The sequence below is a fragment of the Macrobrachium rosenbergii genome, chromosome 56 (assembly GCF_040412425.1).
Source record: "Macrobrachium rosenbergii isolate ZJJX-2024 chromosome 56, ASM4041242v1, whole genome shotgun sequence".
NCBI lineage: Eukaryota > Metazoa > Arthropoda > Malacostraca > Decapoda > Palaemonidae > Macrobrachium > Macrobrachium rosenbergii.
The window spans coordinates 76,873,597-76,945,685 of NC_089796.1; the positions used below are offsets into that span (position 1 = coordinate 76,873,597).

At 36.9% G+C, this 72,089-nt stretch overlaps 1 protein-coding gene across 1 annotated transcript; it reads left to right on the plus strand.

Annotated features, from left to right (window-relative positions):
• Positions 1 to 14,154: 14,154 nt before the first annotated feature.
• Positions 14,155 to 57,864, plus strand: LOC136836254 (uncharacterized). Its single transcript, XM_067100260.1, has 17 exons — positions 14,155 to 14,283; positions 18,004 to 18,104; positions 18,776 to 19,017; positions 19,941 to 20,057; positions 21,202 to 21,332; positions 23,314 to 23,449; positions 26,212 to 26,309; positions 26,502 to 26,811; positions 28,322 to 28,434; positions 30,473 to 30,635; positions 33,966 to 34,049; positions 34,404 to 34,423; positions 35,151 to 35,368; positions 37,395 to 37,448; positions 49,097 to 50,376; positions 53,234 to 53,285; positions 55,973 to 57,864. The coding sequence occupies exons 2-17, from the start codon at positions 18,041 to 18,043 to the stop codon at positions 57,205 to 57,207; spliced, it is 4,317 nt and encodes a 1,438-aa protein (XP_066956361.1). The 5' UTR covers positions 14,155 to 14,283; positions 18,004 to 18,040; the 3' UTR covers positions 57,208 to 57,864.
• The last annotated feature ends 14,225 nt before the right edge of the window (positions 57,865 to 72,089 follow it).

The window sequence follows — 72,089 nt, forward strand, 5'->3', positions numbered from 1 at the left end:
TGGAACACTACAAGGAATTTTCAAAGTACAATTTGCTGATGTTATACGATAAAGAGCTTATATAAACCGTAAGAAATGTCTGGTGAATTGGAAAAAGATGAAGTTCTGGACTTCCGTACTTTCCTTCATTAAACGTATTTTCCTTCACTAAACTTATATTGCACCCATAATCCGCCTGTTGACTTGCATCTTTGATATGTTGGAAAATCCTCAGTAGCCTGAGTAATAATTAATGAATGAAACTTCCTGTCCCCAGCTTTGATTTTCAAGCATCGTAAGAATTCACATTCCTAATGCGGACTTGAGTTGTTGCATGCAATTGAACACATGATAAAGAGACCTACTTGGCTTTGCAGTCTTCGTTCCCTATTTGTCGTTGCAAGTTCCAGAAGAAGACCATGCCAGAATTCCTTTAGCCTTTCCTGACCTTTCCCGTCGTTTCGGGAAGTCTTTCAGTCCATGAAATGCAGGCATCAAGTCTCGCAATCTCCATTCTGAGTTATCAGTCCACGTAGACCTTTAGGGAAGTGGTTTTTACTAATTCATAAAGTTCAAAATTGTATATACATACTGTATACTGTACATCCTTCATACGAGAGAATTCTTGGCGTCAAAATCTGCGTATCTTAACGTAGTGAATATATATCAACAAATATCAACGGCGCACTTTGTTTTACATAGAATTATAAAAATGCTTAACGGCCGTACGTGCTCATTTTTTCCAACATCAGGCAGTTTCCTCTTTCTGAGGGAAACCAGACAATAGTCATCGCCAGCTGTTAGATCGTGGATGAATCCCCCGTGCAGAAAACTTTGACAGCATTCATCAGCAGTGTATCAAGCGCCCCCCCACCCCACCCCACCCCCCGCGCCCTTGTACTCAGTAATTTTCATTTCTGCACCCACTGGTTTCAGCTTGACTGAACTGTGTCTCAGAACAGTGATTGATTAATCCTTGAACATGAAATATATTGTTTAAGTATCTCATTTCTCCCCACCCCCCTTTCAATTCTTTGTTATTTGTTGTCTGCACATACTGCGCAACCTCTATTCAGTTCAACTGATACAACCCTTTTCCTTCCATTGCCTTTCAACAGCGAAGTTCCTCAGAATCTTTAAAGTCTCTTCCCAGATTCTTTGAAGCCTCTTCCCAGGTTTCTGCCCAAACTCTACTAACCCATATTAACATTCAGTGCTCAGTTTTCCTACAGTTCGTACATTCTCTTCTTTGACATGAACCATACATAATGTGTGTGTACGTGTGTGTGTTGTATGTGTGTGTGTGTGTGTGTGTGTGTGTGTGTGTGTGTGTGTGTGTGTGTGTGTGTGTGTGTGTAGGGAGCAATAGTTTCGTCAGCAAGTGAAAACTTCAGGAGAAATGTAAGGACGAATGGAGAGAGTAGAGCCACAGTTTTAAAATGTGTGTGTTTTAGAGAGAGAGAGAGAGAGAGAGAGAGAGAGAGGCGAAGTCTGGGTCTGTCTTATCTCGTGTGTTGATTTCCGATAGTTGTCTGTGATCGTTTTTTCCCGGTGCGTAGACTCCCGGAGAAGCAAATGACGGCTATTTGTCTCAGTGACTGAAAACTTCTTCTTCTCTCTCTCTCTCTCTCTCTCTCTCTCTCTCTCTCTCTCTCTCTCTCTCTCTCTCTCTCTCCCCGGATATTTATGAGGTCGGTTGGGTCCTTTATTACTCTTTCTGTCTTCAGTTCGTCGCTGTTTTGGGGTGAGAAAATTGACTTAGCACTGTTGAATGTGTCGTTACGACCTGGTTCGATCACTAAGCCTTCTCTGCTACTGAAGTCACTGACACCACTAAGTACAGCTCGCAAGACAAATACTTAAGCTAATTAACCATTAAAATATGTTAAAAGTCCTGATGTGCTAATTCATTCTTTTCACAGACGTATTTAGTTAAATAAGGTCACTTTATTATTATTATCATCATTATTTCAGTAGATGAAACCTATTCACGTGGAACAAGCGCACCAAAGGGGCCATTGACTCGAAATTCTTTGAACTTCCAAAGAATGTTGGTTTCACCCTCCCACCGCAGCAGACCCGACACTGCAGCAGTAACTGATCATGATACAGAGCCAATCAGTGATTTTTCATCGCCCTGGGGGAGACGCGAACCAGCAAGACATCCGAGTGGCATACCACGACGCTAACCACTAGACCAGGGAAGTAACGAAATATTCAAAATAAGCAGAAATGAGCAAAGCAAAAGTAAATCATTTCATTATACCCTCAAGTTCTGACACTCGTTTATATAACCTATATCGTTTCATGGGCGTTATGGACGAGTGAACGCACACACTCACAGACACAGTAGCGCGCCGCCTTCCATATCCTGTGAACGAAATACCAACCTGTTCTAATTGAGTTTAGAAACTAATCTTCTCTCAATTACGTCTTGATAATGAAATGCAAATAGGAAGACTCAAAAAGTGGATACCAGTCCCTTTGCGTCAATACCATCAATTTAGTTTCGTTTTTATTATTATTTTTTTTTTCCTTTCAATAATCATCTGTGTCCAGAGTGCTTCAAACACATCATTACCGCGTCATTACTTTGAAGCAACGGGGAAAATAAGTTGCGGGGGTCTGCCGAAAGGGAGATTGAAGAAAGGTTCGAACTCGCCGCCGCGCCGTTCCATTAAGAACGCGGACCGGACGAGGTGGTGGGTAAGTCTGGAAGTGAAAGGTAATGAAAGTAAATTGAGCATCTTGACTTATTAAGACACTTGAAATATTATAGTCATCAGGAGGGGGAGAAAGGGGAGGGAGGGTAGGGCAAAGAATCCCCGCCCCCCCGCCCTTTCCGCTTGAAGGAAGGACTTCCTTAATGTTGGGGGAAGAGATATTGCTTTGTGGGAAGTAATTTCATTAACTGACAGGCCTCACTTCCTTCCATGCCTGGAACTGGAAAGTTCTCCTTCACCATTCATTTTGGTGAGGAATGCTCGCTGCCGCCCCCCACCCCCAGTAGCTCGAGTCAAATTACAAATATATATATATATATATATATATATATATATATATATATATATATATATATATATATATATATATATATATATATATATATATATATATATATATATATATATATATATATATATATATATATATATGTGTATGTGTGTGTGTATGTATGTATGTATATATATGTATATAATATATATATATATATATATATATATGTATATGTATATAAAATATATATAAAATGTATATATAAGAAATCATTTATAATCGTAGGTTACAACGGACCCCCTTTTTGTAATTTTTACACTGTGCAGTGAATGTTCAACATTTTAGAATCGGTTGGTATGCATTATCAGAAATGACTGCCGTACAGTTCACAATCTGCAGACAGTCCTTTTGGAAGAATCAAGCGTTATTTTAGAATTTTCAATTATATTTCTTATGAAAAGGAGAAAGCAAAGGTCAGTACGACTTGAAATAAACTCGATTTAGCCATAAAAGCTTCTTGTTCGGCTGCATCAAGGAAAGGAGTTCTGTAGACTTCCATTTTATGGAAAAAAACTGCCCCAGGCAAAGCCAGATAAGTTACATTGAAAAATGAATACGTTGCTTACAAAACAACCCTTGCATCTCATATAAGTAGCATTCCCATTTTGTAAAGAGTATAAGTCCGGCTTTGAAATTACCTGCTACGGAGCACACTTCTGGATTCGAGTTAGATCGAACAAGAGAGCGAGAGGTCTTGCTGTACTTGGCTTGCATGGAAAAGTTCGCTAAAGAACGGTATAAAATGTAACAGTGAAGCGTCATAATGCACTGCGTCGTCCAAGCTTGTAGTAAATGGTGTGAAGGCCAAGATTGAAACGTTTACATATTCAGAATTTACCTACATTGACAGGAAGACTCAAAAGAAGTTTCGAGTGAAAGGAAGGTCTGTGAAAATTCAAGCTTCAACGAGTGGCTACGCCGCTGAGTGAAGAAGACAGTTAATTAAAAATTTCGGGGAGTAAAAATCAGCTCTCAAGGAAAACCACTTGGCGTGGGTAAATTAGTGACAGGGCTCCCAGCATCGGTCTATTTCTTACGCTGGTCAAATCTGTATTCTGTTACAAAAGAACGGTTGCTATACAATGATCCGTTGCCGGCTTTGGTGTCTACGTTAGGACCAGGTAACAAAGTCAGCACTAGAATATTCATTTCCATTTTTAGCTCAAAAGCTCTTCCACTGATTAGGGCAGGTTAGTGTAGGCGTGAATAAGACACGATGAAATTATCTGCAGATATGACACCGGGAACGCATTTGTATGATCAAGTGACATGTTGTGGTTACGAATATTTATATAAATGGTAATATATAGATACAGGGACTTCAGCCAAAACCAAAAAGGGAATGCCCATTAAATTTAGAAAAATAAAACATTTTTTGTTTTAGGAAAAACAGGCTTAAAATATGGCTAGTGATAGAAAAATATGGAGAAAATGTCGAAGTTAACCCTTTTTATGTCATTTTCCTAATTTTAAGAGATTTTGTGGATTTAAACATCTGCTGAAGAGGTATTGGCATATTGATTGCCAGAAGGTAATTAGAGTCAGGTTAATTTGATTGGAGCAAAAATTAATACTTATAGCGTAGGAATCTTAATTTTTATCGGAGCAAAAATGAATACTTCTGGCGTAGGAAGCTATTGATGGAAGACAGCAATGTTATTCTCATAACTTGGACAAGTACAACCGGAACTGACTACAGTAGTTTGGGATGAATTCGAGCTATCTACACAATAAGGCAAGTAAGTTACAGGTTAACCCAGTAAGTGGCAAGATTTCGAAATTGTACACATACGAACGCTTCATGAAACTCTTTTATTCTCATTTCCCGCTGTTAAAGGGAACACATACACATGCTTATACACCCATATGCCCGAGTGTGTTTTTATCTGTACTTATAGAAGATAGTATGCACTTGTGTGTATTATGTATGTTTTATAGGGTTCAAGATTTTGTAAAATATATCTTCACAGACAAAAGAAGAGATACAAATTATCGCCCGTCTTAATTTTTAGTTTTCTATAAAAGAAAACTATTGTGCCGGCTTTGTCTGTCCGTCCACACTTTTTTCTGTCCGCACTTTTTCTGTCCGCCCTCAGATCTTAAAAACTACCGAGGCTAGAGGGCTGCAAATTGGTATGTTGATCATCTACCCTCCAATCATCAAACATACCAGATTGCAGCCCTCTAGCCTCAGTAGTTTTTACTTTAGTCAAGGTTATAAAGTTAGCCACAATCGTCTTCTAGCAACGATATAGAACAGGCCACCACCGGGCCGTGGTTCAAGTTTCATGGGCCGCAGCTCATACAGCATTATACCGAGACCACCGAAAGATAGATCTGTTTCCGGTGGCCTTGATTATCCGCTGTAGCGGCTGTACGGAAAAGTCGATTGCGCCGAAGAAATTCAGCGCATTTTTTTAATCGTTTTTATTACTCACCATTCCGTCGCGTTGATTTTGGGAAGTCGACCGAATTTAGAATGGGGCATTCATAAGGGGCCACGTTCGCGCAAACACGAAGTTCAAAACTCCCGGCTGTTTTGGGGGAAACTTTCCAATTACAACTCAGCGACGAGTTTGGGATGCGCGTTGCTCATTTCAGATGAGGAGCCGTTGTTGCCTCTCGTATTTAGCTTTGTATAGGAGGCATTTCTCTCAGGTTTTTTTTTTTGGGAAATGCAGTTGATTTTCCGAAGGGACATGACTGATCGTGTGCTGTGTGTGATGTGGTCCCTTCATGAACTAGAGTTGGTTTTGTGAGAATGTGATTTTTACCTTTTTTCAAGAAAGTAATTTTTATTTTATTTTTTTTTCTACCTTTTTCTAAAAATATTGTGAATGATTTCATAAGAAAGTAAGGTTCATTATTGTGTATGTTTTAATAATTAGTTTCACATTCTAAAACAAAATATTGTGTATGAGTTTATAAGAAAGTAAGGTTCATTATATTGTGTATGTTTTTATAAATTAGTTCCACATATTCAAAAAAATTATTTTGTTTGATTTTATAAGAAAGTAAGGTTCATTATATTTTGTATGATTTTATAAGGCAGTAAGATTCACCTTTTTTAAAAAAAATACTGTGTATGATTTTATACGAAGTTAAGGTTCATTATATTGCGTATGGTTTTATAAGGCAGTAAGATTCACCTTGTTTAAAAAATACTGTGTATGATTTTATAAGAAAGTAAGATTCACTTGAGTTATCAGCTAAACAATACACAAAGATAAAAGAGCATCGCGTCTAAAGTCAGTCTTCAGACTTCAAGCCTTGAAATGATAAATGGAAAAAGTCCTGAAACAGTATGACGACATTTAAAATAATCTTCATGACAACGTAAACATTTGGCTTTTTTGGGGGTTGAGTTTCCGCATAAAATTGAATTTCGTCAATATGTTCGTCCTTTTATTTTCCTGCTGAAGTGACTGGTTTGCAGCTGGTAATGGTAGAAGCAGAAGAAAGAGCTAAGTAATGATGTCTTGGAGGAGAATGTTGTGATTGATAGTTAGAAGACTGGCAACTCGGTGCAATTATCCTGAATACTAGGAAAAGAAGAAGATGATCCCAAAGAACGCAACATCACTACTGGGGCTGAAGCCCAGGCAGTCAAAAACCTAGAACACACGTCCGCTTTCTTTTGGACTCATTAAATTTCGCTCCATAGAGACATATTTTTCTCCCTTTGTAAGAGTAGATCCCAAATACGTGACCGTTGCTGATTGTTGGTCTAGCCAGGACACAGCACCGCGGAATAGGCGTTCCATTCCATAGTCCGATTTCTTCTTCCTCGTATGAAAGGGTGTTATGATCAGGCCTATTGTTGGTCCCTGGAAGCCTATTGTTACGGATATGGCCTCGCAGTTTGGCAAAGAGAGTTTTTGCTTCTTCTTCTTCTTCTTTTTTTGGCAGTGAGATATGTTATGTACATTCATATTGGTGAATATGATGTGTCTGTCTCTCGCCTCTTTGCCGTTTTCTGTAAACGATGCTTCAGAGATTTGATGATAGTCAGTTAAAGTATAGTCCAAGCCCTCTTCTGCCTTGTAAAGGAGTTGGCACGCGGATTTTCCTACTGAAAAGATGTGAGAATCGACTGCGTTAAAGGTGTGAGGATCGACTGCATTCAAAGAAGTATGAAAGTCGGAATCCTTAGTAAGTGAGACAGGCTTCCATGCACTTGTTAAGTGAGCCATCACAGCACCAGAAAGTGAGAAGCACAGTTTGTCGCATAACATCTTATAATAAGAAAGCCTTTTATGTCCAAAAATACATTATCTGACACAACTATCACAGTTTCACTCAACTTTCCATTGACAAATGAAAAATGTCACAGTTGTTTAGAAATCATAAATCATAAATTTTCTTAGTATACGAACCCATTCAAATCTGAGCTAGTAATCTCTCCAGAATAAACGGAAATACGAAGAAATCTGATATTTTTACTTCTTGTGTGGGCGAAGAGACTGTACCTTGTCAGAGGGATAAAGCGTGCGTAAATAGGGAACAGAATTGTAAAGAAGAAATCTGTTTCACAGTCAGAATGTCATGTAAATGCGTCATCCTTACTTTTTTTTTTTTTGCTTTTTTTTTTTAGCTTGGAATGAACCTGGCGTTCTCAGGTCAGAGAGACAGACAGACAGAAGAGGGTTATATTTCAATCCATTTTCTAATATGCACATCAGATAACCAGTCAATGTTCTTCAAGTCTTGTTTGTTTTCAGACTTTATATATACGTATATATATATATATATATATATATATATATATATATATATATATATATATATATATATATATACACATATGTGCATATGTGTGAATTTTTGTCACGTACACCGTGACTTTTTCAAATTCACAAACATTAAGCTACGAATTTCTTTGAATATCCAATTCGCTCTTGACAGCCGAATGGCTATTGACCCCGAAGTGGTCGGGGCATACAGTCGGGCGTTCGAGTCACCCATTTGTCGAATCGTTTATCAGTTATAATTCCCTCCCGATGATATATATATATTTTTTTTTTTCTACACATACACAGAATGTGTTTGCAAGTGCCTTCGTGTGTTAACGCAATCAACTTCCCCGGTGCCATCGAGAAAAGAAATGAAGTAGTGTAGATAAGGAAAGCACAAATGACCCAGTGCCAACAGCTGTCTGGGGGAGAGATGGTGGAGGCGCCGAAAAGGTGGACGAGTTGGATGGAGAAGAAGAGGACAGAAAATCAGCGTAAGAAAAACAAGGCTTATGGTGACTGGACTGGAAGCAAAGGAGAAGTGCTGCCAGGAAAGTGTCCACATGTGGTTTTGGGAAAGGTGGTGGGGTGAACTCCGTACTCTGGACCGAAGGTAACGGACTCGTGAAATATGTTACTCGTACCAGAGTACGTGGGAGAAGAGAAGGGGAAGTGTACAATGACAGGTCCTAAAAGGATTTGCAAAATTTCTGCCACCTGGAGGACTGACAGAAATTTCCAAAATCATAATAAAACAAGTAAAGAATGCGCCGAAGTTTCTTCGGCGCAGTCGAGTTTTCTTTTCATCGTATAATCAAGGCCACCGAAAGTAGATCTATCTTTCGGTGGTCTCGGTATAATGCTGTATGAGTCGCGGTCCATGAAACTTTAACCGCGGCTCGGTGGTGTCCTATCCTATATCGTTGCCAGAAGCACGATTTGGACTAACTTTAGCCTTAACTAAAATAAAAACTACTGAGGCTAGAGGGCTGCAATTTGGTATGTTTGATGACTAGAGTGTGGATGATCAACATACCAATTTGCAGCCCTCTAGCCTTGGTAGTTTTTAAGATCTGAGGGAGGACAGAAAAACTGCGGACGGACAGACAAAGCCGGCACAACAATTTTCTTTTACAGAAAACTAAAAATGACACATGGAATATACTTGGAACAAGAGTCTTCAGCATAAAGGTACTGTTTTTTGGTCAGTAACATTTGCTTATTAATTACAGTGTTGTGTTTTTCTTTTGTAATCTTATGAAGATCTGTAGATTCTTGATATTCATGTAATAAAGGAATTTATTCTGTGAGGGTAATAAATACATGAATTGTTAGATTCAAGGTTCAAAATGAAAAACTTCAACATAGAAGTCGGAAGAGCAATGGAGGTAAATAAAAATATCTCATTAGTAGAGAAGAGAGAGAGAGAGAGAGAGAGAGAGAGAGAGAGAGAGAGAGAGAGAGCAAAGATTTGCCCTGGATGCACAAGTCCTGTGGTTCTCTAAGCAGCTGAAACGTGGCCACTGGCAAAGAAACTCAAGAGATTTTGAAAAGAAGTGACCAAAAGCTCTTAAGATCCACGACTTGTACCGGTGGAAAGATCGTATGACGAATGAGGAATTGGTGGGGAGATGTGGCATCAGGAGACTGGAAAAAGTACGGATACGGTTTGGACATGAGATGAGAATGGACGATACATTCGGCAATGTAAGTTGGTGCGGAAGTAGAAGGGTGAAGACCTATAAGAAGATTAGAAAATCACGGACAAGGGAGACAGGTCAAGACCGTGACCTGATGGGAGGTCAGGCAGGAAGAGCATAGGACAGAGAAGAACCATGAGAACACATTTCACGTCTAACCCCTGAAAGGGAGAAGCTGACAAAAAAAAAATATATGATGCTCAGGAAGGAATGAGATAACTGTGAGCAGCAACTAGCTCTGATAGAACTAACATTTCTCAAATACTTTAGGATTCCATCACTCTCCGACAAATATTTTGAAGTGTCCTGAAATTACAGAAGTCTAGGAATACTTAAAAAGTATCAGTAATTGTATATTAAAATCATTCTTATTTACACTCCGTTCTTATATATTGGTTTTCTGAATACGTGGGGTTACATTAAGGTACACGAACGAAAAATTCTGTCTACAAACCAGTATGTCTTTAGCTGAATTAATACCTACGGTGAACTGCGTAAGAAAACAAAAGTATTCATCCGTAACCTTAGAAGGAAGTACAGCCTTCAAACGAATTTTAATATGTATCCAATGAAAACTACTTTATTTGCTTGAATTATACCTTCAAGTTAACAGAGTAAAATAAAAAGTAACCAGACACTTTGCGGGATGAAGAATGGTCTAGCATCGTATTACCACCAATTTGCTCCTTTCTTCAAAAAAAAATAAAAAAAAATAAAAAAAAAAATTCCCTCGTGCGCTTCGGGTTCTGGGGTAACCTGGCATTGTCTTTGTGTATTTTTTGAAACTGTGCGGATAATTGAGACAATTCTTGTTTTATATTTCCTGCGGGAAACATAATATAGGTTACATTGGCCTCATCTGTGTAATCTCTCCATTTTTTTTTTTTACTCTGGATTTGTATAGTTCATAAACATTCGTTCAGTTTTCCAGCTTCCGATTTAAGTTACAGAACAATCATATGTAAGGGTGACCGTAGAACTGCTTGCTTTTCTATAGAATCTACCGCACACGCATACAAACATACATACAAACGAAAACAACTACTCTTTTAGAAATTCACAAATTAACACCATACAGGTTTGCTCTCTCTCTCTCTCTCTCTCTCTCTCTCTCTCTCTCTCTCTCTCTCTCTCTCTCTCTCTCACTGCTTTAAATGGTAGCTCGGGCTTTACGTACATACAAATGAAAGCAACTACTCTTTTAGAAATTCATAAATTAACACCATACAGGTTTGCTCTCTCTCTCTCTCTCTCTCTCTCTCTCTCTCTCTCTCTCTCTCTCTCTCTCTCTCTCTCTCTCTGCTTTTAATGGCAGCTCGGGCTTTAAGTACATACAAATGAAAATACCTACTCTTTCAGAAATTCACAGAATAACACCATACAGGTTTGCTTTTCTCTCTCTCTCTCTCTCTCTCTCTCTCTCTCTCTCTCTCTCTCTCTCTCTCTCTCTCTCTCTCTCTCTCTCTCGGGCTTCGCGGGAGAGTACCGCCGAAAATTTCCCCCAAAATTTTTAGGTAGCTCTTGATGCCCCCCTCTGTTAATCCCCCTGAATCCTGTTTTCTCCATCCGTGACATTAATCATCCTACATGATTTCTCACTCAGGACCCGAAAGGATATTATTCAGTTTTTGTTCGTCCGTAACTTTTTTAAGCCAGTTTTTTTTTCCTTTTTAACCTGCGTGTTAGTTTCGTATTTTTTGCATGTAGGTGCATGCGCTAAGGTCATGTGCTCTCTCTCTCTCTCTCTCTCTCTCTATATATATATATATATATATATATATATATATATATATATATATATATATATATATATATATATATATATATATATATATATATATGTATATATATATATATATATATATATATATATGTGTGTGTGTGTGTATATATATATACACACACGCAAACACATATATATACACATTCATATATTAGACGGTTTATACAATTTTGCATCATGTTTTCTTATTTTTGTGGGAGGAGGGAATTCTGTAACGCCTTAAACTTGAAATGTTCATAAAAAAAATTTTTCCACCAAACCACCAAAAATGGTTTGGACAATAACTCTTTTTAGTGAATGTTCATATATGCCACAGAGGTGCTTTTGCGTGGCTGGTATTAAAGTGTAAAACTAACAGTTTAGTTTTCCTTCTTCTGCTGATGTATATTTTCTCGCTGACCGTATCACATTACGTCCATGTCAGACATAAATATCATTTTACTGGTTACTCCTGTCAGCTTTTAACTCTTGCTTTTTGTAGTTTTCTGTAAAAGAAAACTATTGTGCCGGTTTTGTCTGTCCGTCCGCACTTTTTCTGTCCGCCCTCAGATCTTAAAAACTACCGAGGCTAGAGGGCTGCAAATTGGTATGTTGATCATCCACCCTCCAACCATCAAACATACCAAAACGCAGCCCTCAAGCCTCAGTAGTTTTTATTTTGTTCAAGGTTAAAGTTAGCTATAATCGTGCTTCTGGCAACGATATAGGACATGCCACCACCGTTTCATGGTTAGCGTTTCATGGGCCTTGATTATACGCTGTAGCGGCTGTACAGAAAACTCAATCGGTCAGAAGCTGAAGGGGGCCTGAATATACTAAAGAATTAATTCACTGTATTTGAAGAGAACTGTGTAATAAAGCAACTTGGGAAGTAGAAGACAGTACATCATGAACTGAATCACTATGTAGATTATTTTAACTGCAAGTGAAATGATCCTACTTACACAAAAAAAAAATATATATATCTATATATATATATATATATATATATATATATATATATATATATATATATATCACATCTTTACGTGTATACTTGGTAACGAACGTTTCTTTGTACAAAATTAATGTGTATTAACTGCCATCAACCTGGTGAACCACATAATTAGATCGCTCTGGTGGTTAATTTTTAGTTTTTAGGCATATATTTTGTTTTGGTTTAGGAAACTTAATTTTCGTTATCCCTTAAGCTCGTTATTTGTTACCTTCGTGTATAGATCTCCCCGTAGTGGGGGGAATGACATGTGCAAGCCATCTCCTTCTCTCTTTCACTAGTATTTCATCAGTATAATGAAATATCCATATTGCCCTTAGAGCAGGCTATCATTTCTTACATGATCCTGCCATCCGATGCCTCATCTTCTTAGGTATTGTTCTCAAATCGACAATTCTCTGAGATGTAGTTCCATTATCATACCGTGATTCATGTCTAGGCAAATGTATCAACTTATTTTCATACAACTTCAGTCCATTTGATTTGCAAATCTTATTCAGCCTATCCATTGTATGATTTTCTAGGTTTATTCTTTAATTAAATCCCAACTCACGAGATCATGCAGTGGATATCATTGTTCCAGAATTGTGTGTGTGTGTGCGCGCGCGCGCATGCGCCCTGATGCCATAAAACTATATGCAGGTTTATTTACAAATAGTCGATACATATATAATATTGCAAGATCAACAAAACTTTTTAAGTCACCCATAGTAATTCATAGAAAACCGTCAACATTTACATTTTCTCTTTTCGTAGTCAAGGACTTAGGACACTAAACGTTGAATGTCCACAGACTTCAGTAACTTAATTGACTAGGTTCTTGCGAATGTACAGTTCTTGAAATATTGTTTTCCATATGTATCTTGCTTTTTTACGAATGTTGACTTGTAATTTATAAACAAAAGCTCAGTGAAATGGTGCGATACTCATTTGCGAAGCTAATCATGATATAGTGCCAAGTCAGTGCCATGTTGTCATCAAAGCAGGCCATACCTAAAGTGCCTTTTCATTGAATTGCGATTTTGATACTTTTGGCAATACGGTGAAATAACAGATTTGGTTGGTTTTCCAGTTTATTGTTTTATAGCATATATTTTCTTCGTCTTTTCATAATTTAAAATATTGTATTTATTTCACTTGGAATAAACCAACCACGGGACTCCTCAAGTTACCAGTATGTCATTTATTATTTTTTTTTTATTTCATTCAAGTTGTATGCAAGGTTGATATTTGAACATGCTCATTTTGTGTCACTGTAAGGCAAAGCCAATAATGGCTAATCATAATGCCCTTTCGACGAGTAATTTTGGGAGAACTATTTTTAGAGCTGTTTTGCCCATACATACAAACAGCGGTCGCCCCGTATAAGAAATACTTTTATATTTACTGATAAAGTAACTTATCTTGATAACCGAATGGCTCATACGTTTCATCTTCTGCTGTAAGTAGGATTGCGCTCTTGAGCCATACTATTTCATGTGTAGAATTTATCTGACGTCTTTTATTGCCTTTTTTCGACCGTTAGAGCCTCGTTTGAAGGTTGAATCCCATCTCTGTGAACCAGATTAGGTACATATATATCTTCATGCCATTGTGAATTATTTACATTGCGTTTTATTCGGTTAATTCACCGATCTAAAGTAAAAAAAAAAAAAACTTACCATTTTGGGCCAAGCGATGTTCCGTAACTAGAGGAAACCGAGGGACATTGTACCAAAATTTATCGAACATCTTTTATTACCTTTTTTCGACCGTTGAAACCTCGTTTGAAGGTTGAATCCCATCTCTGTGAACCAGATTAGGTACATAAATATCTCCATGCCACTGTGAATCATTTATATTGTGTTTTATTCGGTAAATATCCCCGATCTAAATGAAAACACGGTGACCTTTGTGGGCCAAGCGGTGTTCCGTAACTAGAGGAAACCGAGGGACATTATACCAAAATCCCGAGGGGCGTCCATTTGCCAGTGGTAAGATTCGTGCAATTCGTGGAAAATATTTGTTTTCTTCCAAATGCAAGCTGCTCCAGAAGTGGTAAATATAAAATAGTCATTTTAAAAGCCCTTCCAGGCAGGTCGGGATGTTATTATGCGAGCTTTTGTGCTTAATTATGGAAGATAAAGTTGCGTGGAAATGGTTTTAGGTGTGTAGGACTCCATTTCCGAAGGACTACGTGGTTAAGAATATTGTGTTTATGTAAACAAAGTCTGGTCGAGAAGGTTCTTCCGGGTTTATTTTGCAGATGGACACTCTCTATATACATTTGAATTGCCTTTTACCATCAAAGACAGACGAGGATAATGTAATTCCAGGCTTCTTGAGGGAAATTCGGGTTCCAAAGTGAGAGAAACCCGTAAATCAATCTTATCGAGTCTGTAGGTAACCATGGCTTAAAGGGCCACTGTGCATTCGTCATTCTTGCCACGGAGGCTTCCTCTGTCAGGTGTAGGGTAATGCAGGGCGGAATTATTGTTCTCGGGTATCAGGCAAACGAGGATAATGACAGGCTAACCCTATTGGCAAAATTGCAGACTGGCCTATGCAGGCCAGCCATGTCGAATGCTTAGGGAGGGGTCGTGGTGATTTTGAGGAAGAGATGTTGTTTATTAATGAGATTTTGGTAGAACTTAAGACTACTAGGGATAATTTTCGTTTCTGGTCCAAACATCCCATCAGGTACTCCAGTCCTGGTCGTTTCGGCCGTAAGTCATTGAGGCCGTAACATCCAAAACGTAAGACGTTATGTATTTGGTATTTGCTATTATGTTTATGGTATTTACCGTCATCGTTTTACGTTTTACTTACATCCCCACGGGCCTGGTAGTAAACGTGGCACCCATTTTGCACATAAACATGCTTAAGGCCTGAGGTTTGGAAACTTTACAACGGATGATTTCCGGTCGAAATCTTGAATGGGACGATTGAAAACAGCAAGAAAACCGTCAAAGAAATAATGTTTGTCATGCGGAATTGGAGTTCGAACCGGAAACGAACTTTTACCACTACTAGCACCGCAGCCTGGCCCCCACCAGCCGCCTGCTGCAATATTTACTACCTTTTGTTTATGATACTGTTCATGCTTATGTCTTTTATTGTTCTTGATGGTATTTGCTGTCTTTTGCTTATGTTTTTACATTCATCCCATCGGGGCTGGTTCTAAACATGGCACCCATTTTCCACGTTAATTAGTAGTAGGCTAGTTACCAAAGCCAGCGGGCATGCAGTAGGCTATTACGCGTCAGTTTTACCTGAAAACTTTTGACTGAAGAATAGCCTATGGAAAAGGATGTAGGGTAGCCTATGTAATACAGCATTGGTGAGATAATGTGAGAAGTTCATTGGAATAATGAGAAATTTACCGTCTTTTGTTCATATTTTTACTTTCCTGAGGGGTTGGTACCAAACACAACATCCACTAACTTCCTCCATGCTTAGCCCAATCCCCTTGGGGATGAACATAAAAATATAAACAAAATATGGTAAATTTCTCATTATCTTTGTATATTTCTCAGATTTTAATCACTTGTACTGCATTTATATACACCCTTTTCTGTATTGCTCAGTCAAAAAGCTTCATTATTAAAAAATATCTGCTTGCAGAGCTCTTTCTTAGAATTTCCGGGGTTACGACTTACTTGGGAAAGGTTTAGGGCCGGTCAGGTTAGGGCATGTGTCAGAGGTTAGGTTAGGTTAAGGTAAATCTGGTTAGCATAGCCTATTCCCTTTAAAATGCTCATTAGGCTTAAAGTAGCCCTGCTGACCCCTCGCTCTACTTTTGATCCTCGTGACCTGATTCTTGCTAGTCACTGACCAAGATATTTGCTGTCTTTTGTTTATGTTTTTGTTTATGATAGCCTACTGTCTTTTATTTAGGCTGTGTTTTGTACATTCACCCCCAAGGGTCTGTACTAAAGACGGTGCCTATTTCGCACATAAACCATCAGTTGCTGAGCTATAGGGTTACAGTAGCTGTCTGCAATTTTACCATGTTAATCTGTAAACTGGGGACAGAGTCTCGTGTAAACTCCGTGGTCAACAGTAGTCTAGATGATGTGGTGTTATAACAGTATGGCTTAGATATCCTAATAAAAACAACAGGCCTAGATTTGCATAAAATAATAGTATAAAATTAGTAGAACATACAGTTCATGTTACTTGTAAGAGATTAGGCAAATAATAACCTTAGGGCAAATTAAGTAGAAAATTGGTAAAAATATTAAATGTGCCCTATAGGCTAGTCAAGTTCAAAGGAAGGGTAGCCTAGTAGGCTTAAGTAGAGCAGCATGTCGTGTTTAGGCTATATGTCTACTGTATTGATGCAATCACTGGGTGATGAATTTTGTAGAAAAAATTGCCTTAAAACTTTTAATAATAACATTACCATATCAGCTATTCATTAAAGATTCACTTTTTTGTTTGTGTATGTAAAACCTATACTTTTCCTAAATTTGCTTTTTATGTGAATGGTAGCCATGAATCACACTTTTTCTAGTCCCCCCCCCTTTTTTTTTTGAGGGGGGTGCCACCACTTTAGTTGGCTTACCAATTTAGTTGCCAAGGGCGTGGGATGCTGGTAAATCATTCGAACACAAGCATTGGCCGTGGTTTTCTGCCACACCCAGGAATCTATCAAAAGTTTTATATTAATAGTTTTTCGTATATTTTTTGTCCAAATTATGTACAACTAAATATAAATGAAAAGGAATTTTATCAGCTACTGGTATATGAAAAAATATTTTGCCAAGATAAGTGAAGAAAGACTTTGTATACACGTTTTCTTTTTCAGCTACATGCAAATCAATTTTTTTTTTTTTTTATGTTTCAGGGGGATTTTGATGTTTTAAGGATGAAGTTCAATCATTATTCAAAAAAAAAAAAAAAAAAAACACCCAAATGAACTCTGAAGGATACAATTCAATGATGCTAGAACAATTTAAAAAACATTTTCCTGGGTAGTTTAGCAGTAACACACAACAACTTGGGAAATGTTTTCTGTTTCTCAATATTTTCTCTTACATTTTTTGTCCAAAAGATATAAATTATATATAAATGTAAAGAAATTCTTATAAGCTATACAATAAAAAATATTTTAAATTCCTGTTGGTAATGTTTCTGTGTAAAGATAAGTAAAATAAATGTTATACAAATTTTTATTTTTCAACTACACTAAATTGATGTTTTTTCCTACTTTATTATACTTTAGGGAGATTTTGATGAGTTAAGGATAAATTTCAATTATTTGCCAAAAAAATACAACCAAAATGATCTCTAAGAATCAAAATGAAGGACACTAGAGGTATTTGAAAATTGCTTTTACCTTAAGATTTTTCACTGTTCACTGAGGATAGGCGCTCAAGGTGACAGAAAATAAAGTGCGCGGTGGGGGCAAAAGGGCTAACTGGGAAGCTGCCATTCGAGGGTGGGAAGAACATTACCCGTCATGTTTGGACAAACCTTTATAAGTGGGAGTTAACCTCCATGTAAAAGTCCATGATTTATTCTCTAATTGTAACTTCACCTGTTAACCAATTCTGTGCTTGTCCCTGTTACTGAAGGAAAATGGGAATGGAGGCAACTGAGTGAGTGGGTGGTACCCCCACCCCCTCACCCTAACGCTGGTTAACCACCTCGGCCAGATCAGTGTTTGCCAAAGGTATCCATATGAAAAAACTAAAAGTTTGTACAGTATATCTAAAAGAAATGCAAATTACAGTACCTTTCATTTGTGATTTTAATATGCTTTTACTTTTTCAGATTTTGATGTGAACTGATTAATGGGCAGTATTTAACAATGAACAGAAATGCTAAGAAGTCACTGAAAAGAAAGGTCATCGAGTATCAAGATGGAGAAATTGGTAAGTAAGACGTTATGTTTAAATTTACTCAGAACGAGCTTTCTTACATGGTACTTTGCTTGAGGTGTTTCAGTGTAACAGCCGAGTGGTTATCAAAATTTTGCTGGAAAAGTATAGATTAGAATGTTTTGCAACTAGGATATTTCCATTAGAAAAAGAAAAACATTTCATTTTTTATCACCTTTCCCCTAGAAGGGAATATCGTGTACTATACTGACAAGATAAAACAGACCTGTTTTATTCTGTCAACCTTTTTAACTTTTGTTTATTAGAGTAGTCAATCATTGTTATGTATTCTACAGTATGTATTACGCTTTACTTTGGGTTTGTTTATTTTGTTAAATAAGCAATTTGTGCAACTTAACTCTTGGTTTCGAAAGTTGGGAATATTTACCAGAACCATTGGGTAAATCAGAATGTGAATGAATTATCCAAAAATGTGGATAAAAAATGACCAAATTAGTGAAATTTTACAGTACTTGATGAGTTTTATCGTAGAATTCAGCTCGTGCTATTACTGTCCTTCATTTGGTTATTTTACCTGCTTTTGTCATTTTTTTATATATAATTTTTTATCAACTTCTGCAAAGGCCTGTTTAATTAAGTGGGCTTTGAATTTTGTTTTGAAATTGATATCCATAATTGGTTACCAGTAATTTTTTACAATGCAGATGAAGGTGGACGTATGTCAAAAGAAGCAAAGAGGGACACGTCCAGCTCGAGCAGTTCCTCTGGTTTTAGTATGCTAGCACTTCGTAGACTTGTTCCTGAAGATTGGAACCATTTACCTGTACCTAGTAAGCAAGGTGAAGAAAATGAGGATTCTTTTGAAAAGACGGGAGATCGGACTGTGGATCGTGGAACCTTATGGTCAGGAAAAGATGTTTGTCAAGAACCTCAGGGAATATCTCAGGTTTGTTTTTTATTTTTCTTTACTTTAATTGTTTTTCTTTACTGGAGGCAGGAATGGTATTTTTAAATGAGAGCAGTCTCTGTTCATCATCTTTTTTATTACATCAGAATTTTCCTCTTTCCTTTGTCCTTTGCACAGTTTTTTATTTTTCATTTGGCTCAAATGCTAATCATTACCCTTTCTCCATGATTTTTCTGAGACTACAACCTGGTTGGCAGCCTGATGTATTCATGTTTACTTGCTGTCTACTGGATTGTTCTTCCCCATTATATGGATAAACCATCTCTCTTGAGAGACAAAATTTTCCAGTCTCGAAATACCACATCAACTGTACTTCTTGATTTACAGTGCTGTATTCCCTACACATTGCATTTTGTATTCATTTCATTTTTCTCAAGTATGGTACTCTTGCATCTGCTGTGCCCTCCATCTTGACAAAGTCATCCTCCTTCCCATTAAAAAACAAGTGTTAAACCTGGTGAAAAATTTTATCCCTGTCAAAGAGTTAGCCAGATAAGTGAATACCATGAATATTGTTTTAGAGACCTCTGGCTAAACTATGTCCTAATTATTGTCAGGTGGTTTCAACAGAGAGCTACACTTTTAGAATATTATTACAGTTTTTAAAAGTACACCCAGATGCTTTTTAATTGAAACTTGAATATGAGCTGCTCTCTTGGAAGATGTACTATGCTGAAGTTAACATTATTAACAGAAATAATTTCATAGTTGTTCATCAGCCCAGATTCCAGTGAACAGTTTGCTAGGTAACATTTATTAATCAAAGTGATTTGAGTTATGATGGATAAGTTAAGTGCAGTGTATTGTGTAATATAATTCTTTTTCAAAGATAAAAACTTGCCTCGTAAGCAAGGTGTGAAACAGTTGTGTAAGACTGTAATACAGATTTTTCTTTATTTCAGTTGCACATTGCTTGCAACAGATCAGCAAAGAATTCATCATCTTGTGATTGTGAGACACAGACTTATTATTTTGTGCCAAATTCTCATGATGCAAGGGATGAAGCATCAAAAGACAAGGTGAGAGGTTATTATACTTTTTCGGTATCATACGTTAATCTGTTCTTTGGTCCCCTTTTTTTGTTTTTGTGCAAAATTCAGAAAGTTGGAAAATATTGAAGAACTTTAGTAATAGGGCTTACTGTTTTTATCAGAAGTTTACCTTAAGCTAAGCCCTTGGTAATTGAAAAGTTGTGACTCATTCATGCTATTTTAAATTTTAAAACCATAATATGTTTGTAAACATCTGTACATATGCCAAATAATGAGTATACAGTAATCCCAAGGATTAACATCAAATGAAAGATAGATCAAATTTATGTAATTTACATCTGTTCTTGAAACTGCAAAGAAATACAATGTACTTTTAATCTGTAAATATTAACCGTTTATTGAACACATTCAGGTATACTGTCAGTGCTCCAGGATCTTTGGTTCCAATAGCTTTCCAGATTTGATTTTATCAAACATGAGGGTTATGTGATGGTAATTTAGGGCACTTAACGACCTCATAGGTGCAAGCACTCAGCCTTTGACCTATGTTTTATATTCCAGTCCATTCTAGTAGTAATTCAACCATACACTTCTAACCCAAAGATTAAAAAAATCATTCACCTCATGCAAGGATATGTATTATGCATCTACTTCCTCTTAAGTCAGTCAGATAATTTGAGGATTAAATTATACTCTTGATTAGAAAATCATTATTGATTGAACGTGCACATTTAGAATGAATAAGAATAGGACATATTAGTTATGGAAATTAGTTTTTTTTTATCTTTTTTTTTCTAATATTAATTAAAGCTTCCAAACTCATTTTGCTAAAGCCCTTTATAGACCAATATTTTTGATATATATTGGAAATCTTGAGTGTTGTTGTAATGCAAGCCTTGGTTGATAGTATTTGTACTACTATTAAAATTGGTGCCCTAGAGTCTTTACAGGAACTTGTAGAAGTGTGCCTTTAGCTGATGGCTGTGTTCGAATTATGAAACTTATCTCGGCCACGTAGCTGGCTGTTTGAGTTGAAGTTTTTATGTAAACATGCATTCCCGTTTTTTCATGTATAGATTAGTGCCAAGCACATACTAAAGCCATTTTTGGTTGTTCCTCAAGAAACTTTCATAAAGGTTGTCTTAACACTTTAAAGTATTTTTATTTTCAGGGTCTAGTCAGAGAATGCTGTGTGATAGGTTGTAAATATAATTCAGAGAAGGATTCTTCAGTTTCATATTATGGCCTTCCTTCAAGCAAAGCAGAAAGATTACTCTGGGCAGACATTCTTGGATTGGATTTGTAAGTTTTTCATACGATTTGCCCTTTTTATGTCAGTTTTTTTAGTATTTTATGCTCTATACAGTGTAAATTTTAATTATGTACTCATTGGTGTCTAAGATTAATGATGTTTAATTTCTTATGAGAAGTCTGGTAGCTAGTTTTTTCATTATTCTTAAATACTAAAATATGAAATTGAAAAATTAGCATAAACTTCAGAGAAAGAATACCAAGAAAAATGAAGTCATTAAAATGAGTTGTTTAAGTACAAGCCCATTACTGTACATGTACTTTACATAGCCTTTATTTAACATTAAGTGCAGCCTCCTGACACCTCGCAGGAGAAAAAGAATCCACCCAGTTTCCACCTATGTGTGTTCCAAAAGCATCTTTGGCGTCATTTGGTCAATCTTTTTTTTTTTTTAACTCAACCAAGCTGTTGATGGGTGGGGAGGATGGTCATCCCTATTAAACTTGTGGGTTTGCACTAAAACGTTTTCAGAAATTGTCCTATCTGGTATACAAACTTTTGTCTGTTATGTAGGAGTTTTCCTGGCACCAGTTGGAGTCTGTTATCAAAGCTTCTCGGCAAGGTAATTGATGAGCAGCAGGTAGGTGAGGAATTGGGGGGCATTACCACCCACTCACAACTGAAGACCTTTGCTTTTTCTCTGCTGGTTTGGAACCTCCCAGCTTTACGTTATTAAAACTTTCTGGAGGATTGTAATCTTGCTTGAGAATGAATGAACAGATTAGATGGCCAGGCAGAGAGGAGGTATATGGAGGTTCAGGTCACTTTTTTTAAGCATTAGCCCTAGCAAAAAATCACATTTTCAAGGAGTTAAAGTATAGAACCAGGCAAAGGAAGTTAAAGAGGCACTTTTGTATTTTGGTTGAAACACCTCTGTTGTCCTCCAGCATAATTTATTCGGTGTTTTGTTCCTGAGATAGCATTTTTCTGTTGATGCCCCCTTGGATGTGATAATTTTGATAATAATTGCCATTTAGTTGTGATGATGTATGTGGCAGTCATGTGTCGATATGTCATGTGAATCGGTAGACCATGTTATTTTCTTTCTGGTCGTCGTGCATAGATGTGACAAGGTTATTAGGCATCAGAAAGATTGATGTCTTCATGGACGTATAATCAGTTGCAAGTGCATTGGCCTCGTCAGCTTTGGAGGGTCTGGTGATATGTCTAGTGACGTTGTCTCGTATGGCAGGTTCCTCCTCATTATATTGATTCCTCTTGAATAATAGATAATGGAGTAATATGTGCCTGAATTCCCATCAGGTCAAGGTCTTCATCTGTCCCCTTGTTTTTGTAACTTCATGTGTCTTTCTACAAGTCTTTGTCGTGCTAATTCCATGCATACCGATTTTCTGACTAATTAATCCTCATCCCTTATCACATATCCAATCCATCCTTATAAAAATGTGAAGCTGAAATAAAACTATGATGTCAAACCTAAAGTTAGGGCAGATGATACCCTTCAGCCACAAAAGTTGTTAGGGCAGATGATACCCTTCAGCCACACAAAGTTTTTAGGCCTGCTTTTTTTTTTTACACACCTGTAGTGGAAAACTCAGTAATAGCTTATATAAGATGTAAATACAAAGAAGCCTCTAACAAATAAAAGAAAGATTAATCAGTGACAGATTACGCTGGTAAGATTTATGGACTATTATTCATCTCATCATTAGATAATTTTTTTATTCATATTGAAAGACTGTAAATCTGCATTGGCACTTTGGCCAAAGTTGAAAGTGGTGAACTTCACATGCCTTTAGAAATTCTTTTCTTAGTTGTTGTACTGAAAGATTTTTCACTCCTTTTTATCAGGTTTCATGAGTTGAACATAGTTTTACATAATTTAATTAATGGCAATGTTGTATATCATGCATAACAACTTGAGGTGTTTCAATAACGTATTAATAGAGTAACTTTTCCTGACAGTGACAATTGTGCATTTCTAAGCTGTTTATCTTTTTTTTTTTCCAGTGCCAGTGCACCAGAAGATAAAATTCAAGAAATCTGCTCTAAGCATTTCGATGCTAGTGTCAGTCCTCAGAGTTGCTTGCCAAAAGTGTCACATGCTCCAAAGTCAAGAAAAAGGAAAAAAAGAACATGTGATATAGTAAGTTTGATATTAATTAATTTTTTGTTGTATGGTTGTAATGAGTTATAATTGATTTATATCAGTGATATGGCATTCATAAATGTGGAATTGATGATTGGCTGGGAAATAAACAGGAATGGCAGTTTTTATACCAGAGGCAGTTGTGCAGTGATGAAAATTAACTTATTCTTTCATTATATTTTTCAGTCAAATGTAGGCATATACTGTATAGTTAAAAAGGGGAAGAAAATAGGAAAGAAGGGAGGGATTGGAAACATATACCACAACTATATTATATTTATTATATAGTTATCAAGTATATTAATTAGATATGCATCCAAGAAAGAGTAAGGAGTCAAATAAATTTGCATTATAAATGTACGAAGACTTGTGCTTAAAGTCAGGTTATAGGCTAAACTACTTTCTGAACATTACCCTTTGCAATCACATGCAGCTATGATTAATGTTTCAGCTTTTGATGATAATACAAGTAGGAATAAAGTAAAAGCAGTGACAATGACAGATTACAAAGACAAAGAATGAATGATGTGACACCTTACAGAATTATTTTTCCATTACAACACCGGCTATTATTACCCCATACGGATATAAGTACGCAGCCAGAATATGGAAATAATCTTGCACCATAACTCAAAGCAATCAGAAATACATACACCTGAACTTATCAGTGCTATGTACTCAACATTACGATGATGTTTTTCTAGGCCGCCTTAATAGATATGCTGCATATTTTAATCTTGTAAGTTGATTGTTTAGGGTAAAATACAGTTTTGTTTAGCTTCAAAAGTGTGAAGCTATTATTTGGGGAAGATCTTGACAATCTACAAGTTTAGGTTCATGGTACTAACCAGAAGGCCAGACTCAAAAAGCTTACGATAAATTGAGGGGACATTGTATAAATTAATCAGTATACAGTAAAATTATTATTATTATTATTATTATTATTATTATTATTATTATTATTATTATTATTATTTTGTTGAAAAGAATGTTACTGTATTCCACTGAGCTGGTATTATGCCTTTTCAACTTGGCATATAAGTTTCTTACTTTCAGCAGGTAAATTATTCCGGCCCTTTGGTAGGCTTTGCTACCAAGCACCAGAATAATAAATGAACTTCAGACAGCTGCTTTATAATTAACCTGCTGAAACAAAAACATTTATATGCCAAGTTGATAGGGCAAATTATAGGCTCTGCAGCATACGGAGTGCCATTCTTTTCAACGAAGTTTGCCCCAAAGATGTCGTTTCCCAAATTATTATTATTATTATTATTATTGTTGTTATTAATTATTATTATTATAATAATAATAATAATAACTGAACCACTAAACTAATTTACTTAACTCTTACTAAACTATTATAATGGAATTTAGTACTTAGCAGGAGACCATTTAAAATTAATTCTAGTACTGATGAAATTCTTAAGGCCAAAATTTGCATTTTTAAGAACCGTTGTGTGTTTATATGAAAAAATCATTTTATTACTAGAACCCATTATTTAATTTTTGGAAGGCGAACACTCCAAAAACAAAGTTATGAAAATTTCATTTCATGTTTAGGGTACACTGCTTAGTTTGCCATGGTATGAAACATTGTATTGTTAGAAGCAGTTCATTTTGCAGATATTTCTCTGAAAGTAAGTGATAAGATTAACTATTTTTAATAAAATGAAAATTACAAAATACTGTACCAGTTATAATATGCTATTGATTAATTCATATCAAGTTGCTGTACGCTGTTAGCTAAGGAAGCTCCTCCGGGGTACGATATTGTGTAGATTTTATGCCGGTCTTCATTATTTATTGGGTTTTATTACTTAACAGGAGGCGCAGACTCCTGACTGTCTGTTGGCTATTTTAGGAACAGTAATATCCTGCACAGGTTCTCTTGAACTGGAATTCAGCGAAAGACTAAAATACTCAAATCAGACAATGGATAGATGGAATAAGATTTGAAGGTCAAAATACTAAACTGACATTGCATCAAAAGTGAGATTATACTGTATACAAGTTTAGCATGAGCTTTGTTATACAAACATGAGCCATGTTTAGGACAGATTTTGTTTAAGAACAAAATTTGAAGAAGAATGTTAGGAGTTGGATGGTAGGATAGAGTTTGAAACAATACCACAATGAGTGATGAAAGAGAGGCAGATGGCTTGGACATGTCCTCATAACCCTTGGGAGGATAGTATGTGACAGTATCAAGTGGGCTTCTCTGAACAACAGTATATCTGGAAGACTCAGATCTACTTGGAGCAAAACTGAAAGAAGGGAGGATGGAGATGAGTGGAGATTATAGAGGATGAAGCAGAGGGAGGACATGATATACTAATGTTTGTATAGAATCATGGGACTTTTATACTTAAAGGTTGGCATTTGGTTATATATATTTTATATGCTCGGTTCCCTCTGCGTGTTTCATTTTTTTAGTCTTAAATTCACATTAACATTATGTAAAGCAAATAACAAATATAATTAATTGCTTCATGGCAATGCAAATAAACAATTAATTACTTGATAGTAGTAAAAGTAAATAATTATTTCTTGGCAATATATGTAAGTAATTAATTAATTAAAGTATTTCCTGTTATACGAGCATAAACATTTGGTAGGAGGAAGGTAAGATTTATAAAAAAATAAGTCTTGCAATTTAGGAAACTGTCAAGGTTTCAAAAGATGTTTATCATTTTTGATGTTGATTGTTTTACATATTGTGTAAGCAATCAACATCTCTAAAATTATACCTTTTGCAGTTAATAGCAGAAGAGGCAGAGAAAGTCAAGCAGAGTATGGCTACAGGTAGAACCAAAAGAACTCCAAAACCAAATAGAAATTATGATTGGGCTGAGTTGTAAGTAAAATTGTGTGTTATTTCTTGCTCTGTGAATTGTTTCCAAGGATTCTTTGTATATTGATTGTAAGCATATGCTTATGTGTATTTATATGTTGTAATAATTTATGTAGGGATGAACATATGATGGTTTTCATTTTCATGTCAGTTACTTTGTGTCATGTCTTTTTCTTTCCACTTTCTGATATCCAGAATGCCATTGATAAAGAGTGATACAGATGACTATGAGATAGAGACTGCCATGTCAAAGAATCCTGCAAAAAATGCAACCGGTCCTGGAAGGCGTCGAAAGCAGCTGTTAGATTATATTAAAAAGGGGAAAAAAGGAAATGAGATGCCTTTTATGGAAATACATGTGAATTCAGACGATGAAATGGAAATGTCAGACTTTGAAGCAGATGAATATGATGTTGGTAATATTAGTTTGCCATCATTGCCAAGAGCACCACCACCGAAGCCAAAGGGCCGACCACATCGAATACAGGATACATGTACACAAACAGTGAGTAATAATTTGGTTATTAAAATTGTACCTTATTTATAGACAATTTTTGGGAACTGGTATTGCAAGAGATGATACGTAATGGTATATGGATTTTTATGTGCTACCATAGGTACTGACCTAGCCCCAATATTAATAGCTTGTTTTTTACGGCTGTGGGCTTCAGCTGACAAAAATTCCTGTAGTGAATATCATGTTAGGACATTACTAAGATTTACTTTTAATTGTTTCCCAACAGTAGTTATTTCATAGTAGCATAACTCAGTTTGTTTATGTCATGGTTGGTGCATTTGTTAAGCATACTACTTGTTGATTGTATTAAAGGTTTTCATTTAGTAGAGCCTCGTAAATTTCTGGTAGAAATTGTAAGAATTCATGGTATTGATAATAAGTACTGTTAGAGTAGCACAATATTTAAATGGAAGGTAAAAAAAATTTTATGCCTATAAAACAATTAACTGGAAGGTAACAAATATTTTAGGCCTATAAGGCATACGCTGTGCACCAGTACTTTACATACCTCATATGATAGGCTTGGTGTCTAACCCTAATAAATTTGTTTTTAAGTAAACCTGATACAGTAATACCTCTTGCATATGTGTTTCAGGTTTCGCAAAACTTCCATTGAAACCTAACTCATTTGCATCCACGATTTTTCCATAGATCTGCGAAATCCTCGAAAAACCCCGCAGAAGTGTTTGTTTTATTTTTTAAGTAATATATAAGTTTTCATGCTTTTAAGTGTAAAATCGGTAAGAAAAATTTTTATTATTTTTTTGTATTTAAATATGATGCAAAGGTAAACTAGCATATTTTATGTTCAAGTAGAATCCCTCTCTGAATCGAATTTTCCAACAATGAGCCGTAACTTGGTTGATGTTTTGCTTCATGATGTGAGCCAAGATCTGAGTTATGAGCGAGCGAGCAAGCTTGTGCCACAAGGTAGCTCAATGAGCATTCAGTTCTTCTCAGGGAAAGAGAGATAGATGACAATCACCAAGACTACACCACTGAAGCCGAATGAAATCAACAAATATTAATGAAGATTAATGTAATTTAAGGTAGTTAAGTCCGTTATAAGATTGATACTGAGTTACATATAAGATATGAATACAGTATATTACAACCCATACATCGTATTAAGAATATAAATATCGATTAGGCTAAATCCGAAAGAGCAGTATGAACTAAGCTTGTCGAATGATTTACTTTTAACTTACCAGTCAACAACCTTGCAATAAATAGAGAGAGAGAGCTATCTCGTTAACTTAATAAGCTGTACCTGAAGATAATAAACCATACCTCTCTTTCACTTTTCTGTACCGATTTTCATTTGTTATCCGATATTTTCCAAATTATCTTCCCACGACGGGGTCTGGAATCTAACTTTATGAAAGTTCGAGGTATTACTGTATAGGTAAAACCACTTGCAATAGTTTTTAGTAATTCGCCTTTAAGAATTTTCTCATCATTTTGAGGTTGTATTATGTGTTATATAAAACGTTTACAGGAAGGCACTGTGTACTCATCAAAGGGTCCTTTAAGAGAAGTTAAGGTGCAGTGCAACCTTACAGCTGAGCCTTTTGTTACCTGTTCCAGTTGTTCCAGTATTGACTGGAGAAGGTAATTTCCTTTGAACTGATTATGTTTATTAGTCTATAATGAGTAATGATAATTAAAAGTAGTCATTTGCTATGTCTCCTTGTGTGTAGTAGTCTGATTAGACTACCTTTTTATCGGTAAATAACAAGTAGCGTTAGAGGCAATATTAAGAGATCTCTTAGAATAAATTTTTACTTGGTTTTGTGAGTTCAAAAAGCTAACATTCATTTTATATATTATATTACTTGACACTCATCCCAATAAAGTAACTTTTGATAGTGTAAATTTTTGCAGGCTGTGTCAGATTTCAATCTTGAATTAACCCACATACTTTAATAACTAACTTTACAGGCAGTCCCCGGTTAACGGCAGGCTCGGTTAACAGCGGTCCGGTTTTATGGGGCTTGTTTAGCGACGAAAATCGCCGGTAATTGGGTATTGGCGCCGATACATACCTAACAGAGGCGCCGATAATCAAAAATCGGCGCTTTTCAGCGCCAATAACCACCAAAAATCGCCGAAAAGGCGCCAAAATCGCCAATTTTCGGTTAGCAGCGACTTTCGGTTATCATCACACCCAAAAAACAGAACCCCGCCGATAGCAGGGGACTGCCTGTACTGGCAAATACTGGCTAGATTAACATTGCAGGCTTTCTCTTGATATTCATATTTCTGACATATTAAAATGTGTGATACAAGAAAATTTAGTCCCGTAATCTATCTAGCAGAAGTTTAGTAATAAAAATCTTCATCATTAGCATTGTATCTTTATTTGCTTCATTACTTGGTGCTGTAATATATAACAGAGAAACAGATACAGGTACAAAAGTTTTTAAGAACTGACTATAATATTCCCAATCAAAGTTCAAGAGGTGCATAGGTGAAACAGTGATTAATGTAAATGTGAGGTAAAAACAAGATTGGTAATATGATAGCTTAGTACAAATGGTCAAAGGTTGTCTGTGATGAGTAAAATTTGACTTTAATCTCTGCCCATATTTAAATAAAATCTTTGGAAAGTACTGGAAATTGGATGTAACAAGTGTAGTTAAACTGGCCATGTCGTAAATACAGTAACTTCAGAGATCCAGGTTTTATGATGATCCTTACATATTTTCCTGTTTTTGTTTTTTCTTACTTAGAAACTCAGGGTAATCAAAAGAAAGGAAATGAAGATTGGAAAGAAGTAATATTTGCAACTAGCCTTTAATTGTCAGTTCGGGATTATTTTGGTGCAATATATTTTATGCAAGCCTTTTGTCTTGATTACATCATGAAATTTTTATGATTTTTGCATGAAACTTTCCAAAGATCCAGGCAGGGGTTTGCCCCTTTTTAGTCAGGAATTTGGAAATTTTGCTCTACCTTTGTGTGGTAATGTAAGCCGTAGCGCCTCCCCCACTAGCTGAAGGGGTTATCTGGCCTGTTTCTGATGCAGAAAGCCTATTAGATTATTTTTTAATGCATTTATTTTGTCATGATTGCATAAACTTGGCAGAGACAAGTATATATAGTAAACTAAGAAATAAGTCTGTATTGTCATAACAGTTATACGCCAGCTTTTTCTTGTACAAGATGACAGTTCTTTAATTTAACGTTTTCTGTGAGTGATAAGCCATCTTCGTTTTTTAAAACAACTGTTAATTGAAGGCATTTTAATAATTGCCTGTTTTCTTGTTTTAAAGGTAATCTGTGTTTCATAAATTGTCCAGGCATAAAAGTACCATTATCATTTAAAATCGCTAATGAAAAATGCTACTTTTTTTATTAGAATCATGTTATTTGTGCATTTTCGTCGCATTTTGATAGCTTTTAAGTGTGAGTGAATTTCAGAAATTATAAATTTTCAAAGTTTACAGAATATGCTCTCTGGTAAATTGTGGAATTCATCATTTAGAGAAAGTTATGTTCCCTTAAAATCTGTTGATGAGTTTGATGATTGAATAATTTTGATGTAATGTTAAGATTTTTGTATTCCTATTTTTAATCAGGATTGCTTTCTTCACTTTGTTTTATGATACTTGTCATTTTAATTGTATTATCTGTTGATCTTTCACAGCTTAGATGAGGAGTTGTCACGAATTATATCGCTAATTGAATGTGAAATTATCAACCCCATTTTATCGAGATGCCTCTCAAATGCTCTTTCGGAAGATGCTAAACCATCCCATGCTGCAAATGTTCTCAAGATGATTGCTGGATTACCAAGGGATAATTTTGAAGTAAGTCTTACAATACCCAAAACCTCATTGTTATTGATTTTATTCTGTATATCATGGATTTTGAATTACCAGTTACACTTTGAGTACACAGCATTTTTAGCTGATTGGAAAGATGATGCATATTGAGATTTTGTGTGGATAACATTCTACATGATTTTGCAATTTGAGTAGCAGGTCTTTCAGAGGACTCTAGATATGTTTAATTTTATAGAATAATGTTATAAAAAGGATGGAGTAGAAAAGTTGAGGCATTTAAACTTGTGTTCATGAAAAATTGTCCTCATGAGGTATAAGGATGCACATCTCCATCCTAAGTCAGCAACATGTGCAGTGTGTGTGATTGTGTGAGGAATATGCTACATGTGGTAACCTGCTGTTTTTCCCGATTGTAGTGAACAGAGAAATCCTAGGATATGGGAGGATTAGTGGCATTTTTGGAACTCTGTGGCAAAGTTTTAGGCCTGCCGAATGAGGATGCATTTCCTTGTCTTGTATTCTGTCTAAAATCTTAAATGTATTAGATAGTGTACCTTGATCAGTTTGTCTCCTCTGATGTTATATCATCTTTGGAATGGGTTACTTATATGGTGTACCAGTTAGTGCTGGAATAGAAGCATTCTAGGATAAAGGTCAGTGATTTCTTAGAAAGGGCACAAAATAGCATTGGTAAGCAGATAATTTATAATTATGAAAAGAGGTCTAACAGTCCCCACATATGCATGGTACTGAATTTTATAAAACGTTTGTTTCTTGACAAACCCATTATTTTACAATATGTATACACTCCATGCATCTTAACCCTCATCTTGTATTTATCGTTTTACTATACAAATTTCAGTCATTAAGAGTATTTAACCAAAACTGTCTAGGAGATTGCATATAAGTATGAAATGCAGTTATTTTTATATCTCTCCAATAAACTTAGCAAAGGTAGAGTGTTTTATCTCATTCTTGTACAGATAGATTGGCACCAATCCTTTTCCAGCTCAAAGGATGCAGCAAGCTCCGAATTGTTCTCAAAGGTCAGAGACTAGGGAGTAGCAGTGTAATTTTGATTGAGGCAAATTCCAATCAGACACCTCAGAGGAAGCTCTCATTATCACCAAAAGGAGACAGTATTCTTGTAGGTTTTTTTCTTTTATCCATAAGAATAAAGTCTTGGAGAAGGGACAAATTCCCTGATATGTTATAAAGTCAGACTGCTTGTGGCGAGAAAAAAAAAGGGTTTAGCATGTGATGAAGGCATAGAAAAAGCTGGAATAAGAAAAGGAGCTACCTTAAGGTAGCGACTACTTGAAGATTGTGTCTAGGCAACCAAACCCAGGTTAGAGCAGAGCCCAATTGTTACACTACCAGTGTTTTGGTTGTGTTACATTCCTAGACAAGTCTTTGAATCGACCACATTCGTTTGTCCCATAGGCATCTGAAAATAACCAGTATGACTGGGTCCCTGTATACCTAGAATGCAGACCAGCACAATAATTAAATGAGCATTTGTGGTAGTAGCAATATTTTCTCCATTTTTGTCGTGTTTTATCTTGGACACCCTATTTTCCTGTGTAAATAGTAATATGCTTATTGGCACTAGGACTAGAAACTTTCTTTGAAGCCATGGAACTAATTCAACCCCAATGGTGAGTAGTGCCATTAGTGCACTATAAGCATTACTTAGGCTCTTTGCAGCATTTCTTCAGTCCTAGTTGCAACCCCTTTCATTCCTTGCACTGTACCTCTGTTCATACAAGCAGTCTCCAGTTTACGACGGGGTTTCTGTTCCTACGCCGCGTCGTAAACTGAAAAATCTTCAAAAATCCTAAGAAACCTTACTTGTACTCTTTCCCCCCCTTTTTTTTTACCAGCCCGAGAAGAACCCTAAAAGAGTTCAGAGGTCTGGTTAAACAAATCATTTATAACTAACTAACTTTAATGCTTGGAGTGTATTGAAAATGATGTAAACTGCATTTTTATTGAGTTTTCCACAAAAAAAAAAAACCTAAATTTTGATTATTCTGCCATGCTGGAGCCATATTTCTTCCATCGGACCGGCTTCGTGTCATAACCCCTGAACATGCGTCGTAAACTGGGAAATAATTTCTGATGAATATATTTGAAAAGCGTTGTAACCTCAGAACATCGTAACCCGGGGGCTGCCTGTATTCGCTTTCTTCCATCTTACTTTCCTTCCTCTCCTAACAACTGTTTCTTAGTGCAACTGTGAGGTTTTTCTCCTGTTACACCTTTAAAATCTGTCTGCTATCCATTTCCCTTTCAGTGCTGAATGACCTCACACGTCCCAGCTCGTGGCCATGGGCCAGAATTCTGTATTCCTATATTCCGCTAATCATTCAAGGCGCAAATTCCATGCAAATAAGACGCTACAAGTTCTGTAACATGCATGCAAGCACACCTTTTAATTAGCTACCAAGAACCAATGCTGCTATGCAATGAAATGCTGGAACCAGGACGTCATATACCAGGACGATAATTTTGATATTTTGAAGCTTTTGAACGGTTTTATTTTCGTACATATTTATAATACTTTTTGTTGAATTATTTTTTATAATTTTTTTATGTTATTGGATCATCTGTTGATATTTAAAATATTGTAAATAATAATGACATTGTGATTTATAAGTATATTACATACACATGTATCAGTATTATAGCGTCATGAAAATAAGATATAAAATGTTCCTGATATTGAAATGATTTTATACTCGTAGTTTCAGACCCATTAAGATAAAGGTTGTACATTAGTTTTTTGTGACTTAAGCTTTTTGGATTGAGTTTGTCCATAAATATTTAATTGTTTTCATAAAAGTGAAGATTCATAACCATATTAAGTTTTTATTTTTGCAATTACATGATTATATCGTTATTATCATTAAAAAACAACTGATGTTGAAATGACTTAACCGACTTCCTTATTTAGAAAAACCAAAAAAGCAAGATGGCGGAACGTAAAACTTAAGATTATATGCTCAAGATGTTAAACACGTAAAATCTGTTTCATATTGGGAACTACCTACCATTAATTAACCATGAGCCTCTTCAGACGATAAGAGTATTTTTCACTAATTTAGGTATTTCAGGGGTTAAATAGACCAGAATTCTTAATTGGCCTGTTAGTGGCAGCTATTTGACATAAGAGGCAATTTTTTATTATGTCATTCATTTCGATTACTGTGCTGGCTTATGCAGCATCAGTTTTTCTGTACTTGTATATGACTCCTTCGTTTTATAAGCTTCAACAAACCCTGATTTAAGGAGCTCTTTTTTTCCAGGAGATGTCGTCCTGATATCTAGACTCAAAATTTATTTGTTTTTCAGAATAGGAAAGACATTCATATTGTTTCTGGTGTAGATGAATTAGAAGAGGTGGAAATTGAGAAGTTCATCCATCAGGAGGTAAGTTAAATTTGTGAGCTCTTTATTTTATCCTTTAGAAAGATTATTTTTTTATTTTATATGCTTGCTTCATATGCCCATTAACCTACACTCTTTCAATGTTTATTTTATTTTGAAGTTATTTCCAGCTTGAACAGATAAATGTAGCACCAACTTTCTTTTTCAAATACTTAGCTTGTTTCAACAAGCTAAGTATTTGAAGATAAATTAGGCCTTGTCCATCTGCATAAAACTTTTTTCATTTATTTAACAGAGGTGAAGAATATTTGCAAATGAGCTTCCTGCCTTAATAATCTGTTTTATCAGACATAATGAAACTCAACCTTTCTTTATGAACACTTAATGCCTTTAAACTTGCAGGTAACCAGTCTTATTTCAAGGTAATGTAATTCAAATTGCCAATTCTGCTTATGAAAACCCAAGGATTATGTTTTTAAGTTTTATAAGTTCTTTTTTTTTCATTGAATAAAACTTGTTAGTATTCAGCATAAATAAAAAAAACAGTTTTTGTGAATGCCAAACTTTTTTCAGCCGTAAATGACATGAAGCTGTAAAATACATTTTTCATAAAATGTACAGATTTTCATTCTATCAAATAATACAGTATAGCTGTCTTTCATGGCTCATTCTGCTTTTTATTGCAAGCCTATTCCCTCTGGTTTCTTCCCACCTAGTTATCCAACAAGTCTTTAAGGCAAACTGTATTGAAAGAGTAGAGATGTGATGCATTGGTTTTGGTAAACTAATTTCTTTTAAAGTAATATAAAACTTCAACTTCATTTTATAAAAGCAAACACTTTTGTAGAGACCTGGGTTAATACAAGAAAGGCCTATTCATCCCTGTATGGAGTATTGCTTTTGAATATTTTGGTGCTTTAGTTTACCTCTTCAACAAGATTTAACAAAAAACATCTTTTCTGCAGCCCCAGACTGTTTCTCAAGGACAATAGTTACAAATTTTAGAATATGTATTTTAACATTACTTGAATCGAAGCCTTCAATTTAATATTATGATAATACCTGGATAATATGGTTTAGATGGGTTTAAATTGTTGGTCTGAGTTAAATCTTTTTCTTTTTAGAAGGATATGCAATTCTTTACATTAGAGAAATCACAGCAAAAGATTGTTCAAGAAAGCAAACTGGATTACCAGGAGTCCTAGCACTGTGCAAGACGGACGATGATGTCTTAGATGATCCAGATAGTTTTGGCTTGAAGGAGGCTACGGATAAAGATGATGACGAATTCAACCCCGAGTATGCAGCGGGAGAGGAGGATGATGATGATGATGAGGAAGATGATGACTGGGATATCAAAAAAGAAGGTAAGGAATTATTCAAGCATTTTCATGTTTCAAACAATAATTGATAATTGTCCAGGTGAGTTTTGTTGTCTACAGTATTACATATTGTTTAAGCAGTTCCCAGTTATGAACTGTGTATGGTATGTTTCTTAAAGTAAGTTATAACAATAACAAGCAAGAACTACAATGAAATGTTCTCCAAGATGCTCTAGCCCAGTGGTAAGCTGAACAAAACCCCTAACCCAGTGCAATGTTTCCCAATATAATGTGAATGAGTTTGCGTTGTTTTAGATAGACAACTACAAATTTATTTTCCATTTATAGACAAATATCTGACCAAGTTTGATGAGTCTTTACCCGCATAAATTCACTGAATTGTGGAAATAAAATATGCTCCAGGCTACTTTGAAATCATGTAGTATTTCTCAGGTGTTCCTAAAAATTGGGATCCCAGTACTGCTTGCCAATAAAATATGCCTGGTATATGAAATCACTGATTGTGACCTCAAACCATTTAGGTCATAAATAATCTTTATAAATGTCCCTCTGCAGATGACTTATGCTTTTTGTTGCTGCTTTTGTGATAATAGACAAAAATATGTTTTAAAGTTATTTCTCGGTTTTATTGTTTGAAACACATTTATGTATACTTAAAAATAAAAATGAAGTGAAGGCAGAGACTGAGGACAGGGTGGCAGAATGTATCTTCAGGAGGTGAAAGATTGATCTTCTGGGGAGGGGAATTGCAGGGAGTCTTTATTAGATAATGGCGTAAGTGCTAGGCTCCAAGATTTAGTGCATTTCTGATTGCCTTTTTGCATGGGGCCTATCACGCCCTGGATCTGTATTTGACTTTCCATTGCTGCCAGCAAAATGAATCAGTTGTTAACAACTTGGTCCAAAGTTCGCAACAAGGTGCTAAGAGATGCCAGAAAATGTGCTATTGTTTCACTGCCTTCAGAAACCCTGCTTTAGCCACCATCCAACCTGAGGATCAAGTACTGGACTGCAAGCCTCCCTCTCTTGAGGAAGGGTCTCTCTTCCTCCCCAAGATAGCTAGTCTGGCATCTTATGGTAAATGAATTGTAACAAATAAGCAATGCTTTTTTTTTTATATAAAAACATTCATTCATATAAACCCATTATTCGTCAGGAGTTTTGACTTTTTTCGCATTCTTGTGCTCATTCAGTTTTATACTAAGCTTATAGGAATGATGGTAGATGCTGGGTGTCAGTGATTGTGTTAGGAATCAGGTCAGGTTCAGGAATTGAGAGAATGGTAACCTGTAATCTGTTTTTCAGAAGGAGTGTGAATGATTCTCAAGGGTTTTATGTGGAAAATGTGTTTTACCAAAATAAAATCATTGTATTTATCTATTTTGAACTAGTTCATTCAAGTGAGAGTTTTTCTGTCAGTCTTTTCAACCAGGTAATGGTTCCCATAAGGGGGTAGTGCCCTCAATGCACCTCATATGGTGCACTGTAGACATTACTAAAGGGTGTTTGCAATGTCCCTTTGGCCCCCAGCTGCATCCACTTTTTTAATCTTTCCCCACTTCCTTTCTTCAGTCTTGGTGTCCAACACCTCTGGCTGTTAATTTTCAGTGCAAGGGAGGAGAGTGTTTTGCAGTTCATTTTGTAGATCTTTGTCTTGCTGCCCAGCCACTCAAATTCCCTCTTTTCACTGTGAATCATTGAGTGGCTTTATGTTCCCCAGTGCTTGGCTTGATAGTCTAAATTTAATAAATCAATCAGTCAACCAACCAAATGCACAAATTGTAGAGCAGAACTTCATTTTGAGGAAGGCAGCTGAGAGAGACCTGGAAGTTTGCCATGCTTGAGGGATCTCTTTCACATGGAAGAATAAGATTGTTATCTTGGTAGCCGCAGATTTTTGGCTCCTTGAGCACTTGAGTAAGGCAGGCCTGTAGTAATTATTGTGCTCTTTACATATTTTGTAAAATAATGAAAAGGTGTTATATTAAGTAGGTACATCTGAAATATTTGCTCCCTTAAAAGTGCAATAAGTCTTTTAATGCTTTGGCAGATGACCCGGGGGCCTTCATACAAAAGAAGAAGACACGTCATAAGGCAAAGAAAGGTGAGTTTTATTATTTTTTGTGTTCTTATTCTCATTAATAACACCCTGTCTTGTTAATGAGACTGACTTACCAGTTTTAAGAAGAGCATTTAGTTTGAATTTGCTAGACTCTGTGGTGGTTTCTACATTAATTTTCTTTTCCTTGTGGTTGTGACTTTATTGTTGCTTTTGTTTTTGGGCGTTTTTGAAGTACTTTATTTTATGGTTTCATTTTTTTGTACAGAAACAATTTTTATTTTAATTTTGGCAAATTCTACATTTGGATATTTTGAGGCCTAAGTTCTCCATGTTGTGTATACAGACATTCCTCACTTTACAACCTTATCAGTTTGAATCCTGCCAACTACTTGATTTAAAAAAATGACCTGTTGATAGGTGAGGAGCTAAGAACACCATATTGAGGCTTTTAAAGCATGCTCTAGTGGTAGTGGGTTAGTGTCAATCATCTTTAGATATTGTTTTAATACCACCTTTGCACCAGTTATAACCGTTTGGGTTTTTCTTTTATTGTTTACAGAGTCATGGACTGTATACTGTAATAAAAAGAAATAGGAAATCACCTCCAACAATACTTAGGTTTGCTTATTGTAAATGCAGGTAATCATTTTAATTTATTGTGAATAAAGAAAAGATCTAAAGGAAACGCCAACTGGATAACTTTGTTGTAATTTGCACAGCTCTTACATATAAAATAACATAAAAATGCAATCAGCAAAAATTATAAGTGTAATATGCCAAAAAAATTATCTATATGAGAAATTCAGAGTAACATTTAAGCCATCAAATCCTTCAGAGTTTGCAAATAAAGGTTCATTTCACCAACATCTGTTAACCAGAGTTATCAGGTGCTAAAGAGGGGTTTGCTTTCAAAGGTGACAGCAAAGAAATGGAAGGACTTGTGGGGTTGGTGCCATGTGTGTAGATTTCAAGGAGAATCCCTTTGGTGTGGACAGTTTTCTTTTTTGTCATAAATTTCACAGTAGCAGTGCAAATATTAATTTATTTGGAGTTCCACTTCCTTGAACTGCGTCCCTTTGGTTCATAGCTGCGACCCCTAGTATAGCTCCTTTACTGTCAAGAACTTTCATATTCTCTTTTATTGTGAACTTCTTTTACACTTCACTAGTCTTTCCTCCCCTCTCTGTTCCAAGTGCTGCTGTTTTTCCAACAATATTAAATCTTCACTGATTAGATCTCCCCAACATGTTCCACTAAATCTTCATCATCCTCTAATTCACAATGTAAAGTAAGCATGTTAGCAAGAATCTTCTTATCTAAATTAAGGAAGGTAGCAAGTTCCACAGTTTTATTATTTATGACATCGACATGTTTGGCTCTGTCAAACCCCAATTAAATTATTGCAAACTATGCCTTGCTTGCACTTTAGGTCAGTCCTAAATTCAGTTAGTGTTCTTTGCAGTGTTAAATGTAGTATGATTTCCAAAAATCACAAAGGGTTACTTTATAACTTTCCGTTACTGCTCCAGTTTTAGAAAGAGAGCTGGTCATAAGTCCAAAAGCATTGAGCAGGTAGGTCGATTTATTAAGAGTCGATTTATCAGTACAATACGCTTTTGTTGTCGATTTTAAATTGTTTAATTTTTGCAGTATTTTATTTGACTTACATAAAAGCAAATCATCCCATTGAAAATCTTTCTATGCAGGTTTTTCATTGAATTGGAAATATTTTTTTTACGAATAGAACTTACCTGGCAGTTATATATATATAGCTTAATCCCTGGCGAACCGGGCAGATTTTTCAAAACTCAAGGGCAACCGCCTAATGGTAGGTGTCCGATAGGTGGTTAACAACCCTTATAGGGTGGTAGCTGGAATCATTTCCCGTTTCAGTTCCTCAGATCATCTCTGCCGTGGTTGGACTGACAACATCGTTGTTGGTTCTCCGTCCGGGTTTTTCGCCGCTTCCCTAGGTCGCAAAGTTGGACCTTTATTGGTGACGATTTTTGACCTTTGGATTGGCAATCGCTTTTGTGGCTTGTTTTGATTTATTCTTTTGACTGTTCTTGGATAAGATGTCTGATCCTAAGTTTTTTCGAGTATGTGTGAATGAAGAATGTAGGTTAGGTTGCCGAGTTTCGTGGACCCTCACACTGTTTGTTTAGGGTGCAGGGTTTTGAGTGTGCCTTGGATAAAAGATGTAAAGAATGCAGAGGATTTGGATGAAAAGAAATGGATGGAAATGAAACGCTGGATTAGAGAATAAGTTAAGGAGGGCTTCTAAATCTAAATCTCAGGGTCTGTGAGTGATGTTAGCGACATTTCTTTAACCCTTCTATTCCTAAAATCACCCTTAGATGATCCTTCTCCGAGGTGGTAACCCCGCTCCTTCTACAGGAACTGTATCTGTGTTATGGACTCAGTGCAGTGGAGGCTGAGATGAAAGAAATTAAAGGATCAACCCTGAAAAAGGTAAGAGTACAAGTGAAGTTTGTGATAAGGTTTGTGCCCCTGATCGACCCTGTCATGCCCCCTAGATCTAGACCCTACCAAGCTCCCAGGACCAAGGAGAAGGTATGTCGACGATCGTAAGGGGGTGAGGGGACGTATCCTCGTCAGCCGTCGCCTCAAGCAGTCCTGTTGCTTTTTCCCAGGCTGCTTATGACCGCCTACAGGAAAGGCGTGTCGGAAGGGCTTGCGTCTTCTCCTAGCCCCCTCTCCTAGACGTAGATGGCAGTTTGAGGATTCGAGACCACCAAAAGAAGATGGTTGCAGCAAGAGGATCAACCCCGGACACAAGCCTCCCCTTTCGGTGCGTGGAGTACTCCCTGAATCTTTTGCTTCCGACGACGACCGAACGCTTCTCCAGCAAAAAGGTCAAGACCTTTCGAATGTTCTCCTCTCGCTGTTCGGAGGAGGAGAGTTCTCTTCTTTCTGCTTCCGGGAATTTTCGAGAATCCTTCTCCCTCTCCCAGCTTGTCTCGACAACCTTCTCCCTCGAACCTCAGGATGCAGCTGCTGCGGCTAAATCATTTATGACCGCCATGCAAGGCCAATTAGCTTCTCTTGTTCAGGCCTTTGTCGCCCTCCCAGTCGGTCAGACGTAAGGACTCCCAAAGTTACCAGTGAAGAGATCTAGAAAGGAGTCCTGCCGAAGTTTCTTCTAGGGATAAGAGAGAACTGGATCCTCTCCGCTCGAGTCAGCAAGGGCGCTCTTCTGGCTTGGAACATAAGAATCTTCTCGTTTCTCCCAAGCAAAAACCTCAGGTTCTTCTCCTGAGGCTCGACTCTTCTCCCCTCTCCACGCCTAAACGACAGAATTTTCTTCCCTCTCGCCGAACGCACTTCCTTTGTTCAGCAAGATTACGACCTCGGTTCTCCAGGGAGGAAAGAACGCAGTGGACTTCCTCGACGCCAGGACGCATCCTCCTCCCTCGACGCCAAGACGCCTCAACTCGCGCCAGGACGTATCCAATGCTCGACGCCAGACGCCCAGCTCGCGATACCAGGACGATCCAGCTCTGACATCGGGATTCTTCTAGGGCTGTTTGTCAGGACGCAACCAGCTCTCGCCAGGACGAACCAGCTCTGCGCCGCCAGGACGCCGGCGATCGTTCGTCCTCCCGGTGCAATACAACAAGAAGAGAAAGAGACAGAGTTGGAAGGAAATGCATGATTTGGAAGACGTTTCAGAGGACGAAGATAAACCTTCTAATGCGGCTGATGACTATAAGGTTCTTTCTCGCTCTCTTTGGGCTGTATGGGGAGGAGTTTAAGCCTGCTGCCCTGCGTTCTCCTCAGTCCCAGCTTTAACAGGAAGAAATCGAGGAAGCAGTCAGCCTTTATTAAATGAAGCTTTCCATTTCTGCAAAGAAGGCTCTGACCAGGATTGATAACTGGCTTAAAGAGCGTAGGCAAGCAGTTAAGTCCTCCTCTCTTTTCCTCCAACTAGGCTTGCTTTCAAGGCGGGCATGTGGTATGACACTGGAGAGAAGCTGGGCCTGGGAGTACCTCTCCTCCCAGGGGACTTCTCTGGTTTAGTAGACTCTTCTAGAAGACATGCCCTTAACTCAGCTAAGGTGATGTGGTTTCATGACGGAACTAGACCATCTCATTAAAGGAATATTTAGGTCTTTTGAAGTGTTTAGTTTTTTTAGACTGGTCTGTTGAATTTATCCAAGAAGATGGAAACCATTCAGGCTACAGGAATTGAAGACCTTTCAGTATTATGGCCTGTATGGATAGGCTCTGAGGGATGGAGCAAATGAGATGGCTTCTCTTTACTGCAGGGATTTTGAAGAAGAGGGCTTTGTTATGTTCCTTCACGCCAAAATCTACTACAGTCGCGACAGAAGGCAGAGCTCCTTTACGCCCCCTCTCGGAGCATTTGTTTCCAGTCCTGGTCAGGATATTTCTCTGACTCTGGTACATAAAGCTACGTGAAGATTTACTTTCTCGCTCGGCTAGAGGTTTCCTTCGCAATTCCTCCAGCTGCCAAAAGGAGGAAAAGAGAGTTCAACAGCCCTTTCGGGCAGAGTTCCTTCTAGATCTGAATTCAGAGGAAGAAGACAAGAAACGGGGTAGAACTAACAGAAGGACGTTTAGAACACGCTCTGAAATTGAGAAACAAGTCCTCCAGACAACAGTAGGGAAGACTGTCTCTCTTTTGGCAGGCTTGGGAGCAAGAGGGGCGGACACCTGGTCTCTCTCAGTCATCAAGGAAGGGATACAAGATCCCCTTCACGGGGAAACCGCCACTTTCAACAAAGCCACTAGCCCTGGTGGCTCAGCACTCAAACGCATTGAAACGAAGGGCACTCCTGAATCTAGTAGACCAGATGTTGGAGAAAGGAGCGATAGAACCAGTTTTGGAACTAGGATCCCCAGGGTTCTACAATCGCCTGTTTTAGTGCCCAAGAGTTCGGGGTGGATGGAGACCGGTCCTGGATGTCAGCGCATTGAAACGGTTTTGTGGAGAAGACCAAGTTTACCATGGAGACGCCTCAGTCTGTGCTGGCAGCAGTCCGTCCAGGGGACTGGATGGTATCCCGGACCTGCAGGACGCTTTACTTTCATATTCCCATCCACCCGACTTCAAGGAAGTTTTGAGGTTTGTGATCCAGGACAAATGCTTCCAGTTCAAAGCTCTTTGTTTCCCGGCCTCAGTACAGCTCCTCAAGTGTTCACCAGAGTAATGTCAAATGTGGCAGGATGGAGCCATCAAGAAGGGATAAGAGTATCCCTGTACCTAGACGACTTGGCTGATAAGGTCCAGTCGAAGAACAGGTGTCTGGAGGACTTACACAAGACGTTTATGATTGCTCAGGATCTGGGTCTCATTATCAACAGAGAAGTCTCAGACCGAACCAGTCAGACGATTCTTTATTTGGGATAGTTCTGGACTCAGCTCATTTTCAGGCTTCTCCTCACAAGAAAGGCAACTCAAGTGCCTCGAGAAGGTTCAGTATTTCCTGGGGAGGCAGAAGTGCTCGGCGAGGGAGTGGATGAGTTTGTTGGGCACCTCTCCTCCCTCCTCGAGAAATTTGTCTCTCTGGGAAGGTTGCACCTCAGACCTCTGCAACACTTCCTTTCAAGAATCTGGGACAGGAAGAATCAGGGAGGACTCATTTTCCTTCCACATTCCAGCAGAGATCAAGAAACATCTGAGTTGGTGGCTGGATCCGCCGATCTTAGGGGAAGGAATCTCCTACGTAGAAAGAACCCAGACCTAGTGTTGTTCTCAGATGCTTGAGTCGGGATGGGGAGCAACACTGGGGAACAAGGAAGTTTCAGGCTCTTGGGAAGAGACAAATCGGATGGCACATCAACAGGAAAGAATTGATGGCCATCTGGTTAGGTTTAAAAGCCTTCAAGGAATCTGTCGCTGGGAAAGTAATAGAAGTGAATTCCGACAACACCCACGGCTCTTGCGTATATCCAGCAAACAAGGAGGGACTCGTTCTTTACCTCTTTTGGTACGAAACAGCAAGAGAACTCCTTCTGTGGACAAAAGACCACAGGGTGGAGCTTTTGACGAGATTCGTGCAGAGGCAGAAGAATGTAAGAGCAGACATGCTCAGCAGAAGAGGGCAAGTTCTGCCACGGAATGGACTCTCAATCTTCAAGTTTGCAGAAACTGTGGAGGTTATGGGGGAGGCCTTCTAATAGACCTCTTCGCCCAGCCAGAACAAGAGAATCCCGAACTACTGCTCTCTAGTCCCGGACAGAGAAGCAATAGCAGTAGACGCCTCTGATGGACTGGACGGGATGGACACTTATGCGTTCCCTCCGTTCAAGATAATCAATCTAGTAGTCAAGAAATTCGCCCTCTTAGATTCAGGGAGAATGACCTGGTAGCCCCTTTTGGCCAGCAAGAGAGTGGTTCACAGAGGTGGTGGAGATGCTAGTGGACTTCTCCGAGAAGTCTTCCCAAGTCCAAGGCTTCAGACAGCCCCCACTTCGTAGAGGTCATCAAAACCCCTCGCTCTTCAACTGACTGCATTCAGACTATCGAAGCTTGTCAGAGCGCAGAGGATTTTCAGCCTGTTGCAAGAGCTATCGCAGAGCGAGGAGGGTCTCTTCAGAGAGTTTACTAATCAAAGTGGGAAACTCTTTAGATCTTGCAAGCAGAGCAAAGGCTCTCAACCACTACCTCTGTGAGCTAAATAGCTGATTTTCTCTTGTCCCTCAGGCAAGATTCTAAGCTGGCCAGATCCACCATAAAAGGATACAGAAGCTTGTTGTCTACCGCCTTAGGCACAGAGGCATTGATTTGTCTCAAGATAGAGACTTGAGAGACCTTTTAAAGTCTTTCAAACAACGGCTGACTCTTGAGACCCCCTGCCCTGAATTTGGATGTGGTTTTGAGTTCTTGTGCAGCAGGAAGCTCTCAACCCATCTCTCAAGCAACCCTGAGAGACGAATAAAGAAAAACGCTTTCCTTCTCGCCTTAAGCAGCGAAAGGGGAAGAAGTAGATTCAGGCTATTCAGAAGCAAGTAGGTTCAAATCGTAATGGAGCACATGCTATTAAGGCTTGACTTCCTAAGAATGAGAACTCCTTCAAAACTCCTGGCCGGGGACGTTGAGGTTCCTAACCTCACTGATTTAGTGGGCTAAGACGAGGAGAGACTTTCTGTCCAGTTAGAGCCAAGGCTTATATTTCCAGGACAAAGGACGAAGAGGTTCTTCCAGTTCCTTGTGGTGTTCAGTGAAGGATCTCAAAGCCCTCTCGAAGAATGCTGCTATCATTCTTTTGAGGGAGACAATAAGAGAAGCCTACCTTTATGTGAAGAGGAGAACTTGGTTTGTTGAAGGTGAAGGCTCACGAAATAAGAGCCATTGCAACTTCTCTGGCTTATAGAAAAAAATATGTCAGTTAAACAAATTATGATGCCACTTTTGAGAAGTGACTTGTGTTCGCTTCTCATTACCTCAGAGAGTAAGAGGTAGATTATGAGAAATGTTACGCCTTGGGCCCATATGTAGCTACAGCTTCGGGTATTGGGCAAAGGAGTGACTGCCTCCTCAACCTTAACTTTTGTTTGGGATACCTGTAATTGGGCTGGTGTTTTATGGTTCAGGAAGCCTTTGTGGGAACAGCAACCCCAGTCTGCTAGATAGGTGTATATCTAGTCTGCAAGGTTATGTGGTTAGATTGAGTAAGGTTACAGGTAATAGAAGGGGAATAGGAAGTACAGAAGTCTAGTCACGTTGTTGGTCTCACCCCGCTTGACAGACTCGGATTGAGCTTGTTTCAGTATAACAGGTTTTACCCGGCTGGCGCTCCTAAGGGAAAGCGACCAAGAGGCAGGAACCTTTGAAGTCAGCTACCCACAGGTAAGGAATCACAGGCTTATCTACGACTTTTAGTTGTTTCTCAACAATGTTGGCTGTCTTTCACCCTCCTCCAAAATGTGTGTGAATCAGCTATGAGAGATATAACTGCCAGGTAAGTTCTATTCGTAAAAATGAAGTTTTTGCGATAAAACAAAGTTTTGCGAATACTTCCTGGCAGTTATATATATATTTTAAATCCCACCCTCCTCCCTCAGGAGACAGGTTGGGCAAGAGATGATCTGAGGAACTGAAAACAGGAATGATTCCAACTACCACCCTATAAGGGCTAAAAGACCACCTATCGGACACCTACCATTCGGCAGTTGTCATGAAGCTTTGAAAAAAAACTGCCGTCGATCAGGGATTAAGCTATATATATATAACTGCCAGGTAAGTATTCATAAAACTTTGTTTTATCATAAAAACTTCATTTTATGAATGTGCACCTATTTTGACATACCATAACAAATTTGCCATTATAACTAACTAACTGCACTCCTGGAGAATATGGCTAATTTCAGTATTATTGTATTACTTGAGCATTTTGTAGTAGCAGGTTCACAGGTTTCTTGGCCCTTTTGCTATCAGAAATTCCAAAAAACTTTGCTAGAATTAACTGAAGGAGGCGAGAGACATTAATAATTTAATCCTTGAAAAATGGACCATTCCAGACTTTTTTGTTCTTTAATTGAGCACTGCTTTAAAGCATCAGGTCTTCCTGTTTTAGTTCTGACTGAAAGCAGATTCCATGTAAAATAGCTTCATAGTTTAATTGTAGTTAATGTACAGCAAACCTTCATTATTGAAGAGTAGGAAGAAGTATGCAAAATAATGATGGATTGAAACCAAGACCTTCAAGAATCCTAAGTTTGTTGTGTATGGGCAGATTCATCAGGTGGCAACAATAGCTTTAGCTCATCTCATCATCATTACTGTACTACCTAGTGGTACCTAGTACTACTATTGTCGCTGCTTATAATGTACACTCCTATTGAATCAAGTACAAAGGTCCTTAACTTGTCTAGGTGGCTTTCTTTAGAACACCATACCTTTATGGGAAAATAGAAAGAGCTGATATTCCGTAGAAATGAAAATAAAATCATGAAACTGAATGTATAGGTAGAAGTAAATGGTTTTAAGATAATTGGCTGGACCAGCCATTTATTTTTACCGCTTCATTCCTTCTTGTTTATGATGATTTGTTTCTGTCTGGTGAACTAAAACCCAGATCGTTATTATTTTTACTTAAGCTGTGGAGAGGGTAGGGATGGTCAACAAGATTCTTTTACTGCAAAACTCAAGTATTGTTCACAATTAAGCAAAATGGAAAGTTTTTGTAGAGTTTGCACGCAGTGCTTGATGAATCTTGATTGAAAGAAAATTCTATATGGAATTAGGGAATTGATTGTACCCGAGAGGATACATTAGCTAATTTTACTTACTTTTTGGAAGGAGTTATGAGCAGAGAAATTTTATTAGTTATATATCTTGATCTGAGACCATTTTAGGAGAGGCAGGCAGAGCAAGTGTTTACATTAAGACATACTATGCAGCTGTGTATGAAATTTTAAATACCCGTTATAATGACCTTACTGATTATGAGAAGGCATTTGATAGTGCCCACAGACCAGTATTATGAAAGTTTTTGCCTTGACGTGCGTTCCTGTTGTATTCCCATTCAATATATAATGCTAATTGAAGGTATCCATGAACAAAGGAGATGCAAAATTTATGTTGATGGAGTTTTGTCAAGTCAGTTTGCATTATTTAGTGGGGGTGCTCTAGAGAATGTTTGTCACCTTTGTTGCTTGCCCTTCTTGTCAGTTTCATAATTCAAAATACTGATTGTAGGTGAAAGGGAGGTTTAGATTGGAGTAAAAATAGGAACTTGGCAGATGTAGCATATGCAGATGATGCTGATATATTCAGCACACCATAAGACATACAACGCTTGCATAACAGAATGTTTCATACACCTAGAGAAATGGGACTCAAGGTAAATCTGCGGAAAATGGAAATTATGAGGGCAGAGTATATGCAAAGGAATGAAATAACACTGAAAGGAGAAAGATGAATGAGGTTGAACCTTTCAAATACTAAGGAACAATGGTTTATGATAAAGGTTCTTTCTACAGTATTGGGAACTTAGTGAAAGACTAGAAAAGTCAGAACAAACAGGTGGGGTGCTGAATAAGACATGGAAATCAAATACTTTTGATTAAAATTGCACAAGAAAGCATGGCTATGTATTGATCGAGTACTGTGTGTCTATTGCTATACAGTATTGGCTTGGTCATGGTACGGCAGTGAAGCTATGTCTGGAAGATTTGAGAATCCTCTAAGAGAATGTAAAGAGCCAGATTGCATAATAGAGTGAGAAATTATGTGACAATGGAGATATACAAACATTCCATATATAGATGAGATAATAACGAAGGGAAATGGGGATCACTTGGACATGTCCCTCACACCATCCTTGAGGGCACCAAAGGCATTCTAATACCCAGACCACCTTGGATGAGAACTGTCCAATAGGAGGCTGGAGGTTTGTAGAAGTGAAACTGCAGAAAAAAACATGGAGGGGCAGAATTTCACAAAGACCACCTGAGTCACAGGGTATTGGAGGTGGTGGTGATAATTTTTTCACCCATGATTCCTTATTTTCCATATGTTCTTTTCCTGCATATGCAATAACAGGAATGAATAGCAGTCATATCACTATATATCATTGAAAAGGAGATTTATTTTGCTTTTACATGGTGCAGTCATAAATAAGTTTAACACTGCTTACAGGCATAAACAGGCTGAGAAAGAGTTGGGAGGAGAGAGGCTGGGGAAAGAGTTTCTAGGGTGGGGAGGTGGGAGTGGAGCAGTTGGCAACTCTGCTCAGGGAGAGAGAAGTGTTAGTAATGCTGCTCACAGGAATAAGTATGCAGAGAAAGGTCTATTAGGTGGAGTCTGGTAGGCAAGCATATAACTTTTACTTAAGAGCTTTTGCAGTCATTAAGAATACTTTGTGTTATGTTTTTTCATATTTAGTACACATGCACTCTTTTGACTTTTTCTCTTCAGCAGAGTGACTTTTCTTATTTAGAAAGAAACTATTTGGATTATTCCACTGAGCTCAAACAGTCTTTCTCGTCTCATCATCCCCATAAAACCTCTAAAACCTCCTCCTTCCACATTACTGTCAGAATCAAAAGTCATCGGTTTATGCAGTTGGTTTATATTTTTTCCCTTGCTCCTCTACTCATAACCTTCCACCCTTCATCAAGAAGGCATATTGTTTCCTTTGTGGTTAAGCCCCAGTTTGTCTTGTGGCCTTTTTCAGCCCAGATGACAAAGAAGCATTGAGTTGCCTATCCTTTTAGTCTCTGTAATATGAAAAATCCTGGTTATCCAGAAAGAATTGTTGTAAAACTGGTCTAGTTTGTTATCCAGAAAGAATTTTTGTAAAATTGGTCTAGTGCCAACTGACAGTAATTTGGCCACTGGTGGAATTAAAAAAGCCAGAAGAGTATTTATAGGTGATATGCATGTAATTAATAGTAACTCAGGAGATAAAGAGTAATTTAAGAACATTAACAGCATTTTATGCCTTGAAGTAGATGCAGCTACTGAATTTTTTCCAGCTTTGTCTTTTCTGTATTCATTGAGTGAAGGTTTTACATGTAGTAGATTGGCAAATATGGGGAAAGAATAAATGATTGAAAGACACTGTAATTGAAATTGAATGATAGTGTTCAACATGGAAAATGATACAGTTTTTAGAGGTGAAGTTTTATGTAAATTTTTGCCGAGATCTTCGTTGCAATTGAACTGCGTTTCCCTCATCTTGTGTTTCTCCTTCCAGGGCATCAAAGTCTTGGAAGAGAAACAGAAGATCAAGATAAAGTGGAGAAAAAGGCAGTTGATGAGAACTCTTCATTGGTTAAGTGTAAAACTGAGATTGGGGAAGAAAAGTTAGATAGAGTAGTGTCTGTAATTTTTGAAGAGAAGTCAGGAAAAGGAGTAACTCAGAAACTAACTGATAGGAAGGTGAACCGTAGGTCTGGAGATGATCGCTGGCGACGAGGAATCTACAGGTGCCCAAAGTGTAACAAAAATTTTAGCACAAGGTTGAAGATGGATCGTCATCACCAACACATTCACTTAGGTATTGCACCTTGGAAAGGCACTCATCTTTGCGAAGAGTGTGGAAAAACTTTTACTCAAAAAGTTGGATTACGTGTTCATCGAATGTACAAGCATGGAGACCCCAAACTTTTTCAGTGCACAATGTGCAGCTATAGAAGTGCTACCAAAGTTAAACTGAAAAGACATCTTGTGACTCATTATGATGAGAGAATTTATTCTTGTGAAGTATGTGGTATGGCTTTGAAAACTCAGTATACATACAAAAATCATATGACATTGCATACTAATGAAGGTAAATATCAGTGTGATATATGTCAGAAAGGTTTCCATCACAAACAGTACTATGAAGATCATCGTAGAAGCCATTTTAATATTAGGAACTACCAGTGTGATACTTGCATGACAGCATTCAAAACACATAAGGCACTAAGAACTCATATCAGGGGAGTTCATCTTAATGATAAGCGAATAAAATGTCACCTATGCGAGGCACGTTTCATGACCAATTATAATCTGCGTATACACATGAAAAAACATGAAAGGGCAGAACAGTTGAGAGCTAAATATCCCTGCGATATATGTATGCATAGGTTCCATAGTGAAACTGGTCTTGATACCCATAAGCGTGTTACACATTCAGAATTTTATCAGCCTGTCCAAATCAAAGTATATTCATCCAAGACAGAAGATATATCCCCAATTTTTAGTTATGTTCTAAAAAGCAAAGATGAACTGGCTGATGACTCCAAAATGAACACTGCTGAAGTGGAGCATGTGGTTCAGGAAGTTGATTCTGGTATCATTTGCGATAAGATTTCAGATTCTCTTGGAGATAGTGACTCTGTAGTTCCCATAGAAGCTGTAGAAGCAGTTATAGAAGACAGTGGAGAAGGTTTGAAAGAACAAATAAGTGTAGTGTGTGTGTTTCTTTGTTACACTTGTGGATCCATGTTTCGTTCAGAAGACCACCTTAATTTCCACAGACATTCCATGCATGTAGCGTAGTGTGACTGTTGCTGAAAATGTAATTTATAGAGTACTGTACTGTCTTTCGAATGCCTGGCTGCAGTATGAATGTTGTGATATGTTTCATTCTTAAATCTAGTAATTTTTATATTGGAGAAAATCATCTGAAATGTGAATTTCAAAGCAAAATTGAAGTTAGAAGACTTGTATTAGTATTTCCTTATCAAGAAAATCTCTTCCATTGCTCATCAAGGTATTCAATAGGTTATTCATTTTTAGGGAGAAGAGCCTCCTAGTGAATTAAATTAACTAGTGCCCTAAAAATGTAAGTATTTTTTATCATTATTTGAGGCGAGTTCTTTAGGTATTCATAACATTAGCTTCCTAACCATTTAGTGAACCTTAGGCTTGATTTAAATTTAAAATTTTTTTTATAATGATTTCCAAATTAGAATCTTATGGATTCCTATAGTCTGTTTTATGTGAGGGTCAAACGGACTAACTGGCTGAGATTAAAGTAAAACCCAATCTGTGATGTTGACGGTTTCTATCTGTTAAGTGCAAAGATTTATAATTATAAGAGCCACATGTGTCTTTGATACCCCTTTACAACTTAGAAGGAAAGTGCAGTGACTCTATGATAACTTCAAAATTATAGATAAGCATATACATATTAGACCCTAAAAGCTTATTCATCTAAATAAAATGAATATATGCAAATGGTAAATGATTTTTGTTATATTGGCAACTTGAATAAAATTTTGTAAATGGATTTCAGATTTAACCCTTTGCAGTGGAAGCTACAACATTTTTGAAATGCAATCTTCCTGAATTTAGAAAATACCTCAAGGCAGACATTGCTTCATTTGCACAGTGTATACCTTGTGGTGTATACCATTTGTTTTGGCTGCATTGTCTATTTTTGAGTCTGCTTCTTTCTGCAAATCTGAACATTTTGATACATGTCTACATAGTAACACATTTACTTTATTGGGCATGATCCCACCATAGTGATTGCCACTTAGTGTGCCTGGTATTGCCTTAACTATATATATCCCTTAGTCTCTTCCTATGTGCCCTCTTTAACTGGCTTGACTTTGCTCCAGTTTATACCTCAAGTTTAAGATAAGTTTTTCTTGCTACCTAAGTGAGACGTTGAATATAGAACTCAATGGTTTTATCAAACTAATTCATAAAATTAATAATTTAGACACAATCTTGATTTCCCTTCAAGTTGTGACGTACCATACAGTGTACATAGATAATGCTCAGAGGAAAGTTGTCTGTGAACTTTGAAAGAAGTCACAATATCATAAGCAAACACAAATCCTTGAAGAAAAGTGAAATTGCTGTATGGTGCTTGGCAGGCCAGTCAGATTAATAAATGAGGTAATTCATTAGATTTTTGGTTAAGGTAAAATTTCATTGGCCTGCCTCTATACCTGTTGATTGGCAGACGGGGTTGTGTTACAATAGTAGCGTTCCAGACGTAGTTGATATTGATTCTGATATCAAATCATCATGACCTACTGTAGATGCAGGAGGATGATTGAAAGGCTTTTTTGTGTATGTTTGATGGTTTCAGTCCCTACCATAGCAATTTTCTCCAAAGAGCTTTTTATTTTGTCTCAGATCCTGGCTGTGAGCAAGTTATAAATGAGGCGATAAACAAGTCTGGTAATTATTGTTTGAACATAGTATTCATTAGTCCTCTAATGTTGTATACTATATATACAAGAGCATTTTTAAAGCTCTTGTGCTTGTGAGGCATCTTTTTCTAATTTCCAGCGTCGTCCAGAAATTCATAGACTTGGTTTTTGCAAAGCCGTGGTTCTTGTGATGCATCTGTTTCTAATTTCCAGGGTCATTCAGAAATCCATAAATTTGCTTTTGACCAAATTAATCAAAAGTCCTTCATTATCACATAAGACAAATGAGAGTGGGAGAGTCATGTTGAATAATGTTGAATTTTTAAATTATACTTTATAAAGGATAGTTATTGGACACAGAATGACTACAAGAATTTAATCTGGAGTTTATCAGGATAGTGTTCTTGGCCGTTTACTATTTATGTAATGTATATATGCTTGGTATGTGGTTTGGCACAGAATACAAGTTGATTGCTTATTAGATGATGCTACTTTATTTGTATCAATCACATCTCCTGATTATAAACCTGTGGTTGCTACTGAAGAGAAATTTAGCTAAAATAATGGCAAGGTGCAAGTAATGTAGGATGAAATTAAATCATAGCCAAAATGAAACTTTGATTTTAGTTTGTTTCTGACATTGGACTGCCCACTCCCAGTTTTGTTCTGACATTGGACTGCCCACTCCCAGCTTTGTTCTTTTAATACTTCTTTAACTACATGCAAGTCATTGAAACTCTGAAATGCAAGTGATATGATGGGCTGCCCTGACTAAAATTTCACCTGCACAGGTTTCTTATCAGCTTGGAGAATTCGATTTTCTCATATCAGCTTCCACTGTTCTATGAAAGAAGATTATGCTTACTTCATAGAAAATCAATAGATATTATGGAGGACTGAGTAACGCTACAAGAACACCTTTGTTTTTTTCTGTGCACGCCATGGGTTAAAATCGTAGGACATACTCTTAAATGCAGTGTACCTAATTCAGCTACACAGAAAATTTATATAAGGAGTAGGGCTTTCACAATTTTCAAAGATCTTTCTCTCATGAAGTGCTTTTATTCTCTTATTCTGCCATGTTTTGAATATTGTTGCCCAGTTCGTTCTTTAGTAGCTGAATTACATTTCAAAGTGTTGGACAAAAACTTGAAGTTTTATTAAATTTACCATTCATGATTTTAGCATAAATCTTGGGCACCTTTGTTTGATTAGCTCATTGTTCATGCTTTATTCAGTTTTTCATGATTATGATCATCATCTCTGGCACCATTGTTTTATTAGCTCATGGTCAATGTTTCATTCAGTTTTCACACTTATAACCATCCTTTGCATTAAATTCTTCATAGACAATGCAATCCACCACTTAACATAAGATATGCTGTAAATTCTAAGTCTTGCTTCTTGTTTTATGAGGTTCAGTACCACACAGTTTCTAGGACTTTTGCTCCAGCTGTGAACAGTTATAGAAGTTCAACCTGGGGGAAGATTTTTGTTTTGCAGACTCACATGTGTTCATGTCATATATTAAGTGTAATTTTTTCTCCTGTATAGTTTATTTATTTTCGTATATTTTCCAAAGGGTCCTCTTTCTTTTACTTCTTTTTGTCAGATCCTTTGAGTTGTAACATTCTGCTTTTCCAGTTAGGGCTGCAGCTAGGCTAGTAATAATGAAATAATAAATTAATAATAATGATGATACGTTAATATTCAGTCAAGTTTCTGTTCATACTCTTAGAGTTAAATTAACTAGGTGCAACACAGTAAAAGGGAAATGAAAGAATATAAAGTGCAATAAAAACATTTCCAAACAATAATATACAGTTGAAGAAAAAACATAAACTACAAATCTATGAATCATTACTATCAGCTGGTCTTGTGAGATGTAGAACAGCTAGAAATGCTATGTTCATTGTTGGATGAACATGTTTAACACTGTTGTAAACATTTATCAAAATTCTGTGCACAGGTTATCAGCATTAACTATTCTTCCAAGACACATTGAATACAGGCAGTCCCTGGTTAACAGCGCAAGATCCGTTCCTGGCCACGTGCCGATAACCGAAAGTCATTGTTAACCGAACATCACAATAATTATGGTAATAAATGGTGTTCACAACACCATAAGTGCTGATAAACCACTTAAAGTCACCACTAACCAGTTATTGGTGCCAGTAAACCACTTACCGACGCTGATAAACCACTTACCGACGTTGATAAATCACTTACCGACGCCAGTAAACTGCTTATCGGCACCGAAAATCTGGTTAACGACGTGGTTAGCCAAGCGTTGTAAAACCAAAACTGCCGGTAAGCGGGGACGGCCTGTACTGTGAATTATGTCTGTGCTTGAAACAATATGGCTTAAGTTAACTGAGTTATTGCAAATCAGGAGTGACTTTGAGTAAATAGCTGCACAGGGGTCATTCAGTTCTTTAGTTAGCGTAAGCTAAGTTGGTTGGATCATTTCAAACTTAAACAAGGTATTTATAGGCTAACTGTACCTCGCAAGATTATCCGATTTTAAAACTTAAAAATTACTCATGATTTTTTGTTGGCAATTGCTTGTTACACGTGATTGAAAATTCATACTACTTTATGTATTGTATATTATGGAAGTAGGGGAATAGTTTTTCAGATTAAATCAGTACACATCCCAATGGAGTCGTTTGTATGATGAAAGATGTTTTGTAGGCAGCCAGTAGCTCACTATAACACAAGATTAGCTTTCCTGTCTGTTCAATATAGGATTCAAACCCACATAATCCTTTGAGCCACTTGAGCTCAGAAACAGAAAAGTAAGGTTATATGGCAAATAGCCATAGCTATTCTGATGTGGTGTGCTGTGTGATTTTGAAAAATTGACATTGTGCAAAAATGCATAGCCCAAATCTTGAGAGAAAATTAGCATTAAATTTAAATCTGGCATAAGTGAAATTCAGACCCATAACCGTATCCTTGGTTGGTACTTTAACATACTTGGTCACAGAACTCAGAAGTAAATGAGTTTGAAAGTTTCTTGTTCATTAATACGTAATTGATGCACAGACCTCAATATTATCCGTAAGACTGAGATGTCAGAGTTGGTTTTTTGTATAAGGGTAAAAGAACATTGTTGGTTGATGTTTGTTATATGATTTGTTTTTTTTTATGTAAAATTGGTTGAGTAATTAAAATTGCACAATACAGTACATAACTTTTTTTTCAATTTTCTGTAGTCACTTTTCCTTGTACAGAAATAAATGCCTGTTACCAATTTTCAGTTCAAAATATTCTGTAGGTATAGTTTTTCAGTGTGTTCCTTGTACTACCTAGTGGCTATTTTTGAATGAGCATTTTTTGCAGTGGGGAGATTTTACATTAACTTCATATTTCTAAATTTGGCTCATGCAGACTATAAAGTCTTGTCCAAAGTGAAACCTATAATCATCAGCGTTTTATTCTGAGAAAAATATTTTGTCAACAGGCAGACTTGTGTCTAGATGGAAGTCCTGTGATTTTCTGGTAAAAGAAAATTGAATGAGTTTTCTTAAAGGCTGTAGGTTTTAGCGTAAGCCTTTAACAAAACTGAATGAATTTTACAAATAAGAATTGAAAGAAAGTGTTGGTTTGTATTGCAAGGTTCAAAGATAGGTACATATATTTTTATTCCACTTAACATTCGGTTATGTAATCCTTTTATCAGAAGTGGAAATCTCAGTTTTTGTTATGGACGCAGGGTTGCCATCTTTGATCTAAAAATGCTAATACTGAACATTGATTGTCCGTCAAGTTTAATTAAATAGAGATGTTTGGATTTTATTTTACCATCCAAAAAATGTGAAATTGTGTAAAGTGAACTTTCGATTCCATATAAAGTTAATTATTATTATAGAGTTACATTTGATGGCAGCTGCTCCCCTGCTGGTGCCTAATACCTATTGGCCAGCCCTAAATGGTCTCTCCAGAGTGTATCTGATGGTGGAATCTTATTACAGAATATACGTTGAAGGCTGGACCAGAGCAGGGGAGTAGTCACGCTGTGGAAAAGAAGAAGGAAGGTATTATGGTTTCCAGTGCCAGTAACAAGACAAAGGTACAGCAGAATCGCAGGCGCCGACGTAAAGCAGGCGATACCAGGTGGATACGACAGGAACATCGGTGCACTGAGTGCAATATAGTATTTAGCACTCAACGAAAATACAATTTGCATTATAGTCATGTCCATCTTGGTGTTGCCCCATGGCAAGGCCACCATAAGTGTGATGACTGTGGAAAAGTATTCACACAGAAAGTAACTCTTAAAGTTCATCGTATGTTTAAACACGGTGCTCCTCGACGGTTCCAGTGTACCAAATGCATTTATGAGGGCCCGACAAAGGAGTATCTGAAACGACACATGAAAGTACACTCAAATGAGCGACATTATGTTTGTTCGGCTTGTGGGAAAGGATTAAAGACGCTTGAATCTTACAGAAATCACATGGTTTTACATACCAATGAAGGACGTTTCTTCTGTAGTTTGTGCAAAAAAGCTTTCAACCATAAAGGCGCTTATACTGATCACATGCATTGCCATGAGGAAAGTAGAAACTATGCTTGCTACTGTGGCGCTTCCTTTAAGGTTTATAAGCATGTTGCTCGACATATCCGTGCTGTTCACCTGAATGATAAGCGTTTTATTTGTGACATTTGCGGCACTCAGCACATGACAGGATTCAACTTGAAAAATCATTTGAAAAAGCATGGTGATGTACCATACCTTCCATACTCTTACGAATGTGCTACGTGTGAAGCTAAATTCCGTGGTCATCAGGGTCTTGCAACACACCTGAGAGTGATACACAACTCAAAGATTGTACAAATAACTCCAGAAGTGATCAAACCCAGCCAGCCTCCACACCCAACTCGGCGTCCTACCAAGTATCACTATTCATTTATAGCTGATGATACTGTTCTGTCAAATGCGTCTGCAGAAGATAACAGGAAAATTCTTGTCAGTTGTCGAGAAGGCTACCTTTTCTCTGAAGAAAAGTCAGATGAGGGAGAGGAAGTAGTATATAATGTATCTGCAAGAGAAGTAGACTTGAACCAAGAAGTTGATTATGAATTTGTTACTAGCAGTGATGAACGAGAAGTCATTCATATTTTCTCGTGCAATATATGTAACTCCATGTTCTCATCAGAGAGCCTATGTCAAGAGCACATGGCTAAAGTTCATTGTTCAGAATAGATTAAAAATTCACAAGATTATTTGTTACACTTGCACTGCACTACAGATATTTTATTCTAGAGGACGGTATTAGAAATTTTTCAGGAAATAAAAATTCTGTTGATTAGAATCTGGATACTTATACACAAATGTACTTTTACAGTTGTAAATACATAATTTGATTGTATAGTCTCGAAACTATGAATTCATTTTTTTTTTATTGGTCTACAGTAGAAATCCAGTCATTCAGTATCTGATTCTTTTGAAAACCTGAAATCTGATTCTTCTTCAGCTTTAAGAAATATTAATATGAAAAATATTTGTTTTTATTGTTCTTAAATTACTTATTTAACAAAAATGTATGGTAGTTTTAAATAACTGGTCAGTTATGTGAAGTGGTTGTAATGTTCATTTTTGGAATGTTGTAGGTGGTAGATTAAATTATGAGCACGTTTGCCATTTTGTTGGGAACAAAACATTTTTTTTATTAGTGATGGTTGCCAGGAAAATCCAACCAGTTAAACGTTAGGAACTGCAAGAGTTGGTGGTCTGGTTTTTTGGAATTCTATTGCATTTTAGGGATAATTTTATAGCTTTTGCTAGTTTCTTTTTTAGTTTTTGTGCTGTAAAGGAGGTGACTGATTATTAAAAAGAATAAACTACTGTGCAGATTTTGAACCTGTTGCTCATCATTTTCACATTCCATGATAATAGTGTATCAGAAACAAACCATGTTCTGAGGTTATGGAGTTCCTTCCATTTTTTCAGTAAATAGATGTGCCATTTCATATTTACAAAAAATACCAGAAATGTTACACTTCCCATATATATATTGTGTGTGTGTGTATATATATATATATATATATATATATATATATATATATATATATATATATATATATATATATATATATATATATATATATATATATATATATATATATATATATATATATATATAAAACAGCTACTGTTAAATGAAGATCATTGCCGAAAGTCTGGTTGACGACATCACTAGCCAAGCGCCATAACACCGAAACGCCATTAACCGATGTCACCAGTAAGCAGGGACTGCCTGTATGTGTGTGTGTATTGTTGACCCCCAGTATTTGTGGGGATGCATACCACTATCCCCCGGAAATAGCTCCAATCTGCAATTACTCAAAACCCCTTTAAAAATGCTTATAACTGCTTATTTTGATAGTTTAAAACACCAAAAAATAACTAAAAATGCTTATACCTGAATATTTTATTAGTTTTATGACAAAAAGTGCATTTATTCACAAAAGTTATATGAAAATATGGTAATTGTGAATTTCTCTATGAAAAATATCTAATAGGTGAATTTTCCACGAATGTGTATATATGTTTCACAGAAATCCGCAAATAGTTGAAGCCACAAATATATAGTGGGGGTCCACTATATATATATATATATATATATATATATATATTCACTCTTATTTTATGTATTAAAATAACAATACCAAAGTAATAAAACACTTGAAGAATTTCTATGATGGGTGTGTATAACCCATAAATAGGAGAAACTTTGCTGCCTCAGAGTGCATCTCATATTTATCATTGCATCTATCATAATTATCATTATTTGTTTTTGTAGACCCATCAATCATAAATAACCTTGCTCTGTGTGAAATAGTTCCAGTCACACCAACTTGAAAGATTTTGCAGTGAGAAAAGATCCACTTCACACGCCCAGCTCACTCTCCATTAGCCCAGAAGTGAAGGAAGGTGTCATCGTCTGTGCAACGCCTATGGATCTGATTTTGCTCCTCGGCTACACTTTTGAGATGGAGGTGGAGTGCAAAGCAGCTTGTGCTGCAGGTCTTTTGATCTCACTGGATCTTTCAAGTTGATATGACTGGAGCCATTTCACAAGCAGTAAGGCTATTTTATGATTAATAGGTTCGTAGGAAAATGTCTTTTATTGTAAAAATACAGTTTCATATGAAAATCATGAAATGATGCAAGATTCTAAAAACATTCTTTGGTTCAGAGCATGCCCTCATGTAAAATGAGAAACTATTGTATCTTTTTGTAAAGTAGGCATCCTATTAGCCATCTGTGATACAACAGATCTCTCATGTTACTGTCTTGTCTGTGAAGTGTTATAAGTGGAAGAGTATTTTGATGTGTAGCTTCAACTTTTTGTTGATTATTATTTGCAACGTTAAAGTGAAGTGAACTTCATAGAACAGTCATATGATGATGACATATTTGAAGTGCCAAATCTGACAGATAAATCTTCTTGCAGAGCAAAATCAAGAAGCTTCTACACTGAAGCAAAGCAGAAAGAATTTGGAAAAGGCTGCACGCTCACATGTGGGTCAGATATCCAAGCAAGCACCATCAAAAGGAGGACGTAAAAAGTTTGTGGTAAAAAGTTACTCAATGAAGTGTCATGTGTGTCAAGAGGTCTTTGACGACCAACTAGAGCTTCAAAAGCATATTAAGGAACTACATGAAAACGGATTCTTTTTGCCACCATCGTATCAGTGTAATGACTGTCAAGAAACATTTAATGACAAAATTAGCTTAAGTGTACATCGAATGTTCAAGCATGGAGATCTCCGCCGTTATCAGTGTAACCAGTGTGACTATGAAGGCCCTAGGCTTTACCACTTGAAGAGACACTTGAAAGTTCACAGCAATGAACGACAGTATCATTGTAAAGAATGTGGGAAGGGTTTCAAGTCAAAGGCAGCTGTCAAAAACCACACAGCAATACATACCAATGAAGGTCGCTATAAGTGTAACGTATGTAACAAAGCATACAACAGTAAAGTTGTTTATGAAGACCATATTCGTAGCCACAACACTGAGAAAAACTTCGAGTGTAAATATTGTGGAATTACCTTTAAAACTTACAAACACGTGGCATGCCATATTCGTGCAGTGCACTTGAATGACAAGAGATTTATATGTGATGTGTGTGGTTCTAGACACATGACAGGAACAAACTTAAAAAAACACATTGAAACCCATAAAGATATTGAACGCCTTCCGTATACACACCAGTGTATGATATGCAATAGCATGTTTCGAAGTTCCAAAGGTTTAATATCACACATGAAAGTGATGCATGTAACTATGAGTAATAGTGGGTTGTCTGATGTGCTAATAACAACAACTCCGCATCCAACCAGACGTTCTATGGGCATTGAATATAATAAAGTTCTTAGTGCTGTAGATGAAAAATAAAATTTTACAATGTATACTGAATCTCTCTCTCTCTCTCTCTCTCTCTCTCTCTCTCTCTCTCTCTCTCTCTCTCTCTCAAGCCCTTCGTTGGCTGAGTCGGTTGAGCTTCAGACTGTCACTCGATGGGCAGGTTCAATTCCCGCCGGTTGATGAAGAGTTAGAGGGAATGTATTTCTGATGATAGAAATTCATTTCTCGCTATAATGTGGTTCGATTCCACAATAAGCTGTAGGTCCCGTTGCTAAGTAAACAGTTGGTTCTTAGCCACGAAAATAAGTCTAATCCTTCGGGCTAGCCCTAGGAGAGCTGTTAATCAGCTCAGTGGTCTGGTTAAACTAAGGTATACTTTTTCTTTTCTCTCTCTCTCTCTCTCTCTCTCTCTCTCTCTCTCTCTCTCTCTCTCTCTCTCTCTCTCTCATCAGTGTTTAGGTTTAAAATGAAGAATTGTAACCCATCTACAAAAAAAAAATACCAATGTACAAAGAAATAGACTTACCAAGAACCAAAAATTATATAGATGGGTAGCTCATAATATGAAACTTAGAGAGTATTTTTAAGGCAAAGGTATAGTAACTCAAGTTTTTCACACGTACCATTATCGTCTGATTGAAGTGAATCTTGTGGTAACGCTTCCTAATGTGAAGTGTCACATGAAACGATTGATTAGACAATGATTTTCTTTGTTTTTCTCATAAGATAGAGCAGAGCATAACCTTTCATTTATTGGCTATTTCCAAATCCAGCATTATAATTATATAGGTCCAGAATAGCATCAAAGACTAGTATCTCTGATCTAATTGACAGTGAAAAAGGGGCTGGACTTTTCCTCTGTACGTGGGTCAAATAGCATGGATGGAGGTTCTTGGTTATGGTAAGGTGATGACAGTAGTACCATAATTATTACTCTAAATTATCTTTATTATTAATACAGTATTATTATTTTATCAGTAGTATTATATATTGATTATTAACTTTTACTTGATATAAACAATCATTTATTTGTGCAAGTATTGTAAAAAAAATTGTGATTTTTTTATATTGAAGTGGGCTTTTATAGACAAAAAATTACACAACCTTCACTGCCACATTCATAATTTAACTGTTGTGGATGCACCCTCTGTGCAGAAAATTTGTACATTGACGCTTCTTAGAAGACTCGAGAGCAGCACATCTAAACCACAGTACAGCACATCATTCACTTCTTGTCTTGCATGTATTCTGATCATTCCGGGATATCAAGTCCTTCCCTTTCCAGTTTTACATGTCATCTGTCCAGTACTCGTAGTTCTTCCTCTCCTCCTTCCTGATAACAATTTTGAATTATGCACTCATCGCCAACCTGTCATCCATTATTTTTTCCACATGGCCAGAGAATCTCAAAACATATTTTTTATCCTTTCACTTTTGTCACACTTTCAATGCATCTTACACTTCATACAACAGAAAAATTTCGTATGAACAGCTGGAACATTTTATCTCATTCGTAATCAGTATCCATGCTTCACTTCCTTGTGGGAGAGTTAGCTTAATAATTGCTGGTAACCCTCCTCATCCATTACACATGCTCCCAAATACTTATACAAACCAGTTGCTAATCTTAGTAACCTCAACCACATCCATACTCACATGTATTAGCGACTTTCTCCTCATACAAAAATGATAAACTTTCACTGTTTTCTGTTGTTTTCTTGCTGCTCCCAGTCAGTACTGTATTCTCAGCAAAACCCATTCCATACTCCGTTAATTATTAATTTTCTCATACTAAAATTTCCCACCCATATCTAGGGCCCTTTATCTGGCTTCTCAAATCATTCCATCATTGAAGATATTGAACATCCATGGAGTGCAAATACAATTTTGTCTCAGGCCTATTTAACATAGCTTTGCTTCAAACCTACTTGTATGCCAAACCAGTCACGCTTGTCTGCCTATTTTAAAAAATGCTTTGTTTCCTTAGTAAAAGCTTTTGATTGATCTCAGCAACTTATCCTCTTTACTGTATATTCTCAGCAACCATTGACCTGTCTTTACATTCCATACTCCATTTACAAATAATTTTCTTGTACTGCAACTTCCACCTAGATCTACTACTCATGTTCTTGCTTCTTATTGTTTTTCACTCCATTCTTAAGCATACTGTACAGTACTGCAAATTTAGCACACGTGTCAGACCCTCTTGACTTGCCACACTTTGTATCAGACCCACTTGACATACAACACCTTTGCCTCAGGCCCACTTTAGGCCAAACCAGTTATTCTCTTGTGTATATATTTTAACACTTGCTTTGCTTCCCTGGAAAAAATTTTAATTATCCTAAACAAGCTCTCCTCTTACCAAACATCCTTCTGACCCTCTCACTGTTTTATTCTTTCTATCATAGTATTTTTAGGACTGTCTGTGACTCATAGGATTTTCATTTTAATTTTAATATTCTCTCAGAAATTTCATGATTAACACTTGATTGATTCACCCTCTCCCATGTCTAATCCCACAGTGTTCTTTCTGTCGTTCCTTTTATCACCTTTTATGTTTTTTCAATAAAATTCCTACCTCACATGTCCCCTAGTATTCTGTGTAAATGTTGTGCCTCTTTCATTCTTACAGTTGTATTTATTAGATTTATCTTCACACAGCAAAACAGTTATTCTCATTCTTCTCACCCATTCCATTGCCTCATTGACACATACCTTAAAAACAGACTAAATTCAACACCTGGAGACAAAATCGTTTACACGATAATTGCGCCATGTTGTTGAGCCTTAGAGAAATTACAATAATTCCTTAGGGGAAACTTGAAGGAATCACTCAGCTTCATCTGTGGTTGACCAAATGGGTGTTGTCTATCATTGGGTCAGGCTCCTCTTCCATTCCACCACTACTAACAGATGATGGTAGATTGGTTACTGGCCCTAAGGAAAAGGTCGAACTGCCTCATTGAGCTTTTGAAGCTAAGCAATCAGCTGAGATGTCCTTCTCCCTTATACTTGTTATCTTGAGCCTATTTTTACAGATTTTGCATATTGCTCTAGGGATGTTAAGAAAATTCTTGATAATCCTCGAAGCTTGGGTGGTGAAGATCCTGATGGTTTCTTCCTTTGTTTTTCAAAAAGGTTTCTTGTGTGTTGTCTCCCAGGATGATTAGGTTGTATAGATTTTTAGGTCAATATAGTATCTTTGCAGATGAGGAGCACAAGCTTAGTAACATTGCCTGTTCTAAAGAATGACATATCTGCAGACTACAGTAACTACAGGCCAATTTCTGTTATCCCTGTGCTCTCCAGTGTTACAGAAAACTTATTTTTAAGCTAATATGTAAGTATGTGGAGTGTAAAGATTATTAGCTGAATAGTCAGTGTGTATATAGGAAGCAATTAGGTACCTGCAATGCTCTTTTGGGTTTGATGTGCCATTTGCAACAGAACCTTGATAAGGGCTTTGAATGTAGAATAATTCAAATAGATTTTAGTGTTGCTTTTGATTTATTAAATCACAAGGCACTCTTTTATAAACTTCAAATCTTGGAGTCGGTGAATATGTTTTAAGTTTTCTTCAAAATTTCCTTACAGGTAGGCAGCAGCAACTTGCTGTTAATGGGATCTTCAGCAAATCAAGGCTTATTTTGTCTGGAGTTCCACAGGGTAGTGTTTGGTCCACTGTTATTTTTAGTGTATACAAGTGATATGTTTGTTGGCCTAAAAACAACAGTGTTCAGTATGCCGATGATGCAACACTTGTGGGTGTAATATAGTCTCCACTTTTGAGAAATGAAATAGTCTCAATCATGACAAGGACCAGATCAGTGAATGGCGTAGTCGTTGGTGTATGAGGCCAAACTCCAGTAAAACATAAACACTTGGTTAGCAGATCTCATACAGATTTTCCACCCCATCCTCCCCTCCGGGGATTCTGCTGCATGAGTCTTGAGTGTAAATTTTGAATCGCATCTTACTTTTGAGAAACATCTAATGAAAGTGTCGGCAATTGTCGCACGAAAGTTAGGTATTGTGTGTAAGGCCTCATAAATTTGTAACTGAAAAGATCAGTGCTGCCTGTTTTACTAGAATATTGTTCTCCGTTGTGGAGATGGTAGGTTTCTGTTTCCTAAAACCAGCAGCTGTGACTTGGACCATTGATGGATGGTCTCCTGTTTGTCAGTTTTCCAAAGTTGTGTTTTGACAGATCTTTCACCATCACAATTGGTCCCTGATCCCCTTTTCCTGGCAAGAGCAACCAGATTTGCTGGACAGCAGCACCAAAATGCAGTAAATATGCCTTGCTGCCGAACTTCTCAGTTCCAGAGGTCCTTTATTCCTCTCACTGTTGGACTGTGGAACAGTCTCTCTGAGGATGTCATGCAATTAGAACTTCAAAAGTTCAAGCCAAGATGCAATGCATTACTACCCTAACACAGTTCTCCTTGTATTTTAATAACTTACTTACATTGATATCTGTTTATTTAGTAATTTTTAAATTTTGGTATTTTGATTAGTGAGATATGTTTCTGTATGTCCCTTTATCTCCTGTTACTTTCTAGTGGACACCATATTCTGTAGAAGCTTGAATTTTAAGTCAGTGGCCCATGTGGGCTTGTTCCATATGAGTAGGGTTATCTTCTGATTAATGATAATAATACAAACCTAGGTCATCCACTCATTCCCACTATGAACAACCAAACTGTAGTATCCCACTTGTCATCCCATGAAATCCTGGAATCATTCCATTTTTCATCTGAGTTGCTCGTTATATCCTCAGCAGTCACTTCCACAAGTATCTAAAATCTGTAACTAACTCTTTCCACATTCCTATTGTATTATAATAAAATTTTTATTTGGGATCTGGATCAGATGTAGCATCTGAAATATTAAGTGCCTGACAAGCTTCAATAATGCAATCCCAGTTGGCTCTAGTAATAAGTGGGTGTGATTTTCATATGTACTGTATTTTTTTTAGTTATTAAAGACTACAATATACTTACTTTGACTAATTTTGTAATACCTGATTAGGACGAACAAACCAAGTACCAAGTTGCTTATCAGAAATAGGCAAAGGAATACTTGCACAATGATTGGAAGCTCTGACTCACCTTCAGAAAGTTTTCACCTCTTAATTATGTGTCATCCATGTGTCATGCATGAAGCTCATTCACAAGGCTTCATTGTCTGCACCATCATTTTCACCCTTACCTGTATTTGAAAGTGTCTGACTTCTTTTATGATGATCACTTATCAAAGGCAGCCATTGTATTACCAGATTGTACATTTTTTGTGGTAATGATGCTTTTGCTTATGTTTGTTGTACGAGTAGCTGATGTTCACTCAGTTTGTGTGCCACTAGAGTTTTAACTTTGTTTATATTATTCTCAAGTATTCTTAAAAGCATATAAGTCTTCTGGTAATCAAGTTCCTTTGGCAGAAGCATTGGAACATAAATACATGCAAATGGATATGATGTGCAGATTCCTTGTACTGTATTTGTATCATTCTGCATTCTCATGTATCCTTCAGCTGAAACAAGGTATTGGAACTAGCATAAGAACTGCTCCTTTTAACATGTTAGGAGTGCTTCTCTGATAACATTTTCTCACAGTAAGTGGTTATGTATTAGTAATATAAAATTTGTGTGTGAGAAGAAGTGAATTAAAGGAGGCATAAGTGGGTTGCCCAAGAATTCAGTTTTACAACTACTTTCCAGACATTGATTACAGAAAGATTATGTAGGGCCAGAGTGTATAAGCAAATTTGGTTTTTATTTAATATATTTAACTCATCTATGTGTTTACATTGTACTAGAATACTGCAGTCAGCTTAATTTGCGTTTTTGTGTCATGACTGGAAGTGATGGTCAGTTTCTCTATTAATTCCTAAAACAGTTACATTTTTATTATTTTTCTAATTCAAATTTCATGATACAGTGTTGGCAAGCCCAGTCCTCTCCAAATTTATCACTACAGGCAAAAAATAAGATAAAACATGTCATTGTAAATCATTCGAGTTATGTCTGTGGAATTATCATCACAGAGTTTAATGTTTGGCTCCTGTTTACCCTTGCCACAGTAAGAGTTACCTCTGGTTCTCTCTGTTCAGTCTCGGCTAACCTTGTGTTATTTTAGTCATGATTTAAGAGTTAAATGCAGTCTCTCCACCATGACTAGGTAACTATGTGCATTGCAAGAAAACTACAAGCAAGCAATTCTCCCATTAAAAAGTTTAATCAAGAGATCTTAAAAAAAGTATTAGCCAACCTGTCCATTAGAGCTGATCAGTTTAAATGCTAAATAGGTTGCATTAGGATTAGAATTCCTTCAGCAGTAGAACATCATCCTCTTGGCACTATCCATAAAATCAAAATTTGTACTCATGTGGAATAGTTATAATAAAATAATACATATACCATACAGGTATTCCAGAACATCATAGATAACACTTACAGGGATTGAATGTATGTGCTGTATAAGTTTCAAATACTGATATCAGTTTACGTTGGTGGCTCCAAATCTCCATCAGTCGAAGGATTTGCTGCCATATCTTATAAAGCGAACCAATTCTATTTATTTAATAATGTTTATGCAAGTCAATCAGAGGTGCACATCTGGTCCAGAAGTTTAATTACAGGATATTAGTACTGACTAAGCCCCTAGTTGTATGAACATGGCATTTTTGTATAGATACAATCTACAGTACATGCATGCTATACTTTCAGTTGTTACTTACCCATAAATTCTGGTGCCATATAATGTGTGTTAATGAGGAGAGACCAGTTTTAGGGCCAAAAATCCATTTTGTGATCCCTTTCTCTTTGTTCAAAACTTTCAGAATGTCAGATGACAACTATATCAATTTTTATACATCCAGAAAATTAATAAGGTACATAACCCAGCCCGAAAATAAACAGGAATCCTTGTGAAAATAATAGCTTGTGGAATATAAATGTTCAGGTTTTTACTCTCATTGTCATCCTTCAAAAACAGAAAAAATTATAAGATTCAACCCATATAGAGATATGTAAAAAAGTTAGTTGTTCATCAGTCATGTGGATTTTTATTGAAACTGGTCAAGAAATGATAGAGGAGTGAGAGTTTCTAGTTATTTAACGTACACTTTGAGAAATGGGTTTCTAAATTCAAGAGTGACCAACCGTTATGATAATCATATTATTACTTAAGCCAAGGTTTGAAGTAACTGAGGCTTTGATGTCATCATATGTAGATTCAAGGATAGAGGAATAGGTGCCACTAGCCTGTTTGGATAGTACTTGTTCAACAAAAGTTACCATAATCTATTGTAATAATCAATATATCTTATTAACCAAGCACATCACATCAGTCCTCTTTATGAGGGATAGGAAGTTCCCCGTAACTGCAAACTATGACCATTTTATAAAGCTTATCATAGTTATACTAAAATACTCTGTATTGAGTTCTGAAATGCAGTTTTAGAGATAATTTCACATTTTTATGTTTTTTTTTATTGTCATAGGTTTTTAATTGGTCATTCTCTTTAAAACATTAAGTGCAAATGAACCAAGTGTTGTAATCCAGATTAGAAGAGCTTTATGATCATGAGAGTTCCATTGAGTTTTCAAGAGTTTAATACCTAAAGAAATATTTACATACTTTGGAAATATTTGTAAGAGTTTATGACTGGCTGCTATCCTCAGCTAACCTACCCCAAAAACTTTGATATGTTTACAGAACCAGATGGCAGATGTTGCATCATATAATCTTCAGATCATCTGCCAAAGACTAGATGGAGCATTTCCAACCTCGATAGGTTTTATGCCAGTTCATTTTAAACTTTGCACAACACGAAGAGGACATGTCCGTTAAATTTTGGTTAGGTAGCAAAGCACATAGTACATTATGACTAACCAGATTCGTTAGTTGAGAAGTGCATTCTTGTCGACCAGTTCTAAATTTAGCTCTTTCAAAACTGAAGCTTCCAAAGCTTTGCCATTAGCCTTATACTGTAGAAGAGTCAGAGCAGATTTGCAGACATGGAAACCTTCCTGCAGCCATATTAGTTCAGTACCACAAACCATCACACCTTTGCCAAAATCAGTTAAGGGTGGCCCAGAACCTCCTCTATGCTCTGTCCTCAAGTTTTTACTGCCTGTGTCCTTGGAGTATGTCCATAGCTCAAACTTTTAAACATAAAGCTGGCAATTCCATCATGTGTTTTATTGGGTGTAGTCACTAGTAAAACCATGAGAAAAATATGACCTAACATTCCTCCACATCAGCATAAAAGCTAAAGCAAGTAAAAGAGAGAGAGAAGTCACAGTTTTAAGTATGTGCTGGAACTGACACGATGAGACATTGTGTGAATGTCCCTCTTCCTCACTCCACTATTCACCTGTTCAGCTTACAGCTTCTAATTCGTCACATGCAGCACTGTTGCAGCACTCTGTAATGCCAAGTGCACTGAGCCATAAATTCTATTATGTTTAGAAAATGCTTGATTCAGAGAAAAGAATTGAATATTGTCATAGATTTGATAGTGAGCATTTGGTTACGAGTAAGGTTACCGTAGAGAAATACAAAAGTGACAGTGAATAAACATTGTATTTTACACTGATAAGAAATTTGGTTAATGGTAAAAGTTAATAGTTAAATTGTTATATCCCAAATTTTTTTTGCAAAGGAATGTTTTGTATTGCAATTCTGCTGTATTGAGGGAGGGTAACAGTAGAAGACTTTAGATTCTCTATTGTCATTCAAGTTTTTGTTAGTGCATTATTTTATATAGGATTTGGATTCAATATAGTGTGTGTGCTGTTTCTAATGCGCAGAAAAGCAAGACAGCTTTTTCTAGTAAAGTAAGATATTGTTCCGGTGAGTAATGATGGCATTAATAGTGAAACTGCCTATATATGAAAAGTGATTTAATATTATAGAACAGTATATGTATTTTTCTTTCAAAAGGTTTTATTTCAAAAATGACTGTGTCAAAAGATATTTTGTTAATTTTCTTCATAGTTACAAAGATAATTGTATATATTACTTAATCATAAGACATTCCCTGTTCCAAGAGTTCTTGCAACATCATCGCCTTTTATGCAAAATTCATACACAACATTCTTTGGGTCCTTGACCACAGTATTGACATTTAATTATACAGTTTATATTATAAAGGGAAATTGTGTTTAGAACATGATTTGTCATGTAAGATTAGGCAAAAACAATGATGGGTCTCTTCTTGCAGAGTTGAAAGGAGAAATGGCTGCTGTGTCTTGCCGCTATTGCCGCAAACTATTTCTCAATAAGGAGCAGTTTCTTCCCCATCCTTGCAAAGGTCAGCACACTGATAAGGGTCGCAAATTTGTATGTACCATATGTGGCAGAAGCTTTGCTCAGAAGATAGGCCTCCAGTACCATAATATTTATATGCACAATGGAGAACGGAAAGCAGCTTGTCCTCATTGCAGCTATTGGGCACCAGACAAGGCCAAGCTATCAGTGCATCTGCGGAAACATTCAAAGATACGTCCGTTTGTTTGTGAATTTTGTAACGCATCTTTTAAGTTTCGTTCCACATACAAGAATCATGTAGCTAGACACACAAACTCAGGAAAACATGTGTGTACTCAGTGTAACAAGACATTTTTGATATTGTCAGAGCTTGAGGAACATTCTCAAATTCATAGTTTAAAAAGGCCTTTTGTTTGTAGTCAGTGTGGTATGGCATTTAAGCAGAAAAAGCGATTACGTGTGCATCTTAGGGCTGTTCATTATCAAGATAAACGTTTTGCATGCAATATATGTGGGTCCACTCATATCAACAATTGGAACTTGCAGATTCATATGAAAACCCATAGTTATGTCAATATTGGTTATCCAAATGTTTGCATTTATTGTGGCAGCACATTTCGAGGGAAGGCTGGACTAGCAGCCCATATGCGAATGAGACATCCAATGGTGTTAGTTGGTGTGTCACTTGATAATGAAGAACTAATTGAGCATATTTTAGATCCTGTCGCCTCCAGTGGACCCTCTAATGGTAGAAGTTTTCTCTTGTAGCTTGTGTGGACTACTATTTGAATCCCTTGATTTGTTAACAGATCATACAACAACAGAGCATGAAGTATTTATATATTCAAGTGCCCAGTAATTTTGTCTAAATTAAATTTTATTCAGATGAATCATGTTTGTTTTATTTTGCATCTCTAGGCTGTGTATGTAACTCAAGAAGCATTAATGTAGTATTTTTTTCTTTTTGGAAGGTTTTTGAGGCCTTGTAAACCATATACAGTAATGCACTGTGTAGTTCACATAACCCTGAACTGCAAAGTCACTGCAAATAAAATTGTAGTTTAGTAGTAAGTGAGAAGAGTATGATTTTTTTTTTGTATGATGTAAGGTGGTTCCTGGTACAGGAAGTCCCCGGTTAATGGTGATTTGGTTTTACGGCGCTTGTCTAGCGATGAAAATCGTAAATTTTCGGCGCCGATAATTGGGTATTGGCGCTGATACATACCTAACAAAATTAGGCGCCGATAACCGAAAATCATCGCTTTTTGGCACCGATAAGCCCTGAAAATCACCGGAAATCACCAATTTTCAGTGAGTGGCGATTTTCAGTTATCACGCCCCCAGAACGGAACCCCTGCCGATAACTGAGGACTTCCTGTATAGTGGTTAGTGCCTTGGCATTCTAGAATGTCAGGAGATCGCATTTCCCCCAGGGCAAAATCACTGGATCTGTATTACTGCTGCGGTGTGGAGTCTTGGGGGGTGGGGACGCTAGGGGAGCCTGGCTAGCATTCACCTGAGCACCTTAAGGTGGTGGAACTAAAACCTGGCAACTGTAACATTAACTTCATATTATTTACATATAGTACAATATTTTCCTTCTTTTTTTCTATGCTGGTATTTGGCCTTTTTTATCATTGTACTGTACTGTAGTTGTTTATTACAGGCAGTATAGTACTTTTATACATATGAAGAATATACATGTATTTTAGTGTGAAGGTTATATTCTGTACATCGAAATTAGAAATATGGTATCCATTCTGGTTTAAAAGGTAATAGTAGCATCTCTACTTATTGCATTTTTTTACTTATCAGACTCGTCCAAGTCCAGTATAAATAAGAAATTGTCATACTGAGTGTAATAATCTACTAAACATGCTAGAATTGCTGAATGGTGGAATGAGCACATCAAAGCAGGTAACCTTTTATACTTAGCGGAATAACCCACTAAGTATTCTAGTTACCAAATGGTGAAACAAATATGTACAACCAATATTTACCTGTTTGATCCAGTAAGAGTGTGTCCTTTGTGTCCAGGGTGACTCATAATGCCCATTGTTGGCACACTTCGGTCGTTTCATTCAGCATCTGTTGTCTGCCTCATAAAGAACTTGTGCTTTGCATCAATTGAATCTTTTGTGGTTTTGCTTTTGCAAGTAAAGTATGTACTGTTTATTTTTTCTTGTGTTTTAAACATTCCAACTACACAGCACAATTTAGTTACATAACGTGCATGCAGTACATTGTTAAAAGTGAAAGCATCACTCTTATGTTCATCTCACAGTCATCTGCTCAGAAACTCCAAGATATTTGATTAAATATAGTGTAATTGCATACATCTGTGTACTGTATTTCAGAATAGGCAGTCATTTTTTCTTGCAAACCATTGTTAATCAAATTATAAAAATGGTTTTTTATGTAAAGTTAAGTGAT

Bases quoted from the DNA above. Each gene is read 5' to 3' on its own strand.
- LOC136836254 (XM_067100260.1), top strand. From the start codon at position 18,041: ATGAACAGAAATGCTAAGAAGTCACTGAAAAGAAAGGTCATCGAGTAT. The intron at 34,424-35,150 runs GTAATGTAATTC...TCTTTACATTAG, and splicing joins GTAACCAGTCTTATTTCAAG to AGAAATCACAGCAAAAGATT. The intron at 37,449-49,096 runs GTGAGTTTTATT...TTCTCCTTCCAG, and splicing joins ACGTCATAAGGCAAAGAAAG to GGCATCAAAGTCTTGGAAGA.